Source organism: Borostomias antarcticus (genome assembly GCF_949987555.1).
Source record: "Borostomias antarcticus genome assembly, chromosome: 20".
Lineage (NCBI taxonomy): Eukaryota > Metazoa > Chordata > Actinopteri > Stomiiformes > Stomiidae > Borostomias > Borostomias antarcticus.
The window spans coordinates 8,972,171-9,042,283 of NC_140253.1; the positions used below are offsets into that span (position 1 = coordinate 8,972,171).

Sequence of the window (70,113 nt, forward strand, 5' to 3'; positions counted from 1 at the left end):
GGTAGGTTTTCTATAATTTGGTGTGTGTGTCAGAGGCAATACCCAATCAGCAGACTGAGATATAACCCCGCCCTAAAGGTGCAATTCTTTGCATAACACACAGGGTGTCCAACGCACTACCGTTTCCCTTTCATTAAACATTTTGCAATGTTTTGAAGGGGCTGAACTCGGCCCCAGGTTAGTATAGAGCTGGTGTAACAATAGAACCACCCTTTCAAAAAAAAAAAAAGTTTTTATTGATACCCACATAGCAGTCAGTACATGCTGAAACCCATGTCCTTTAACATTAGAGAGAGAGAGAAGGCAGAGACAGAAAGACAGAGGAGAAAGAGAAAGAGAGAGAGAGGGGGGGGGCAGAGAGGATAAGACAGAGTGAGAGAACTGAAGTGAGAGAGTCAGTGAGTGTGTGTGTGTGTTTGTGTGTGTGTGTGTGTGAGGGAGAGAGAGAGAGAGAGAGGAGGATAAGACAGAGTGAGAGTACTGAAGTGAGAGTCAGTGAGTGTGTTTGTGTGTGTGTGTGTGAGAGAGAGAAAGACAAACATACCAGACAGTTATATTATATATACAGTAATTTAATGATAGCTATATGTCACATACACACACGCACACACACACACACACACACACACACACACACACACACACACACACACACTTTAACTCAGGTAAAAGTGATTCAACTGACAAACACTGACATCAAGAGAGGGATGGGATCGTTGATGCTAATCTCTTCCCTGTTTATGTTGTCTCCTCAGGTCTCCAGGCTCAAGTCACTTATCCGTCTCCAGGTGGTTAAAACGTCTATCTGCTTCCATAGAAACTAACAGAACACTACTGCTGACTTGATTGTAAAAGCATAGGAACAAGGTTTCTGGCGTGAAGACAGCGCCGTTGTTTAGCGGTGAAAGGTGATGATGATTATAAGGGCCCACAAGCAAGCAGGGCCCACACAAAACAAGAGGTCCCTCTTTCTATGACGAAATTATTCTGCATGTAGATCAGTCACACTAATGTTGCATCAGAATTCAAATTAAGCCACAAATAATGCAATACAGATGAAAAAAGTTTTAGATTTAAGTGACATGGATAAATTTGGAATTTGCCGTACATATTTTTTGCCTTTACTGCTGATTGTTCTTTTAATACAAATGTTAAGATTTCACAGGAGACATTATGGACAAATGCTTATTTTTAAGAAATCTGTTGTGAATGATGAATTAATATTTTGAAATCGAAATCAATTTGATTACGCATTACGATCACTCTTGTCTTATAGTGCCATAGTGTAATCTTTTCTAGAAATAAAGTATAATTATCTCACCAAGCGTTGTTCCTTTTACATCTTGCACATTTTCACTTTCACAGCCAAGCCAAGCACACCTACTAATTATATAACTTATACTTGTACTTACTCGGCCAACATCCTGGTTAGCAGATCATCAGTGGAAGCAGCTCTGCTTCTGTAAACCTTTCAGTGATGTTTGCACTACTAGATGGTGCTATTGTTTCACATTTTATTGGGTTTGGCACTGCCTGCCAAACTAGTAGGACTGCACCATCAGGGAGCATTCGATGCTGATCTGGGGTCAGTTTTAACTATTCCCATCGCTGGTCCAGACGGGTTGTATGGAAGGCAAACTGACCTAGATGTCCTGAAACAGAGTGCTTCTGTATGTATATAGAGGAGCTATACTTGCGATACCATCCTGATCTCATGAAGTCGCATGTGAAACAAACCATCTGCTGGGTCAGGTTAATATGAGCCACTGTAACAATAGAATCACACTCTGACTTCTTGTAACACTTTGTATAGAACCCAACAGTTCCAGATAAAATGCTTTTAAACTCCACAGAGAGCTGTTTGGACTTGAAAAGGGTTCAAATGTATATAGAACCTTACAGTCCTTTCTTTACAGGCCTGAAAAGGGTTCTAAATTCATATGGAACCTTTTTTCAGAGAGTGGGTCAATTTTTTTTAGAGTGTGGTACTGTGCGGCTCGGTGGCACAGTACCGAGTACTGTTGCCTCACAGCAAGAAGTTCTTCGGGCCTTTTTGTGTGGAGTTTGCATGTTCTCCCCGTGTTCGCAAAGGTTTCCCCCATAACAAGCCCGATATGAAAAACATGCAGAAGAATAGATCGCTAATACTGTCCGTCCCTGGCGAAGATGGAGAGAAGCACTTGGCCCCCGGGCGCGTCCCATGCATGCTGCCTACTGTCTGTATAGTATATCAGCATGTTTGTTCTTGTGTAATCTCAAACACGCACGTTAAGTCATTGCTCACCTGCCAACAGCAGTCTCAACAGGAACAGGACATTAGGGCATCAGTGACGTTAAAGGGCATCACCCCCACCCCGTGAGGTTAAGACCTTTAATTGCTGATTATTAAATAAATGTTTAGATTGTCCGCTAATTACTTAATGGCCAGTGATACAGAGAGGCATTTGAAAGCGATAAGAACCTTGGCTGTCAGATTGTGTGTCGAGGTTTTGGGATCTCTGCCCTATATCAACTTTCATGTTGAAGTATTACAACAGTGTTACAACCTGTGGACTATCAACCTTGACACACCCAACCAAACTGAAGGTATCGGGGTGAAAAGCATAATATATAAATGAATTCTATTGATGAATATTCCAATATCAGCTCAAAGGCCATGGGGTTTTTTTAGTGTGTGTGTGTGTGTGTGTGTGTGTGTGTGTGTGTGTGTGTGTGTGTGTGTGTGTGTGTGTGTGTGTGTGAGAGAGAGAGAGAGAGAGAGAGAGAGAAATAGGGCCTGACTCCTCCAGACAAGGGAGAGAGAGGGGAGGGAAGAGAGGGAGGGAGGGAGAGAAAGGGAGGGAGAGAGGAGAAAGAGATAATGACCATAAAGATACAGACTCATTAATGACTAATGAATAATGCTGATGCTGGAGTCTCTACTCTGGATACTCTCTCTGGAATATAACCCCCCCCCCCCCCCCCCCCCCCCCCCACACACACACACACACACTCTCTCACTCTCTCTCTCTTTCTCTCTCTCTCTCTCTCTCTCTCTCTCTTTCTCTCTACCACTTTTTTTGTCTCCTTTCTGTTCTGCCTCTCCGTCATGTGCCTCTCTCACAGGTTGTCTGGTAGTTGAGGGAAGGTTTCCTGATGATGTGACATGGTTGAGGGAACATTGTCTGGCAGTTGAGGGAACATTGTCTGATGGTGTGACATGGTTGAGGGAAGGTTGTCCGGTAGTTGAGGGAAGGTTGTCTGGTAAGGTTTTGATGGTGTGAGATGCTTGAGGGAAGGTTCTCTGGTTGTTGAGGGAAGGTTGTTTGATGATGTGAGATGGTTGAGGGAAGGTTGTCTGGTAGTTGAAGGAAGGTTGTCTGGTTGTTGAGGGAAGGTTGTTTGATGGTGTGAGATGGTTGAGGGAAGGTTGTTTGATGGTGTGAGATGACTGAGGGAACGTTGTCTCTGGGATATTGGTGTATTGATCATCTGGCCCGTGCTCACATGGCCCCGCCACGTCATGTGACCAGAGCCGTCACAGAGAGGAGTGTATGTCGGTCAGCAGTGGAAGTTTACTGGACACACATGGGTGTGTGTGTGTGTGTGTCTGTGTCTGTGTGTGTGTGTGTGTGTGTGAGAGAGAGAGAGAAAGAGAGTGAGCGGGGAGAGAGAGAGAGGGAGAGAGGGGAGAGAGCATATGAGAGAGAGAGTGGGCTGTTTGTGTTTGTGTGTTGTTTCTGTTTAGTTATGGAGTCTTTCCTAGATAATGATAGTCCAACTGACAATGCTCTCTAAAATGAAGGAATATAAATAAAAACACTACAACCCCCCCCAACACTGTTTCCGTCTCTCTCTCTGTCTATCCCTTACTCTTTCTCTCTCTCTCTCTCTCTCTCTCTCTCCCTCACTCTCTCACTCTCTCACTCACTCACATTCTCTCTCTCCCCTCATTCTCTCTCTTCCTCTCTCTCCATCTATCTCTCTCTCTCTTTCTCTCTCTCTCTCTATCTCTCTCTCGCTATCTCTATCTCTCTCTCTCTCTCTCTCTCTCTCCCTCTCGGTGGGCAGGATCATAGATGACTGGGGTCCATGAGTGGGGTGCGTGCTGGGAAGAGGGGAGTGTGTGTTTGTGTGAAAGTCTCTCTTGCGGCAGTCATAAACCTTGAGGGTTTCTGATAGAAGGATGGAGAGCACAGATAACATGGTGGAAGAAGTGGGGCAAAAGAGAGAAAGAGACAGAGAGAATGATTAACTTGAGGGGGTGGGTTGTAACTAATGCTATCTAATACAAGTGAATGTGACTCTGAAATCAAGATCTTTTAAAATTAAAAACAAAAACCACCCCAGTTATATCTTGTATTCTGAAGAATTTTATTGCTTATTTTAGAAAATTCCTTCACACATTTGATTTTCACATATGAGTGCATTTCAGAAAATTAGAATATTGTGGAAAGTTCATTATTTTCCGTGATTTAATTAAAAAAGTGAAACTTTCATATATTATAGATTCATTACACATGTAGTGAAATATTTCAAGGCTGATTGCCTCCAGGCCATGCTCAAACGTTGATGCAGTAGGCTAATTTGTGCAAAAGGAGCCCCTACTAAGAATTGAGTGTATAAATGAACATACTGAAGATACTGTACAATCATTAAGATTAAAACAAAAAAGGCTTGAAATATTTCACTTTGTGTAATGGATCTAGAAAACATGAAAGTTTCACTGTTTGAATAAAATTACGGAAAATAATGGACTTTTTCACAATATTACATTTTTTTGGGATGCACCTCTACACAAACAGAAAATAGATAGCCTTAAAATATAATAAATTAACACAGATGCTAATTCATCCATAATTACATCGACATATTCCTTGAATACAAACATTAACTTCATTTACAAAATAACTTAGCCCAAAGTAACACATTTAAAAGGATGTGTTGCTAGTGTCACAGATGTCACTGCCTCGCTCGTCAGTATCGCTTCAACCCTCACTGACACATGCTGGGTCAGATCTGGGGTCCTCTGATTTGCTAACGCTCATGACCGCCTTACATAAACACCGCTTTAGCCAGCTGCCACCGAAAAGCTAGCGATTCAGTGGTGCATGTGGGCGGTACTTATAGGCTACTGAGGGGTGAGTTTAACCAATTCAACTTGGTTACACTGGTATCATAATAGTGAACATCATTAATACACAGTAAAAGTTTAAAGTTATAAAAGTTGCTACTATGATGAAAAAGTTCAGTGGAGGACATCCTAGTAGACATGTGTTTCGATACAGAGCCAGCTTTAAAAACTGGTAGGTAGTATTTGTTTGATATTATATAAAGGTGTTTAACGACTTAGAAGCATGTCACGGAGGCACCTTAGTGACTAACCTGGCGACTCAAGGGACCATAGCACCTTTAACGCGCGTCATAGAGGTGTCATAACGCATCCCATGTGCATACGGAGGGTCGTAAACTGGACCTCAAAGCTGCGTGGCTTGGAAAACGCCGGGCTCCGTCTTTTTCTCGGTTTCCTTCTCCTCCAAGTTCATGGCGGGGTTGTCGTACATCTCCAGCACGGGCGCCTTCTTCCTCTGCTCCCCGTCGCCGGTGGCCGCCTGGCAGCACTTGCAGCAGCAGCAGCACTTGGCGGCTATCGCCGTGACGACCCGGTCCCAGGGCTCCAGGGAGTGTGCCCAGCGGGGCAGGAAGTCCCAGGAGCGCAGCGCCGCTGGCAAGCAGCGGGGGCGCCGCTTCTGCAGCACGTTGATGACGATGATGGCGATCATTATCACAAGGACGGGCACGCCCACGCCCACTAGGACCTGCCAGCCGGCCAATGAGAGGCCGAAGACGAGGAGGGGCAGGAACAAGAAGCAGGAGAGGATGTAGACCAGGGCGAACCAGCGGTGCTGCGCCGTGATGTTGCCCAGCGCTTTGGCCAATCGGATGGGCAGGCGTGTGAAGGGGATTGGATACCACAACAGGATGCCCGTTACGTTAAACAGGAAGTGAACCAGCGCGATCTGGATAAAGGGGAGGGGCAAGTGTTGGTGGTGGCAGAGTATGTGCAAAGATGTGTGTGTGTGTGTGTGTGTGTGTGTGTGTGTGTGTGTGTGTGTGTGTGTGTGCGTGCGTGTGTGTGTGTGTACCAAGGTTATTATAGTTAACGAAAACTAACTAAAAAACGAAAACTAGGTGTGAAAAAACATTTTAGTTAACTGAAATAAAAATAAAAACTAGGCTTTACAAAAAAACGATAACTAACTAAAACTGTATTGTGTGTTTACAAAACTAACTCAAATAAACTAAAATTGTAGAGAAAATGTCCTTAGTTTTAGTCTTTTTCATTTCATACATAAGCCTAGTATTTTGGGTGGATATGAAATCTATCCTCCATTTTTTCTTAGCTGTGCCCCTGCGCAGAAGTAACCTGACGTGGTCCAGATGGTTTGTTTTGCACAGAGTGAATCAACATGAGCTCACGAGATCAGGATAGTCTCATGAGGCTAGCGCAGAAAAAAAAGACTAAAACTAATACTGAAACTAATAAAAACTAAACTAAAGCTAAGCATTATCAAAAAATAAAAAATAAACTAAACTAGCAAATCTGCTTTAAAAACTAATTGAAACTAAACTGAAATTGAACACAAAAAGTTAAAACGATATAAAAATAAAAACTAATGAAAAAAGCAAAACTATTATAACCCTGGTGTGTACTGACCTGTAAGGAATTGCCCAGTGTTTCTCCAGGACTGGCCATAGCTGCCAGTATAGCTGTGGTCGTTGTGCCGATATTGGACCCCAGAGACAGGGGATACGCCCTCTGGATGCTGATCACCCCAATACCTGAGCACAGACAAGAAATAAACAAATAAACAACAACAATATACTGTAATAATGTACACACACAAATGGTTAATGTAGTAATAATCATTCTAATACACAACCCAGTAACCCCATGCTATTTGAGTCCAAGCTGGAACCTAGCCCAACCCCGATATTAACCATTAATGATCCCTTAGTGCCAGCACTGTTCAATTGATATTAGCTTTTACACATCTATCATCCAGGATAAGAGCCAGGGTGTATGGACCAGCTATCTGCAGTAAACAGAAGTAGATAACTATACTTAACTACTGTATGGTACTCAAGGCCAACATTACAGTCAGTGTAATGTAGCCTATAATGTCAGTCCAACATTATACAGCGCGAGAGAGAGAGAAAGAGAGAGAGAGAGAGAGAGAGAGAGAGAGAGAGAGAGAGAGAGAGAGAGAGAGAGAAGGCGGAGTGGAGGAAAAAAGACAGGCTGATACCTGTTGGGTACACACTACATAGATGACATAATGCAAGATGGATGGATGGATAGAGGGATGGATGGATGGGTAGACGAGCGGACGAACATTACGAATGGACCTGCCAGACGGACGTGTGGAACGGACAACTTACCCACGAGCGGCGTGATGGCAGAGGTGAAGACGGAGCTGCTCTGGACGATGAAGGTCATCCCCGCCCCCACCAAGATGGCAATGTAGCCCGTCACCCAACCAAACGGGAAGGGGAAGTCTGGAAAGAGAGAGAGGGAGGGAAAGAGAGAGAGAGAGAGAGAGAGAGAGAGAGAGAGAGAGAGAGAGAGAGAGACAAAACTCAATGGGCTGAATTGAGCTGCCGGAACTCCTATGCTGTCATGAGACGCTTTGTGTTAGCGCGCTGCGTTGCGCGTGTGCCTGACCGGTGTTGAGGATCTTCTTAATGACCATGGCCACCTGTCCCTTCAGCATGGAGTTGAGCATCTTGACGATGAGGATGAGACAGGAGCAGAGCACCAGCAGAGAGCAGCTCAGCAGGATCAGACCCACGGCCAGGTCCGGCAGCTCCGTGTCCACGAAGAGGTGCTTGCCTGGGGGCAAAGACAAGTAGAGGGAAGAGGGACGGTTGCGGAAAGAGGTCGGGTTGGATCAACGTTCGTGGATGGACCGCGTTGAGAGGGTCCGCGGGGGACGTGGGGACGGTTTTACGCGCAGAGCAGGTTTCTGTGCGCGTGGACGTACATTTCGTGATGTTGAAGGTCTCCGAGATGTTCTTGAGCGTGGTGGTGACCCCGTCCCCGTCGGTCCAGCAGTCACTCGCCGACGTGCAGTTCTCAGGGCCCGGAACCGTCACGTTCATCAGGGTCTGGAACGCGCGCGCACGGACACACGCACAAACCCGCACGCACACACACACACACACACACACACACACACACACACACACACACACACACAGGGTCACAACATCAGTCCACTCTCATACATCAAGCTCTCTTTCAATCTACATGCGTTTTGCAGCAGTAGTAAATGTGAAGCTGGCATGTTCTTGTGAAGTTGGCGTGTTCTTACAGTCTTGTTGTTGTTTTGAACATGAAGTTGGTGTGTTCTTACAGTGTTGGTGGATGTTTTGAATGTGAAGTTGGCGTGTTCTTACAGTGTTGGTGGATGTTGTAAATGTGAAGTTGGCATGTTCTTACAGTGTTGGTGGATGTTTTGAACGTGAAGTTGGCGTGTTCTTACTGTGATGGTGGATATTTTGAACGTGAAGTTGGTGTGTTCTTACAGTGTTGGTGAATGTTTTGAATGTGAAGTTGGTGTGTTCTTACTGTGTTGGTGGATGTTTTGAACGTGGCGTTGGTGTGTTCTTACAGTGTTGGTGGATTTTTTGAACATGAAGTTGGTGTGTTCTTACTGTGTTGGTGGATGTTTTGAACGTGGCGTTGGTGTGTTCTTACAGTGTTGGTGGATTTTTTGAATGTGAAGTTGGTGTGTTCTTACAGTGTTGGTGGATTTTTTGAATGTGAAGTTGGTGTGTTCTTACAGTGTTGGTGGATGTTTTGAATGTGAAGTCGGCGTGTTCTTACAGAGTTGGTAGATGTTTTCAATGTGAAGTTGGCGTGTTCTTACAGTGTTGGTGGATGTTTTGAATGTGAAGTTGGCGTGTTCTTACTGTGTTGGTGGATGTTTTGAATGTGAAGTTGGCGTGTTCTTACTGTGTTGGTGGATGTTTTGAATGTGAAGTTGGCGTGTTCTTACAGTTTTGGTGGATGTTTTGAATGTGAAGTTGGCGTGTTCTTACAGTTTTAGTGGATGTTTTGAATGTGAAGTTGACGTGTTCTTACAGTTTTAGTGGATGTTTTGAATGTGAAGTTGGCATGTTCTTACAGTGTTGGTGGATGTTTTGAATATGAAGTCGGCGTGTTCTTACAGTGTTGGTGGATGTTTTGAATGTGAAGTTGGCGTGTTCTTACAGTTTTAGTGGATGTTTTGAATGTGAAGTTGACGTGTTCTTACAGTGTTGGTGGATGTTGTAAATGTGAAGTTGGTGTGTTCTTACAGTGTTGGTGAATGTTTTGAATGTGAAGTTGGCGTGTTCTTACTGTGTTGGTGGATGTTTTCAATGTGAAGTTGGCGTGTTCTTACAGTGTTGGTGGATGTTTTCAATGTGAAGTTGGCGTGTTCTTACAGTACAGTGTTGGTGGATGTTTTGAATATGAACTTGGCGTGTTCTTACAGTGTTGGTGGATGTTTTCAATGTGAAGCTGGCGTGTTCTTACAGTGTTGGTGGATGTTTTGAATGTGAAGTTGGCGTGTTCTTACAGTGTTGGTGGATGTTTTGAATGTGAAGTTGGCGTGTTCTTACAGTTTTAGTGGATGTTTTGAATGTGAAGTTGACGTGTTCTTACAGTGTTGGTGGATGTTTTGAATATGAAGTCAGCGTGTTCTTACAGTTTTAGTGGATGTTTTGAATGTGAAGTTGGCGTGTTCTTACAGTGTTGGTGGATGTTTTGAATGTGAAGTTGGCGTGTTCTTACAGTTTTAGTGGATGTTTTGAATGTGAAGTTGACGTGTTCTTACAGTTTTAGTGGATGTTTTTAATGTGAAGTTGACGTGTTCTTACAGTGTTGGTGAATGTTTTGAATGTGAAGTTGCCGTGTTCTTACAGTGTTGGTGGATGTTTTGAATATGAAGTCGGCGTGTTCTTACAGTGTTGGTGGATGTTTGGAACGTGAAGTTGGCATGTTCTTACAGTTTTAGTGGATGTTTTGAATATGAACTTGGCGTGTTCTTACAGTGTTGGTGGATGTTTTGAATATGAAGTTGGCGTGTTCTTACAGTGTTGCTGGATATTTTGAATGTGAAGTTGGTGTGTTCTTACAGTGTTGGTGGATGTTTTGAATGTGAAGTTGGCGTGTTCTTACAGTGTTGCTGGATATTTTGAACGTGAAGTTGGTGTGTTCTTACAGTGTTGGTGGATGTTTTGAATGTGAAGTTGGCATGTTCTTACAGTGTTGGTGAATGTTTTGCACCAGGTCTTGATGAGACTCTTGTTTCTGGCTGCAGGGTCGCCCGTGGCGATGCCACTAATGACAGACTTATCCAACTGACGGAGAGAGAAACAGAGGTAGAGAGAGAGAAACTACAATATAATCCCAGTAAGTAGCGGGGGGAGGGGTAGTAATAACAATAATAATAATAATAATAATAATAATAATAATAATAATAACACTTTTTTGTATAGCACCTTTCATACAAATAAATACAGCTCAATGTGCTTTACAACTGAGAAAAATAGACATACAATGAACAAAAAGCAGGAAAAATAAGATGGAAAATAAAACAATAAAAAAAATATAAAGATAAGAAATCAAGTCATAGTAACACACACACACACACCTCTATAATGGCATTGGTAAGCGGGTCGGTGATGACGTTGAGCAGATCGGGCGCGTCCTCGCCACTCTGGATGTTGAAGGAGTCGATGATGAGCTTGGTGACACGGTAGAGATAGCCAGACGCCACCTCCAGTGGCAGCAGCACCAGCACCGACAGCCAGTTGAAGAAGTCGTGAACTGTGGCGCCGGCGAACGCCCTGGAGACCGTGACGGAGGAGGAGGAGTTAAAGGGCTGGTCCGAGCACTATGACTGAAGCATTAGTGAATCGTGGGCAGAGTAGGGCTGGTTAGGAACACAGTTAATTCAACTAAGATTGACAGTGACCACAGCAGGCGTTGTACTGCGCTGCGGTGGAACCTCAACTCGATTCTCATCTGCGCTCTCTTCACCTGCGGAACTTCCTGCGGTCTCCGGCCTGCGTCATGGCGACTAGTGTGTTGGTGACGGAGGTTCCGATGTTGGTGCCCATGATCACGGGAACAGCCGACTCGACCTGCAGCACTTTAACAGAACACATGCACATTCATCCTTCATCATTATCATCATCATCATCATCAATAGATATGCATGTGTGTGTGTGTGGGTGTGTGTGGGTGTGTATGTGTGTGCGCGTGCGGCCGAGGTCCACTCACGTCCAGAGGAGACCATGCTGACCACGATGGAGGAGGACGTGGAGGAGCTCTGGACCAGGAGAGTGACCAGCACCCCGATCACCAGCCCCGCCAGGGGGTTGGACAGCACCGCGTTATCCTGGAAGATGTCCCCAGCAGCCTTCCCTGGAGCACGGACACACACACACACACACACACACACACACACACAGGGAAGAGACATCTGTGGTTATCTGAGGTCAACATACAACAGAGAACATGCAAGGTGGATATAGCGCACATGCAGCTGCAGTGTATTTCAAAAGCATCATCTTTGTGTGGAACAGAACTTCAAGGAGGCCAAAAACATCTAATCATCACTTTATTGAGCATGCCTAACACAGGGCCGAATCTCTAGGCAAATACTACTTTCTCATCCGAGGTGCCGCAGCTTTTAAACTGGCTTTAGGCCAGGAATCACATGACAAACAAATTTGCATACCAGGAATACAAACATGGTCCCAAACAGTCACTGAGTTCTGACCCCCTTGGACATGGGGCTATTTGGGTCCTTCCTGGGTCCTCCTAGGATCATGCTACAACTGTAGGCTAACTGACTTCAAAGGTGCTATCTTATTGACTCAAGACAGGAATGCTGACTCAGGACAAAAGACATCTGTTGTAACCCACCTGTTAAACTACTTAAGTTAACACAGTTCCTACTAAAGTGAAGTTTATTCATTATTCTTAATAAAATGATTACTACATGAGAGTAATACAGTATGATACAGTATAAAAATATACTACACAGCACACTCAGAATTGATGCAATAGTCAAACCTATGGTTTGGCAGGTGTGTGTGTGCGTTTGTGTGTGTGTGTGAGCGTGTGTGTGCATGCGCGCTCCTACCTCCGACCAGCTGGAAGGCTGAGCTGAGGACGTCGAGGGAGCAGATGAACATGTAGAGGAAGCCCACCAGCAGGACCAGCTTCCCGACAGACACCACCACCCTCAGCGCCTTCCCCTTGGTGTCCAGCTCTGAGAGACACAGAGAGAGAGAGAGAGAGAGAGAGAGAGAGAGAGAGAGAGAGGGGAGGGGGGGGGGGTTACTGGAGGCAGGGAGGGAGGATATCAAGATTCCACCAAACCTTAGCATCAACAAAATCAAAATCTTTATCACAGCGGAGAGCAGGGGGGTGGAAAGACAGCGAGGCCTCATCGGCCCGCGTATCGCTGCCGTTTTGTCACGGTTAAAACAAACGGTCGGATCTAGAAACAACCACGCCGGCGAACGAATCGGCGCCTTCCGAGCGCAGCACATTTCTAGTTTTAGTCTCAGTTTAGACGTTCGTCTCAAGCCCTGTACAGCAAACCAACCTGTGAGTTATTAAGGACTGTGCTCTGATTGGTCTCGCTGAAGTCTACTCTTTCACCATCTGCCAAACAGTTGATGTATTTTGATTTCAAAGAAAATCTATAGAAATATCTGGCCTCTCCAATGTGAAAAGAAAGTTAATTTGTTGCTATTGTTTGGCAAATGTGCCACAACGGAATTTGGTGCCACCAAATGATGTGCTGGTGCCACTAACTGGAAGGTTAGTGGAAAAGTCTAGTATGGAACCCTGCACACCTATTAAGCTGGCCGAGCTAAAGGCCATAGGTTTGAGTCCTGGAATCTGATCCCAAGTATGCACATCAGAGTGGCCATGAGGTTTTCCACCTGACTAGACTAGGAGAACTCGGTACCAGGAAAGTCACCCGAGGCTAGTTTGGTTCCATCTTGACTGAGTGGGTCTCCCAGCTGGGTCTTACCTGACCAAGGCACGCCTGTGTCCTGGAGTTCTGGTAGATCCCACGGGTCCTCCTCCTCCTCCTCCTCCCACCCTCCCTCGAACAGGGCCACAGTGGAATGTGCCAGCGCCATGGAGGCAGACTTTTCTTTCATCTCTGAGAGAGATAGAGAGAGAGAGAGAGAAAGAGAGAGAGGGAGAGAGAGAGAGATAGAGAGAGAGGGAGAGAGAGAGAGATAGAGAGAGAGGGAGGCAAATAACAAATCTGTATGTGATAATATGCATTCATACATCTACATGCACTCTCTCACACACACGCAAACACACACACACACTTGTACACACGTGTGCTGTCAAAGCATGTCAAAGTACCAGTGAAAGAGTCCATGTGTGTCCCCTGAGCGCCATCCTCGCAATCTGGCGGAGGAGCCATGGTCTGCGGAGAGACAGAGAGGCACGACGTCAAACACCGCCGCCAAGAAGCAGGAAACAGAACCGCGGGTCACATGAAACAGGCCCAATACCCTGTCACTTACGAGTGAGTGAGTTTCAAATCGCCACTGGAACTTCCCATTCACGTGCCTCAAAAATCTGATCTTTTTGTGCGTGGCTGTAAGCCAGCGCACCAAAGATAGCAAATGTCTGGTTGTTGTGTTCTGTCCTGTCCTGTCTTATGAGTGTCTACCATTGTCTGGATTTTAATTCCCTTTGATCATAGAAAACTCAGAACTATGGAATTGTTTAAAGACATGGATCTGTGCCGATTCGGCCGGAGGTCTGCCAGCGGATTTGGCCGGAGGTCCGCCATCCATCGGGGACCTGCTGTAGGTCCGCTAGCCTTGTGTTATATTTCGCCGGAGGTCCGCCAACTCGTCCATCGAGGACCCACTGTAGGTCCTCTAGCCTTGTGTTATCTGGGTTTATCCCTTACCTTTGTCCAGAAACAGACGTTGAACCAATTGCAGCAAAATAGCTAACGTTACCGGAATCATCAGTGTAACTGCTTTAGTCACTGACCGCTACCATTAATGTTATGGAAGCTGCTACTAGTTGTTGTGAGCTCATGAGCTAACTGGCTATCTCGCTCTTATTGTGCTGGATTAGCATTGGAAGCATTAGAACTGATGTGACAAGACCTATCTTAATTTGTTGTTGTATTTGCACTATTCTTATGCTTTTGTATTTATATCCTTTGCTTGTATCTGTACAGCACTTGTACAGCTATATAAATAAAATTGACTTGACTAATTTATCAGACATTATTTCATGTCATTTCAATTCGCAGCTATTTCAGTGGCATGACTAGCTTCCGTCCTACCAGTCCTGAACAGAAACAAGCCAGCCACGCACATCAGCCAGGCTGGACCTGGCCTGGTTGAGAACTACCAACTACAGAAAACCTCCCAGGGAGTCCAAAGGCGAACAAGAAAACAGTGGTCATGTCACTGTTTTATTGTTCATTGCATATTGTTCATTTTTATTTTTGGACCAATCGAGAGTTCTGCCCTAGGCACAGGACATGTACTGATAGAACGTTGTTATCTGTTATAGGCTTAAGAGTTGAAGCAGGCGCCAGAGATAGAGACTGAGCCTAGACGTGAGCGTGGGTGATTAACTTGGCTCATTAATAAGATCAAAGGTTTGCTACTGAAGGTTTGCTAATAGCACACCGTTGTCATTAGAGGAATGGGTCTTATCACTGGAGTTCCCTATTCCTGTTATGAAATCTGATGTTTTATGGTCTGGGTGTTCAGCAGTATACAGTACATTATTATTAGGGTATTGCAACATGAGGGGCCTCAGGGACATACGCGGAGACACACACAGAGCACACACATACATGTACAGTACATACAGTACACACTAGCAGACACACACACACACATCAGAGTATTGATTTATCTCTGGCGCATGGCACATGACACTTTTCCATCTATGCAGCAGCACTGTACAGTAATGGAACCCACTGTTCAACACTTAAATTCACAATAAAACTTTATAAAGGGTTTATTAAACATTTATAAAGAATGGAATGTTCATTGTTTGAATAGTCAATATCAGTAATAAATAGTTATAACTGTAAATACTGGGTTTTAATTAAATGATGAAAGTGTACTTTAATATAAGTATGACAGCATGGTACTGTACAATACACACAATAAATAAATATGTTTTCAAACACGCTTATTACTCTGCAAAATAGTAGGCTATGAAAGCCTAAAGATGGAAGCAGCACTCACGTCTCTTTTAAAGTAAAAAAGCCTTTATTTGGGCATGGTTGCTTTGCTCATCCCTGCGCGGTCGGCTTTTGGCCTTCTCAGGGATACCCCTGAGAAGGCCAAAAGCCGACCGCGCAGGGCTGAGCAAAGCCACCATGCCCAAATAAAGGCTTTTTTACTTTAAAAGAGACGTGAGTGCTGCTTCCATCTTTAGGCTTTCATAGCCTACTATTTTGCATGAATATGGACCCCTGGGACTGAGCACCTCTCTTTTTTACTTTTTAAACCACAGCCTAAGAAGCGTTCTTTTTCCTCTCTCAAAAACGCTTATTACTCTATTTGTTATTCTTGTTTTCTTTATAAAGCATTTTTCTATGTGAATCTTTAAGGCAAATCATTAGTGGGAGTTTATTTTCAGAATGTCCTTTATCCTATCGTAATAAGCTTGTGTACAATATCGACACAACAGTTTGCAAGTGAATATCCTTAAGCCATTGCCTATTGGAAGACAAATTAATTTCAAAGAGACTCCATGCAAATTCCAAGAGATTAGAAGTATGGTAAGTGATTTTTCATCCAATCATTTCACCGCACCATCTTTAAATGATTGGATGGCCTACCTGCCTGTCAACCTTCAATTACCTATTTTTTTAGATTAGTCAGATTTTCAAAATCATCTTGGTAGTTGAATAGAGCGAGGCCAGTTTGTTTTCTGTCAAAACGTAGTGGGACAAAGTGCTTTAATTGTGACTTGGGTGATCGATTCATTTATTATAATATTACTGAGAAGCGCATTTCACGCTGACACCTCCATAGAGTGTCCAAGCGCTGCTGCTTACATAGATTTAAATCCAGTTTACCCTTCCTGGTTTCTCCAAAATTGCCTATCCTACCTTTAATTAGAGTTATGCCTATTTTTCCATTCAATAACAAAAACAGTTATTTCACACTATTTGAGTGTATGCTGATAAAAGAGACCATATTGGGTATTACCTGTGGCAGGTGGAGCGTGTCCGTGGCGTCTCCTCGATACCTTCAGCCGCGGCGTGGCGAGTGTTGAAATATCCGCCTCCGCAACAAGTCGCTAGGAAGATCCTCGGCTGTGATATGAGGTGGAGAAGAAGGTCTGAACACCTGGGCTGAGGCTGTCCGGGGCTATGGTGGCTTTGAGAGCTGAGTTGGGAGTCTCACCTGGGCTGAGGCTGTCCGGGGCTATGGTGGCTTTGAGAGCTGAGTCGGGAGTCTCACCTGGGCCCTACCTGTGCAGGCTTACCTGTGATGTCAGCTGCGCAGAGCCACCCGTGCGGAGTTAGCTGTGCTGGCCTAGCTGCCTCATCGGCGGTGCGCTCTTGATAGTGCTATCACCATGGTGGAGGCTCTCGGCTTTATAGCAGCTAGGAGAGGAGTGGCAGGAGAGATCCCCCCCTCCCATCCCCACAACTCGCCCTGGGGGCGAAGGTTTACCCTCACAGACAGAGTGACAGAGAGCAGGGCAGGGAGGTGTGCGTGTGTGTGTGTGTGAGACAGGATGTACAGTCGATTATGCACCAGTGAGTTGGCTTGCGACATGTGTCTGTGTGTGTGTGTGTGTGTGTGTGTGTGTGTGTGTGTGTGTGTGTGTGTGTGTGTGTGTGCGTGTGTGTGTGTGTGTGTGTGTGTGTGTGTGTGTGAGAGAGACTTGACATACAGTAGGTTGTTTGTCACTCTGCTCTTCGGCTGGCAAGTGATTTGTCCTTAGAAGAGCCCACTTTCCCACTGCCCCAACTGAGCTTTTGGGTGTAGGTGTGTGTCTCTGTGTGTGTGTGTGTGTGTGTGTGTGTGTGTGTGTGTGTGTGTGTGTGTGTGTGTGTGTGTGTGTGTGTGTGTGTGTGTGAGAGAGACTTGACATACAGTAGGTTGTTTGTCCTCCGGGACACACTGGCATTCGGAGTCCTTGGATGCCGCTGGGCATGTCACGTTCAGGACACTGGAAGTTGTAACCTGTATTCTGACTGTGTACTTGTACTTGTTGTGAGTAGTAATTTATTTTGCGTAATAATTTTAATGTACGTTTCACAGATGTATGAAAATGGAAAAAGAGAAGAATATTCAGGTGTAAATTGCGGTCCCTAGAATCCACAAAAAGGGCTTTTTCCTACCATGCTCCCTACCTTTAGAACCAGCTGCCCCGTAGAGATGCTATGTCTGTTGACATGTTTAAAACCCGGTTGTAAATATATTTATTTTTCAATTATTATGCCCTACCCTAGCCTGCCTGGAATTCTGATTTTATTATCTTGATTTTTAATATTGTTTTTAATGTACATTGATGTATACATGCCTGTTATTTTGTTTATTGTTGTATAATTTTATTGTTAAGTGTATTGGGACACTTCGGTGTGATTTTGCACTCAAATATGAAATAAACTTGAAACTTGAACCTTGGATACCCTGCATAAGTAAAGGCTAAAAATAAACAAACAGCAAGCACAGACACACAACATCTGGTGCCTAATGACCCGCTTCGCCCGCCTGTCCTCAAGTCATGTGCCTCACGAGTGTGAATTGATCGCCAATGGAGGGAAAGGAAGTGATACACACAGGGCTATTTCGAGCCCGTCGATAAAAGTATTGATCTTAAGCACACAAGCACACACTAAGCTCCCGCCCCCCACGTTGCTGCCACGTTCACTGCCACTCCTCACTCCCGCTAGAATCCTTCGTGGCACGGGGAGGGAAGGCGCACTCGCTGTCCTTGGCGTCCCGCCGTCTGGCCACGACAAAACAGCAACGTGTCCAGCCGGGGGGTGGCTAGGGTGAGGGGAAGAGGAGGGCCTCAACCAGACAGACATGGCCGCACTCCTGGAGTTCTGCCCGTCGTTGATTAGTTATCATCTTACACGAATTGATGAGTAAGAAATTGTTTGTTTACTCAACTGCTAGATGAGAGCTATCATGATGATCGATATTACTGAACAGCAAGCGAAGGGTGTTCATAATGTTTCACCGGTCTGGCCTGTCGCTGATCACTCAGGAGGGTTAGGGGTAGTGGGCGTGACTCTCAGTGGGCGTGGCCATAATGAACTCACAGACGATCAGATCAAACTCTAATCAGTCAGAACAACAAATCGAAGCAGAGGACAGAGGAGGACGGGGAAGCTGAGGACGGAGGAGGACGGAGGAGGACGGGGAAGCAGAGGACGGAGGAGGCCGGGTGAGCAGAGGACGGATGAGGCCGGGGGAGGCTGGGGAAGCAGAGGACGGAGGAGGCCGGGGGAGGCTGGGGAAGCAGAGGACGGAGGAGGCCGGGGGAGCAGAGGATGGAGGAGGCCGGGGGAGCAGAGGACGGAGGAGGCCGGGGAAGCAGAGGACGGAGGAGGCCGGGCGGCCGGGTTCCGGCTCCGTCACCAGGGGGCTGTTGGGTTGGACTAGGTTGGATTGCAGCTCCGTAAACGCCGAAGCCCCCTGGTAAGCTGTTGATAGCGAAGGTTTATCATTTGGAATACAAATGGCTATGTGTCCACATGCGTGTGTGTGTTCTTCCACGTGTGTGTGTGTGTGTGTGTGTGTGTGTGTGTGTGTGTGTGTGTGCAGAGACTGATTACGGACCGGGCCAATGGGGCCGGCGCCCAGGGGCCCTTGACTACCAGGGGCCCCAGGGAGGCCCTAGGTGTTCGCGAAGCCCATCAACAATCTTTTTTTTTGTTACCTTCTTGTGTTGTGTAGCGATAGTGTCACTTAAAAAAAAGAAGTGCAATGATTTTGATGCTGTAGCATAAATCCTGGTGGGAAATAATAATAATAATAATAATAAACCTTTCCTCACCAGTGAAGACTGTGTGTGGCGAGACTCAACCCCAGATTGTTTAAAATACTGAGGTGTGTGTGCGTGTGTGCATGTGTGTGTGTCCGCGCATGCGGGGTGGCTGGTTTCTTCCTAAAGTCTACAATCATCTCCACTGTCTTGAGAGCCTTGAACTCCAGATTGTTTAGAGTTACATCTAATCTGTATCATTCATCTGAAGGTAGGAATATAATGCTACAGTAGTCATAGAAGGGTATCTGTACAGTACCTTTAAGAGAGGCTGCGCATGCACCCAAGTTCAAATCATAACTGACACTCTGAACATTCCATCAATTGTTTGTATGGAAAAGCATGACCAGATTCAGACAGCTCCAGCTCAAAAAGTGTAAATGTCACAGCTTAGATGTTTACATCATAAGAATCCTGTGAACCAGCTGAACATTTTGAGATATAATATATCCATTTAACTTGAAAACTGTAGGAGTGGTGACAGGTTATAAAACAGGTATAAATTCAGAATTAGCAGCTGAAAAGCTAGAGTGGAGCACCATTAGTTTGAATGGTGAGCATGGTCGTCAAACAAATGGTCATAAAGCAAAAACTATAAATTGCACAGCTTAGATAATTACATTGTATGAATCTGCACAATTGTGTGAACATTTTGATGTATAATATCTGTATGAGCTGTTAAAACTGTAGGAGTGCCAGCAAGTACAAAAATTACTATTAAAAGTTAAATTACAAAAAAAAACTGAAGAAAATATCAAAAATCTTAATACATCCAGGAAACAGCTAAACATCATGAACATTTTAAAGTTTGAATGAAGTTTCTAGCACAAAGTATGAAGAAGTAGTTAAGGGCCTCTTAAAGCTCTCTCCTGTGAACTGTCACCATAGCAACCACAGCGCAGCAGCACAGCTCTACAGCACCAAAGCACAGAACACACATAATTCCCTGACTCACTCGCCATACGTTTCAATGGGGAGCGCAGTTGCCGAACAAATCGTCACACAGCGGAAACTATAAGTCACACAGCTTAGATACTTACATTGTATGAATCAGCACAGTTGTGTGAACATTTTGATATATACTATGTGTATGAGCTGTTAAAACTGTAGGAGTGCCAGCAGTTTACAAAATGTGTGAATATTTTCAAAGCAACCGCTGCCACCACTCTAAAAACAAAGTTTCTGAACATTCCAAAAGCCGTTCCAAGCAGTTTCAATGGGACAAAAAATACTATTAAAAGTTAAATTACTAAAAAACTATAAAAAAATAAAAAAATAAATCAGAATACATCCAATTAATAGCTAAATGTCATGAACATTTTAAAGTTTGAATTAAGTTTCTAACACAAAGTATGAAGACGTAGTTGAGCGGCAAAAAACTGGGGAGAACTATAATAACTAGAAAATACATTTCCTGGAGAAAATGTGAGGTGGGCTAGCTGCTGAAGCTGGTTGTAAAAACTACTGCCAAAAATATTATAACTTTATATTATCAGTATTGTGGTATTGTTAATATGTGCTGAAAATTTTCAAAAACTATTGATAGACACACTGAAATCATTTCACCAAGTTTTATATTGAAAACCACTAATAAAATTAGCAGCACTACACACTTTTTGTTTGCATGAACATTCAAATAATGTATCTTGAAGACTGTTGTTAACTTTGGTTGATGCTGTATTTACAGTATTTCCTAGTGAGTTTTTCAAAGCATGGTAATCAAAAATTGTTTTAATGATAATTTTATCAAGATAAATGTAATCAAATTTGATTGTGGTTTATCATTATACCGGTTATTGTTACATCCCTATAGCTGAGATGCTGCTGCTGTTATTGTTTACTGCTGTACGACTGAAGTTGATGCCTAATATGGTTACAAAAAGATAACCCAGGGAAGAGTCATATGCCTTGGTCTCCATGGAGATTACCTCCAGTGAACCTTGCGGCATTGTTGTTGTGGTCCGTATTATCCCTGATATGAGCCTATTACCTGAATTCCTTGGCTTGCTGTGTGTGTGTGTGTGTTTTTTTTTTTAGCGTATGCGTTGTGTGTGTCTATCTAACTTTGTTGGTTCAGAATCAGAACACAACTGATGTCTAATCTCAATAGCTACACAATATGATGAACTAGTTGACAGTCACACTCACGCACACATGCACGTACACACACACACACACACACACACAAAAAGTTTTTCACTGTTGTATAAGCATACTGGGTGTGTCCTAGAGGCCAATAACAATCTACCTGGTCAAGTTGTGTTTCTCAATTGTTTTATAGAAGGGAATGTTTTGAATGCTGCCCTTGCCCTCCTTACCAATAAGATAAGATGAAGACAAAGATTAGTGTTGTCTTCACTAACCTTCTGAACACGACAGATATTGGATGTCTACTTTCACTTGATGGGTAACCTCGCTCAAGACTTGGGCTAGATTCCTGAAGAAATGCTTAAAGCTTTAGTTCTGCGGCTAAACGCGGTTTTGTAGCAAGCAGGATGTTCTCCAAGATCATTCTGGTTGGTCACAACAGCCATCCCACTAGCTGGAAGTTGAGCACTAACACGGCTCTGTTCAAAGCACTCTGTGTTACCAACAGTTGTGCTGTGAAAATAGAATACGTAGCAAACCAATTGACAATAAAACATCAATAAATCTGGAGGCAGAAATATCTGGAAGCCATATTGTAATCCAAATGTAGCTGTTTAATGAATAATAGTGAGAACTTCAGACCTCTCGAAGTGTGAGGTCTACCTGTCCAGTGAAGGAGTAGGAGGGAGGAGGAGGAGTGAGTATCACTCTTGTGATCCTAAGAAAAAGTCTGAAGACTCTAGAACACACCTTTAAACCCCCAATAGGTTAATACTCCTGCCCTACACATGTAACTGGAAAGTCAGGTGGCAAACAATATTCATATTTAAATGTAGTCTAGGCTACTTGTAGGCCCAGTGTTAATGCAAACATACAGGTATTAAATTCCTATGCAAATTGAGTTTGCTCGACAATATGTTAACTAAAAAAACCTGGGGAAATTGTTGATGATGACATGGCACACTATATACACTTTATGGATTGAGTAGCAGGGTGTTCTACAATATGGGCTTGACATTTAATAATGACATTTTGACTAATACTACACATATGGGGTAATGATGATGATCAACCACAGCCATTCTAAAATTGGTTGTACCTCATATAACCTGTTCATCCAACTCACAGCAACACAACGCGTTTAACTATAACTTCCTGGTCAGAAAGCCAAATATCAAAATAAAAGCCCGTGGCTTAACTTGGTCACGTCCCCCATAATACTTCTATGATCTTCTCTCAGTTGTCGCGTTTTCATTTTAGTTCCTTTTAGTTAACTAGCGTTGACTTATTATAATAAGTTACACGTTGACCCTAAATACTATAATAAAATGGCATTGAACTTACTCCTCAAGTACAAAAATGAAAGCTAAAAGTCCCTGTATTTTTCACGCTTCCCCTCCTCATTCTATTTCCGGTGTTATGTCAGACCAGCGGTGCAATGACCATGGATGTATTAATTAAACGGCAATGACGTACCGAGTAACGTTATTCAAAATCAGACCGGAGAGTAGTTGTGTTTACTCTGTTAATTCACATGCTCTGAAAGGTGAATATCTATACTGACATTGTTTTGAACATGTCAGCAATATCCACCGCATTCACGGAAGAACGGCGAGGCGACTCGCAGGTAACTTTGTCTGCAAGCTAACGTTAGCTAGCACTAGCTTTCTAACTGCTCGTGTTAGCTAACGTTAGGTTAGCGAACTAACTTGGGCATCGTTAATCCCCAGGCTAATAATAATAATAATAATGTGTGCGCGTCTTTATTTGCTCTTTTGTGTGTAAATTAGATGTCTGTAGGGGTGGACTACATACCCACGGATGATGAGAGAAGGGTCTTCAAGGAGTGCAACCAGGAGAGCTTCTGGTATAGGTGTAAGTTACTTATCACCGCCATAGTTAAGGCGACCAGTGCTCCCTGTTTACATCGTGTTCTGCACACACCCGCTCTCTCTCTCTCTCTCTCTCTCACACACACACACACACACACTTGTCGAATAGATTCTAAACTGGTGTGTGTCCTCCTTCCCTACAGCTGTGCCCTTCTCAGTGGTCAGTATGGCCGTCACTCAAGCCCTGATAGTCAGAGGTACAGTAGCTACCATCCACTTATCTCCTCTCTCTGTTTGGATCTCAAGGCTAGGGAAGTGCCCCATCCCATCAGCATCCTGTCTATGTAACCTTAAACTGCTCTGTGTGTCTCACAGGGACGCTGACAGTGTCACCCAGGTTCGGCTCACTCCCAAGAGTGGCAAGTGAGTTTCACTTGAATACGTGTGTTTGTCCCCGTAGTCTACAGGGTCATCATGGGCTGTGTGTGTGTGTGTATGCATGTATTTTTATTAATCTGTTTGTGTCCAGTCGTGGGCCTGTGTGGCTACCTGGCAGGGAAGATGTCTTACATGAAGACCTGTCAGGAGAAGTTCATGAGGCTGGAGAACTCACCTCTGGGAGAGGCTATGAGACAGAGGGCACGGCTTCCTTCACAGTCAGTACCGCACGCACGCCTGCCTCCACTTGGAGGTTCATATCCCACTCGATTTGTTCACAAATTTTACAGCACTTGTGTGTTGTTGCCTTATGCCCCTCCCCCCCACACACACACATTTCTGTCTCCTTCTCAATGCTCTCTCTTCTCACCCAGCTCGCCGCAGGGACCCCAGTCAGAGTTGAGCGACCCGGACGTACAGTCCTTTGATTCCATGTTCCAGGCTGTGGATCCTCAGAGCCAGGCGCCCCCCCAAGCCAGCGACTACGGCTACGGCACCGAGCCCCCAGCGCAGACGGACCGCACAGAGGACCCCAACGCCCCAGGTAACCTACCTCTAGCCCTTCAACGATGCAGACACCCACCACACAGGAGACACACACACACTCTCTACCTCCTGCCCATTCACACCTCTCGTGTACTCTAACCACCCCCATCCTCCTCCTCCATTTCCTCCCCTGCAGCCCCGCCCTACCTGGAGGAGGGGGAGGAGCCCAGGAGAAGGCGGATCCTCTACGAGGATCTGAGGAACAGGAACAGGGAGAACTATGAGGTCACGCTCACCCAGAAGGCCGAGACCCTGCCGAAGCCCGCCCAGGAGAGGCCGGCTACCCCCGAGAGGGAAGGTGAGACTGACCGCGGTGGCAACAGATAATAGAAGGAGAACAGTTAGAGAAATTAGAGGAACAGGGAAGGGGGGGAGGATACTCCAGCAGGCGTAGCATACAAAGAAGGCAGTCAAGGCTTATGGCACTTTCTCAGGGATCCTAAGATGATTGCCTGGCAGGCAGCACTTAGATAAGGTAGCCCAGTGCCGTGTGTGTGTGTGTGTGTGTGTGTGTGTGTGTAACTGTAACTGACAGTGACCTGCTCTTTCATGTTCCTCATCGTGTTTCTCCCTCTCTCTGTTTCTCAGCAGTGAAAAAGAATGCCTATGGGGACGCCTGGGATGAATGAGTCTTTTTTGCAAATCATTTCCTGTTGTCACCACTTAGGGCAGTACAGTTACACTGCTAGATAGGTGTGTGCGCTTGATGTGTGTAGATGTGTGTGCCAGAAGAGGCTCGTGGACAGAGGACAGAAAGGATGGTCCTCCCCAATAATTTGAAGAAAGAAAAGATTCAATAAAGATTGTTTTTATTTTATTTTATCTCCTTTAACTGAATTTTAAGCATCTAGGATACATATAACTCTATTGCCAGTGTTAAAGTCTCAACAGTTCCATGTAAAAATGAATGTAAATGAAAATGCATGCCTCGCATCTGTCCCTGCTGTCCTCCCCAATACCTTGAGTCACCAGCCTCCACTGGTGTGTGTGTGAGTGTCTGATGGTAATGTATCTGACCAAAGGGTGATTAAACCAAATCTCTCTGACACACTTGGATTGGGCTCTTTCTGTTTCTAAATCTGCTTGTGAAGATAAAATAAGAAATAATAAAAAATTAGACAAACGGCATAAGCCTAGACAACCTGACTGACCTCTACATCAGGCAGGGTTGTCATTAAAGGGCAAAGCATGTGTTCCTCATATTGTCTTTATCGCTCCATTATCTATATATAAAAACTGAGTACAAAGTCAAAAATTGTCGGACACAATAAAAAGCTGGCCCAAGGCACCAATGTGATACAGTATGAATATGAATACTGGCAATGTTTCTCTCTTGAAAACAAGCAGCTCAGGAGGCACCGTAGGAAATAGCATGCTCTTCCGGGCTCGACTGGGTACTGCGGCGGATGTTGATGTTTTGTTTCGGAGCCTGACCGATGTGAACTGTCGTCCCGGACGGGGGGAGATTTCGTGATTGTTGTACCTTCCCGTTCTTGTTTTGTAATCGTTTAACCGGGAAGAGGGCTTTGCTTTACTGCGGCCACCGTGTCTCTCCCGGCGGCGCCTCTCCCGGGAAGCGCGCCGCGGCCGAGTCGTGCGATGATGGAGGACTTTGACGAGATCTACGAAGAGGAGGAGGAGGAAGAGGAGGACGAGGACAGGGCCGCGGAGGAGCAGCTGCTCAAGTATGCCCCGGACCCGGTGGTGGTGCGGGGATCTGGCCACGTCACTGTGTAAGCAACCGGCCACGGCTCACGGGGATTGTGAAAGACCCAAAGTATAGTTTTAAGTGAGCGTTAAATAACGTTGGCTAGCTGGCACTACCTACAGTGCAGTTGCTGTTAGCGTTAGGCTAACCGAGTTAACGCACCAACACGACCCCCCTCTGGCTGATTTCGCTGGCTAGCTATCAGAAGCTGCACGTTAGCCAGCCACAGTATCTTGAGTATACTATACTACCATCATGTCATAACGGATTGACAGTAGGACATTTCGCTCAGCTGGTCTAATCCATGGCAAATGTGTATGTTAGCTAGCTAACGTCTTAAGATAGAAACAGTCATGTCAAAGAATGCTGATAACAGCCAGGATTGGCCTTGTAGCTATGCTGGTTAACGTTAAACAACCTTAACGTTAGTCTAGTTAGCACTAGCTAAGTAGCTAGCTACCAATCTGGCTCACTAAATGTATTGCGCAATCAAATACACTTATTTGATTGGGTTCGTTTCATATAACTAACGTTATATATGGTTATAACTTTACATACCGTCCACACACAGGTTTGGACTCAGCAACAAATTTGAGTCCGAGTTTCCTTCGGCCCTTACAGGGAAGGTGAGTTGAGTATTCGCACGTCATTTTCTACACGCTTTAATTGTAATAAATGCAGTTTCATAAGCTCATACGACCTCTGACTTAGCTCTCCAAATAGCTAGTACTGTTACAGTCCATTAAAACACACATGATTCAATTCATCTTCATGATTTCAGATGTGTCATTAGTCGAGTCAGTAGTGAATTTGTCGAGAGTGAGGAACATAAGTTACCATGGGTATTTCTTGATTGTGTGTGTGCGTGTGTGTGCGCTCCCTCCTCTGTGCTCTGTGTCTGTAGGTGGCTCCAGAAGAGTTCAAGGCCAGCATAAACCGTGTGAACGGCTGCCTGAAGAAGACTCTGCCGGTGAACGTTCGCTGGCTGCTGTGTGGCTGCCTCTGCTGCTGTTGCACGCTGGGCTTCAGTCTGTGGCCCGTCATTTGTCTCAGCAAGAGGGTGAGACAGCCCACCCTCCACACACACACACACACACACACACACACACACACACACACACACACACACACACACACACACTCACTCTGTCTTTCTGTTCCTCAACAGACAAGGAGATCCTTAGAGAAGCTGCTGGAATGGGAGAACAGCAGACTCTACCACAAGGTGAGCAGGTGTGTGTGTGTGTATGCGTGTGTGTATGCGTGTGTGTATGCGTGTGTGTATGCGTGTGTGTATGCGTGTGTGTATGCGTGTGTGTGTGTGTGTGTGTATGCATGCATGCACCAGCATGTGTTTTCTGGGCTTTGTCAACTGCTCTCTCTGTCTTTCTCTATCTTTCTCTATCTTTCTCTCAGTTGTGTTTGCATTGGAAGCTGAGCAAGAGGAAGTGTGAAACCAACAACATGATGGAATACGTAAGTACCTTTACACCAAATCACCATCAGTCGCACGCACACACACAGATGTTATCCATAAGAAAGAGCTGCAGCGTTTCTTTTTCATGCGTAAACCGAGACAGTTCAGAGTGGACAGAGACATGCTGGTCCTCTTCTGTCTGTCGTTTATGGGGAGCATTTTGATGTTTTGCTCTGTTGATGTATAAGATCTCTATCTTCAATTCAAGTCAATATGTCCAGGAAGACTGCTGGACAGCAGCAAAACTGCATAATGTTAACCTGTGAGTCCCTGAGTGCTGAGGAAAGGGCAGGCTATTATTAGAGATGCTTCACACCCCTTATTTAGCATATATGAGCTGTTACCATCAGGGGGCAGACGGTATAGTGTGCCGTCCCTCCGAACCGGCTCGTCGGATTTGCAGATCATTCCTACCTACCAGTATTGTACTGCTGAAATTTTTTTATCAAAGTCTGGTCCTCTGTGGGGGAGGATGCTTCACCTTATAATATATAGAATACTGTGGTAATATGTTGTGCACAGGTGTGTGGTTATGTGGTGATGTTCTGTTGTCTGTTGTTAGTACTGTCGTAGTGTTTGTTGGTATTGTAGTTGTTGTCTGTCTGTCTCAAGATGACTATGGCAAAATGATGAATTTCCAAAAGGACCAATAAAGTATCAATCCACACGCACACACACACACACACACACACACACACACACACACACACACACACACACACACACATACACTGAATAGTAACCATCTGCCTCTCTGTCCCCCCAGGTGATCCTAATAGAGTTCCTACCCAAAATTCCCATCTTCAGACCAGATTAACCTCTGCTGTCCGCCTCCTCCCTCCCATGGTGCCTCTCTATGGCTCTGACACGGTTCCAACATGGCCGACTGGCTTCCTCAACCCCCAAAACACACCACCTTTTTATGTTTACTGGGTGTTATCTACCCTTCCCTGCTCTTTCAACCTTTTTCCCTCGCTTTTTACCCAGACTACACTTGTTTACAAAGTCAATACCACCCAATTTGACCTTTGACCTTTTGGAGGAGCCATGGCCTTTGACCCCCCCCCCCCAGGGTCAACATTGACTGGCAGCAGCTTGTGGGATGTCATGGGACACCCCAGCCTTGAGAGACGGAACAGAACAGAACCGTGGAACCGGAGAACCTGGACTCCTGAACGGGTTCCACCTCTTAACTGGAATTCTGAACCTCCACCCCCATCTTAAACCCTCACCTATATACGAGGCACAATCTTAACCTAGTCTAACTCGCCCGCCTTATATCTCTCACCCCTATACCACACATTAACTCAAGTACTGTCGGAACTTTCAAAACTGTTCTTTCCGGAACCTCTGCCGGGCATCTGAATAACCTCAGAACCTCCCTGGAACTTGAGAGGGGGCACAGGCTGCAAAACTTAGTTTGAACCTCTATGAAACCGCTGTGGTAGCAGTCTGCCTTGAACCAGGCTAAAGAACAGCTTAGACGAAAACAGCCAAAACAACTAACCTACCCGCTTGTCATCTCCCAGACCTCTTACCCCTCACCCGCCTAACTCCATCTCTGCACGTTAGACTGTGCGACCCCCTGATTCGAGACAATCAGTCACTGTCTGGTCTGTACTATAATCTACCATGTATGTATATGGACAGCCCCGATATACCTGGAGGTGGAAACAACCTGTAACCAAGCGACAGGCGGGCTGTAGCGTCTGCCTAGCAACATCTGCCTAACGACCACTGCTTAGCGACGGCGGAACGTTGGGAAAAGCAGGACTGATTGTATTTTTCTTTTTTTTTTAGTCTGGTTTACCTGTTCGATGAGAAGGGGCAGCAGGTGTTTTTTTTTGTTTGTTTGTTTGTTTATGTGTGTGTGTGTGTAAGAAAGTTTTGTGTGGTTGTGAATTTATGAGTTCAGCCCAGAAAGACAAATCAAACAGACATTATGTGGGAGATGCTTGCTAGAGTTCTAACACACTCATAACCTCCTGTTGCTGAAGCCAGTATGACCGAGTAAAGTATTTTTCTTAAATCACTACCATTACTACTGCTGTTTTTGGTTATTTTTATTTGAACGCCTGTATTGTGCGCTGTTGTGTGAATGGACACACAACAAAAGGAAGAACACTAGCAATCGTATCTGCATCATGTTTTGTGTGTGATTTATTCAACGTAGGACCCCAGGGGTCTATTGTTGATACTGAAGCACAGGGTGGGGTTTTTGTCCCAATTTTCTCAGATAGACTTTTCCTCGTCTCTCAACGACGATACACAAATATATATATGTAGCATTTCACTCAGTGGTGGCCAATGCCACAGGACGTTCAGATAGAGAGGTATAATATAGATCAGATGTGTTCTGTTATTGAAAAACAATGACTTTAGCTGAGCTATGGATGCTGTATTGCCACCTGATGTCATTAAGATTGCACACCACAGAAAAGGCCCAGGGTTTGGAAAACTGAGAGGCTCAAATGACATATAGTACATTACGCCTGCCTTGTCCTAGACACACATGTCCCTATGTTGCCAACTCTGCGAAGCTCACAGTGGGGGGGTTGTGTGTAGCGTGTTCTGATTTCACACATGTCCACGGAGATTGGGACCTGAGTCCTCTGGGCCTGCGACACGGACCATGAGTTTTTCCATCTCGGGTTAGTCGTCAGCAAAAATCTGCGGCCCTATATAAGCAATGTCTAGCTGTCTTTAAACCTGATTGGTTTGCGTATAACCCCTCTAGGATTCCTATTGGTTATTCCATCTCTTTCCAATCAAGCGGAAAGCCATATATGCAGAGTGTGTGCGTGCGTGTGCGCGCATAGATGCTTATGTTTCCAGTAGAACTCCATGATTGCACCACCCCCCACCCCCCCCGAATGAGAGGAGGTAGCCTTTTATAACTGTAGAGTATTTCTGAATTTGTGTGTATGATGTAACAGGTGTGTGTAATGTATGATCTATGAGATGTATGGTGTATGTGCAGTAATAAACTACCCAGAAACAGTAAAGTGTCTTTGTCTCTCTCTCATACACACATTTTAGCAATTTAATTATGTCCACAGAGAAAATTACTAGCCCCTGCCCCTACTAGCTCCAGCCCCTGAATCTGAATTTTCGAATGAGAATTTTCCATCCCGGCAGGGGAAGGACCGGCGGCTGGGATACAATCATGGAGTCTGGAGGTCTTTGCCTCCCACTCCCACAGCTAAAGAGAAGCAGAAGTGCAGAATTGCGTTCAAAGTTTGCTTGTTCAGCTCTGATTGGTTGGGTCTTAAAAATCAAATAATGTAGATATTGCGAGGTAGCCCAGATCAGCCATTTTATCTGTACACACAATATGGATACATATAAGATTGAAAAAAAGTTTTTATAAAACTTCCAATATAAGGCATGACAATTATTGTGTTTGTTGTACTGAATATGTGGTCTTTTAGATTTTCCACCAGCATCTTAATGTATTCACCAATTTGTTGTACTACAATTGGTTGTACTGCAATACAGTAAATGGGGCACGACTAATTTACAGCTGTAGTCCCCGGTTGTTAAAAAGCACCCTAAAATACAAATTACATTGGTTAAAAAGAAAGAAGTTACAATTACAAAAGCATAGGCCTAAGCAAATAGAAGACATACAAACATATAACACTCAACTAACTCAAACACTAACAAGCAAACAGAGATGACAGCACAAACTCAAGCACTAAGGACAATACAAAGGGAACAAAGCACATACAAGAAATACCACATTGAAGCACATACAAGACATATAGTACATACAGACGGACAGAAAAGATGGAAGAGCAGCATTGATGATTATGTCACATATAACATACACACAACTTCAAAGAGAAATGAATGTGTGCGATTATAGTGATCTGACAGCCACGTTTTAAGGTGTGTTGTGAAGGTGGAGTATGTATGTATGTCTTTGATATGAGTGGGTAGTGAGTTCTAGCTTTGTATTGTTGCTGTAACACCGAATGATAGTTGACCAATGTACTTTTCCTGAAAGGGACTAGAAAGTGTCCTCGGGTGCTTCTGGTGATCTGGTTGTTATTGTCACGTTGAGTAATTAATGCGTTAAGATGAGGAGGAGCGGTGTTATGAAGGATTGCAGATGTTTTTGTATTTGATTACATCTTCCCAGCTCAGAAGTTTACAGTTATTTAAAATGATGCAATGATGTGTATACAGTAGTAGGCCTATTTATATCAGTATTTGTACTGTATATATCTGTGCTTGTTTGGGTAAGTGTGTATTTGTACTGTATTTGTACTGTATGTATATGTTCCTGTTTGGGTGTGTATGTGTGTGTGCACATATGTTATTCATGTTGTCTTTGGAGGAGCGTAGAGCTGTACCTGTTCTTCTGTTCTCTTCTGTTGCTTACTTTGGTTGTTATATGTCTTTTGAATAGTGTCTTGTAAGCCCATATGGGCTGGGCTTTTTGAAGCATGACACTTTAATAAAATATATAAATCAATCAATCATATATCGGACACAGAACTAGTGAAGAACCATATTTCTAGTGAGGAACACTCTGAAATAAAGAATAGTATCACCTCTATAGTATTGTCTGGTAAGAATTGTTTACACTTAGTGCTGAATATTACAGTAGCTATTGGTAAATATTGCTTACTCATATGTCATGTAAGTATTGATAACTACTGCGGACACAGTGGACCACCAGATTATCCTCTCCACCCTTGAGGAGACAGGCATCTCAGGCTCTGCACTCTCTCTGTTTGCACTCTACCTGATTGGTCGTTCCTACCAGGTGACATGCAGTGGGTCTGTGTCGGAACCATTCAGGCTGACTGAGCTTCCACAAGGTTCAGTTCTGGGATCTTCTTTTGTTCCCTCTACTCATTCACTTGCGTATTGCTGCATCACAGAGTGGATTGTGACACATCACCTCAAAGTCAACAGCACTGAGCTGCTGTTCCTCCTGGGGAAGGAGCTGTACCGTGACCTGTCCATCACCATTGATTGCCAACACGGACTGCAAGGAATCTGGATGTGACCTTGGACAACCCACTGTCGTTCTCTGCAAACATTGCATTGGTAACACGCTCCTGCAGATGCCTACTCTACAACATTGGGAGAATTTGCCCCTTCTCACTGGCGAGACGGCACAGATGCTCATCCCAGCCCTTGTCAATTCCCACCTGGATTTCTGCAACTCCCTCCTTGCTGGGGCCCCGGCTACAGCCATTAAACCCCTGGAGCTTGTCCAGAAAGCTGGCCTTGTGTTCAACCACCCCAAGTTCCCTCCAGGTGTCCGATGTTGTACCGGAGCCAGCTGTCAATCATTAATGACCAGAAGCAGACCAGCCACTCAGGAGCCTTCTCCATTGGACAATACGGCTAAAAGGCAGCACCTCCCAGCCAATGAGTTGGAGCGATTTAGAGTGAGGGCAGGACATAGTGATTGAGGATGTCAGAGCTAGTCCATCTAGACAAATACTGAATATTCATCAAATTGCACATTTCTCCTGACATATTTAGTGAATGAAAGGAAATATTGTTGGATGTTGAACTCTTTGTTTCTGCATGTGACCCTAGCAGTGTGTTTTATCTGTAGATTATACAGTACAATATGTCAAAATGTTCAAATGTAAAACTGTCCTCCAACCAAGGCTTATAATTAGCCTACCTTGAGTAATAAAGCATGAATGATCTGGTTTGAATATGCCCTCACAATGTGCAACATGATTAACAAATACAATAAAATACCACATATTTACTTGCAAATCACTCTTTTATTATTTTTTTAATAATTTTATTCATGCATTGTGTGTGTGTGTGTGTGTGTGTGTGTGTGTGTGTGTGTGTGTGTGTGTGTGTGTGTGTGTGTGTGTGGTCTGGACCCTCTGACTTCCTATTAGAAGGCACACACAAAGCTCTTCCTCACGGAGCAGCCGTGGTCGTTCCACTTGCCTATAGCTGGGACAGAGAAGGGTGGAGAGAGAGAGAAAGGGGAGGGTGAGAGGGAAAGAGTGAGAGAGGGAGGGAGGGAAAGATGGAGAGAAAGATTAGAATTTGGTTGAAAAAAAGACATTCAGAACTGTCTTGCCATCATCGCTCCCCCCCTCCTTACTGTGCCAGTTCATCTCCACACAGTTCTCCCTGTTTCCCCAGCGCTGTGTGGGCTCTCCAGGGACCCAGGCCTCGTAGTTCCATTTGGAACCGTCCGTCCACACAAAGTGACCAGACTACGGGAGGAGGGGGAGGGGAGGAGAGAGAGGAGGGAGGGGGGGGGGGGTCAAATAAGGAAATTAAATAAAGAGACACCATCTCCCAGTCTGACCGAATTACTGCTCATCACTTACCCCCTCCTCCCTCTCTCCCTCTCTCTCCTCCTCCCTGTCTCATTCTTTCTTCAACCCTCTCTCCCTCTCCCCTCCCTCCCTCTCTCTTCTCTCTCTCCTTCTCCCTACCCTCCCCTACCTGGAACAGTTCGAAGCCTCCCATCCAGATCCTTGGGCGACAAGAGTTGTGCCTCAACACCAAACACCTCAGTTTGTTGTTGTTACGGCTGTTATGCACCGACACCAAATGGCCACCAGGGGCAACACGTCGGCACGTCATCTACAGGGAGGTGGGGGAGGATGGGGAGTTTGAGAGAAAGAAAGAAGTGGAGTGAGGTTTTCACAAATCTGGAAGTCACAAAGGTATAAGCACGCACACACACATACACAGACACATACACACACACACACACACACACACACACACACACACACACACCTCAGCGTCTGTGAAGTTCAGCCGTTGGCGGAAGTACTTGACGCAGTGGGAGCCCAGTCTATACCATTCCTTGTACTCCTTCAAGTTGCAGGCCGGGGGCATGTTACAGCCCACAGCCTCTTCCCCAACCCCCTCCTCCTCCGGCACCAGTGGAACACCGGGTGTATCTAAAAATATTTTAAAACTTGAATAACTTTTGTGCCGACTTTTGCATTTCATCAATGTCATTCAGTATATTAAAAGAGAAAAGCTAAAGCATATCGACAGTGTTTGGTATCTCAAAGAAGAACCCTTGAAGACCCTCTATCAATGTCATGAGGTGAGAAAATGTGTCAGAAATATTTGATGATTTCACTTTTTTGTTACCATGACAATTCGATTTTGTAAACAACAGTAGATATTCTGTACCTCTTTGTTGAAACGTCACCGCCATGATGGACCCCAGCAGTGACATCATCAAAAGCAAACCGGACAACTTCATATTTACTTCCTCCTGTTCTACCTTCCCTGTCAATATTAATCAATCAATCAATCAATTCCTCAAACAATCTGTCAATCAATCAATCAACCAATCAATCAATCAATCAATCAATACATTAGTCATCTTACTCATTCAAAAGTTACTGTTATATTAGTGTATATACTTAATATTAAATACAGGCAGGATTTCTCAAACACAGATTAAACCTAATCCTGGAGCATGAGCGTCTCTTTAATCTAGAGGTTTTATAATCTAGAGTATGTAGAGGTCATTTTAATCTACAGCTTGAAAGCCTCCCCTGGTATGGATGTGATAACAGGGTTCATATCTTACCAGAGAATGGGTCACCAAGTCTGTCTGTCTGTCTGTCTGTCTGTCCTCTCTTTCTCTCCTCTCTTCTTTGTCCATCCATACTTTTATATCAGTCTGAATCTCAACCCCACCCTCTTCTCTCACACCCCACCCACTTCAACCCTGATAGATACTGGTGTGATCTTCAGCATTCACACCTCTTCATCATCATCATCATCATCATTGTCATCATAAACATCATCATCATTAGAACTCCCGAAGCTCAGCCATTCGATAGATAGATAGATAGATAGATAGATAGATAGATAGATAGATAGATAGATAGATAGATAGATAGATAGATTGATTGATTGATTGATTACTCATTGGCATGTTCTACACTTTTTGCGTCGACTCCATGGTGTTCACCAAAAATTGATGTTAGTGTTTTATCAGGAAGTTGTAGAGAGCCTTATCAGATATGGCATCACATATCTGTGATGCCATATCTTGGTTTGGTAATCTTTCAGTTCAAATGAAGTCCAGGCTAGTCCGACCGAAGCAAACTGCATGGAAGATTATAGAGGTAATGGCGTCCATCCCTGCAGTCTACTCCCACGCTCTGCACTCTGAGTACAAGCTACTGCCCTCTGGGAGGAGGTTCAGCGCTCCTTGCTGCAGAATAAATAGTTATAACAATTAATTTATCCCTGTGTCCGTAAAACTTTTAAATAGCAAATGAAGTAGGCCTAGTGATAAGAGCAGGGGAGACAAGGATATTTATTGTTCTTACAGGTGTATCTTCACATTGTAGGCCTATTTTTGTACTGAGCATTGTATTGAATTGTCTTATGTTTATATGGATGCGCTAGGGCTCTTTTATGTACTAACACATTTGTATTTCTATATGTGAATGCTTGCTTTTTATGGCTGCAGCATGGGTGAGAACCCAGTCCAAATTTTCCATTCGTGGAACATTAAAGTTGATCTTGAATCTTGAATCTACAGATCGTCTCATTTCAGCACCACATACAGTCTGAATCTGTCCAACATTCATTCAGCCAGTGAACCTCTTTGAGTTGACTAAATAGAGGCACTCTTCAAGAGAGGACAGACCTCCGCACATGAATGCATTTAGTCGCTCTGTGCACACCCACATGGAATGGATTCCAAATTGGTCCATGTTACACCCCTCCACGAGTTTCATGAAAAGCAGTCCAGTAGTTTTTGCATAAAAAATGAATGGATGTGAATGGCCAGCCAGGCCATGTTTGGGCAGCTCGTAGACCCGCCCCATTATTCGGATCCACTCCAGAATTGAAGAGGTTGTTTATTGACCTATGCTACACTCCTCCACGAGTTTTCGTGAAAATCAGTCTCGTAGTTTTAGCGTAAACCTGGTCTAAATGAATGCGAGTGAATGGCCGGCCATGTTTGGGGAGCCCGTGGACCCGTCCTGTGATTCGTATCCGCTACAGAATGTATTGTCTTCTAAGTTGGGCCTATTGTACACCCTTCACCGAGTTTGATGAAAATCGGTCCAGTAGTTTTTGCATCATCCTGCTAACAGACAAATGAACAAACGAACAAACAAATGACCACCGAAACACAACCAAAAACATGACATCTCGCCCAGCACTGTCGCTAGGGCATAGCTACAGTAATAACACAACATGAAATAAATACAGTCAATTAACATGAAAACCATCCAAATTTACAGTGCATCCGTAAGTAAGTATTTATACTGTATCCCTTCACTTTTTCCACATTTTGTTATGTTACAGCCTTATTCCAAAATGGATTAGAAGTGTTCGTGAAAAGTTCTACACACAATACCCCATAATGACAAAATGAAAAACTAAAATGTACATATGTATTCAGTCCCTTTGCTATGACACTCAAAATTGAGCTGAGGTACATTCTGTTTCCACTGAGCATCTTTGAGATGTTTCTACAACTTGATTGGAGTCCACCTGTGCTAAATTCAATTTATTGGACATGATTTGAAAAGGCACACGTGTCTATATAACGTCCCACAGTTGACAATGCATGTCAGAGCACAAACCAAGCCATGAAGTCAAAGGAATTGTCTAGACCTCTGACACAGGATGTTATCAAGGCACAGATCTGGGGAAGGATACAAAAATGTCTGCAGCATTGAAGGTCCCGAAAAGCACAGTGGTCTCCATCAGTCCTAAATGGAAGAAGTTTGGAACCACCAGGACTCTTACTAGAGCTGACCACCTGGCCAAACTGAGTAATCAGGGGAGAAGGGCCTTGGTCAGGGAGGTGACCAAGAACCCGATGGTCACTCTGACAGAGCTCCAGCTTTCCTTTGTGGAGATGGGAGAACCTTCCAGAAGAACAACCATCTCTGCAGCACTCCACCAATCAGGCCTTTATGTTGGAGTGGCCAATCGGAAGCCACTCCTCAGTAAAAGGCACATGACAGCCCGCTTGGAGTTTGCCTAAAACCTAAAACACCCTCAGACTATGAAAAACAACATTCTCTGGTCTGATGAAACCAAGACTGAACTCTTTGGCCTGAATGCCAAGCATCACATCTGGAGGAAACCAGGCACCGCTCATCACCTGGCCAATACCATCCCTACAGTGAAGCATGGTGGTGGCAGCATCACGCTGTGGGGATGTTTTTCAGCAGCAGGAACTGAAGTCTATTCAGGATGGAGGGAAAGATGAATGCCGCAATATACACAGAGATCCTTGATGAAAACCTGCTCCAGATCCGGCTTAAAAAGTGGCCTTACCGGGGCTACATTTCCCAGACTGAATTATTTCCCCAGTCCGGCCCTGCTCATAAGCACCTGTTGTATTTTTAGTTTGCTATTCTTCACTTTGCCTTCAGCACTAGATTATGCTCTTTAGTCACTTAGAAAGGAGATGCACTTGTGAGTTCTGGCGAGTAATAGGCTAGTACACTGACTTTTCCTATGTTAAATACAATTACTGGATAAAAGCCTCAGCTAAATGACTACAATGTGATTCAGACAACATAAAACAATACATGTTATCATAATGTAATTTTCACTTTATTTTTTCTAATCTTTCTTTGTATTTGGTCTTGGTTGTCTCTGTGTGTCTGTTTCCTGGATTGAAGTGATGGATTTTGCTGGACCAGTCTCTATATAAGAAAATAATTACCAGGAAGTGAAAGTGTCAGTCTGAAATTCTTATTTTCAAATACATTCTAGATGTGGACAACACCCACTCGCATAAACATTGTTCACGATACAAAATATCACTAAAGAGCAGAAGTGGTATTATTAAATAATAATGAGTGGTACAAGTAGACTGATTAACACTAAGATGGACATCTTGAAGTATCTTGTCAGTGTACTCTGGCCAACCTCTCATTTCAACAGCGAACCACAAGTACTTGTTTTAGAGGAAACAGGTCACTTGCAACAGACACTCAGGAACACAAAGGCCTCTGGATGAGGAACTCAAAGGCTTCTTGTGAATGTGTGGCAAGAGAGATATTTTCACACCCGACGTTGACCTTTAAGACACCAAAAAACTATCAGTCACTAATTTGAGTGGGCTTTGTGCATAAGTGTTAAATAATACCAAAGTGGCTGCAGTAGTATTCTCCCCCTTAGTTATGACAACCACATGAGAGTTGCTCTGTACCAAGTTCTATCAAGGGTGCAGTAGACCTCTGTACCATCCATGACCTCTGACCTCTGTTAACCCTAACCATAACGTGCATACCTTACATACATTTACATGCAACCCTTGATTGCTTAAGTCACAGTGTGAAACCATCTATGGCTTCTCACTTATCAGGTTGCTCAAGAAAGATCATGACCCTAGTGCAACATACTTCCTCGTCTTTTCTCTGCTTACTATGCATCTCTTAATCAGTCCCACCTGTGTTCAATCCAATCAAATCAGTCAATAAATCAGTGAACGCTTATAAGTCCAGAGTCCCACAACGCATTCCCATCACAGCATGTAGGCCTACTAAAATGCTTTTTTTTAGCAAGACGAGCCAAAAAACCTTTCTAACCCCAGCCAGTTTGTCACACATTGGACCAGATAGGAGATGATGGATAGATACAACATACATACTGTACATAAATAGTGACAGTTGGGATTAGAATTTGTCACTGTGCATTTTTGACACTAGCTTGAAATCTGCCACATGCCTTGTGTGATTTAGTTTGAGAACCTTTTATTGTAGAACCTAAGAAGTTTTACAGTATTAGAAGACCAAGCAAAGGCCGAACTGCCAGCTTCTCATTTGGCTCAACAAGAACATTACCTTCCCTTGGAGTTTTTGGTTGTGAGTTCAAGCCCTGAGTGATGCAGAATAAACATGCTAATGCTCAGGCATTGTACTGTTTGGATTTCAGACACATGATTTTAAAGATATTTTTTAATTTAATTAGTTTTAAATAATTCCAGTAGGGTCCAGGCAGAGACCCTCATGTATTTGTCTCCTCCTTCTTCCTCAAAACGCCCGGCCCCAGTGCTGCGCAGAAGCAGTAATTCTATTTGTATTTAGCTGTTCTTGCACTTCTACTTCAGCACTAGGTTAGGCTCACAGATGCTTGTTTAGAAAGAGATGCATTTATGAGTTTTGGTGATGGTGAGTAGTAGTACACTTGACTACAGTACATTACAGTAAATGCGCTTATTGTAAGTCGCTTTGGATGAAATCATCTGCTAAATGACTGTAATGTAATGGATTTTAAATCAGTCATATCAGCAAGGTTGCTGAACAATGAGGTTATTTCTGCTTTCATAAACATTCATTTATACATGGAAATGGGGCGTGGACCTAAACTCGTTTTGGTCATACAATGGATGTTATGGTCATACAATGGATGTGGATGGGCATCTTGAAAAATCATTCAAAAACATGTTAAACTCTCAATTTCAAAGACAATTAACTACCGGTGGAATCGTGGTGGAGCATCCATCGGGGACCCCCTGTAGGTTCGCTAGCCTTGTGTTATATTCCGCCGGAGGTCCGCCAACTCGTCCATCGAGGAACCACTGTAGGTCCACTAGCCTTGTGTTATCTGGGTTTATCCCTTACCTTTGTCCAGAAACAGAAGTTGAACCAATTTCAGCAAAATAGCTAACGTTACTGGAATCATCAGTGTAACTGCTTTAGCCACTGACCGCTACCATTAATGTTATGGAAGCTGCTGCCAGTTGTTGTGAGCTCATGAGCCAACTGGCTATCCCGCTCTTATTGTGCAGGATTAGCATTGGAGCTGATGTGTCCAGGTGACAAGACCCATCTTAATTTATCACATTATTTAATGTCATTTCAATTCACAGCCATTTCAGAGGCATGACTAGCTTCCGTCCTACCAGTCCTGAACAGAAACAAGCCAGCCACGCACATAAGCCAGGCTGGCCTGGCCTGGTTAGCCTATCAGCTTCAATGTTTGGTCTCTGGTCCGAGAGTCATAAAATGGTGTCCGAAAAATGGTGTGTTAAGGATATCCACGCTGTGCTTTGATAGAAAGGGAGTCTCTCGAAAGACCCGTTTTGCAACTAGTACTGGAATAAAGAAACCAGCTTTTGTACTTTTGAGCGAACTTTGGCACATCCTTTTGCTCATTATTTCCTACTTAGAATTTCAGATAAAAAATAGTGTGTGTGCAGTGTATGAGCAGAAACATGAGGGTTGCGTAGGCTTACAATTCCCCTTGTATCCAGATCCCTGCTATAATAATAATTGATTCATCTTAGGCATGTCTCTGAATTTGATGAAAATCACAACATACCCTTGAAACAAGTCTTTCACTTTTTAGGCAAGAACCAAACATGTGTTGTACACACAATTAAAATGACCTAAAGAGCTTGTTCCTTATGTCACAGGGAATTTGAAGCACAAACTATCAGTCTCTCAAGTGTGAGGGGTCAGTCCTCTGTTGCAGTCAGTCAGGTCCGCCTCCATGGTCATGGTGTCACTGAGGCAGGAGGCACAGAGGCACTTGACCAGAAGGTGTGGTCATATTTCTCTGATCAATGTTCAGTTTTTGATTCAGAAAACTTTATCTTGACAGAAAGAAGACGTGGTTCAACAATCAACATATTGTACAACACCTAGCTCTGATTAATCATTTATCCTAATCATGTAGCTAACATACTCTGATTCTGTTAATGTGGTATGTGAAACCCACTTTTAAATTCTGGAGTAAAATTTTGAAGACTTATTGTTTAGAATTTACCACTACTCCCTTTTGGAATGTTTGCAGACAGGAGAAGAGCAGGTTAGACCACAATCATCACTCAATTGCTCGATCCTCGGTCTGCAGTTGGACTCACTGGTGGAGGTGGCTGAGAGGAGGACCCTGAAGAAGGTTCTATCAATCATGGACCACCCACAGCACCCACTACACCAGTCACTGATGGCACACAGGAGCACTCTCACTTTCAGTAACAGACTCACCACCATGCACTGCAGAACAGAACGCTTGAGGAAGTCCTTCCTCCCAACAGCCATTAGACTATTCAACTCCACAATCTGGGCGTGGCCACAGGGATTGCACTTATTAATAACGCACCATTATGACACTATGGCTTTTAACTGGAGATCACTTGGTGTACAACACATCCATTGTTTTTAACAACGTACATGTCCGATGTTTTTGGTCTGTCCTTATCTTGTATGTTTCTATATGTGTATTGTTGTCTTGTGTTGTTTTTATGGCTGTTTTATGAGCTACGTGGCATTTTAATTTCCTTCGGGATAAATAAAGTGAATCAAATCAAATCAAATCACTACTCTGTTTTGGATTTGAGGGTGATCTCCATAATCCTTTCTTCCTTCGTTCTCAGGGTCAGAGGAGTTTGATTTGATTACCTGACGAATGTCCTTTGTTCAAACTGAGTGGTCTCAGTAATGTGTCATTCTATGATCTGGCTAGCCAACCGAATTGCACCAGCGAAATGAATATGCAGTGAGTATGCAGAGGGATTTTTACGACCAATGTATACACACTCTCTCGCGCGCACGCACACACACGTCTGTGCGTTGTGTGTGTGTACACTGTAGAGCTTACACTCAGGCTATGGAGAGACATGTTTTTTCTGAGTGGAGCTGGAGGTGAATTCTACTCTTATACTCTGTAACAAATACTTCAAAAACAGTCCCCCTGGCACCTGGGGCTCTCCTACTGATGGGCTACAGCTTACTGCTTAAGAGTTTGGACAGCGATACATTTCTGGCCATTTTGTCTCCCTCTAATGGGGACTAGGGCTGTAGTTATTAAAAGGTTCACAGAATATGGATAAAAGACACCCTCAAATGAAAGCAGATAGGCTGATGCTCTTTAACACCACTATAACTACTGTATCATTTCAAATCCAAAATGACACCAACCAGTTCTGTGGTATGAAAGTATTGGTTGGTATGGGTAGGAACTATAAACACACAGTGCAGATCTATTCTAGAAAGATCTAGTCCAGTCCACTCACTACATCCAGTTTGATGTTTGATGAGGTCCTCTGTTGCCGAACTTCTGACAGTCCCAGCAGCCAGGACGAAGAGGCATGGAGAGGCAGCCTTCTGCCACTATGCCCCCAGACTGTGGAACACTCTGCCAGAGAGCCTCAGATTGACTGAGACCCTGGAGACGTTCAAGCGAGACCTCGAGCAGCCCCCCCCCCCCCCCCCACACACACACGTCTGCATTGTACCATGTGTGACGTACAATGAGGTAATCACTGGGCAATGGGAATCAAATCAAGTCTTGAAGGCAGCGTGTTGTTTTCTGTTTGCTCAGGTGGATCAATCAGAACAGATGTCAAACTAATTAGCACTTCAGCCCTTTTTGTACCACATAATTGAACAATATCAGTCACGGTACTGATACCGCCCATCAGGGAGAGAGTCAATGACGAGAGAATAGAGATGGGATAGGTGAGATGGTGTGTGTTCAAGACAGAGTACAGCTTCTTATAAGTTTCGACCGTCAAAGAGCGTAACATTTAAAAAAAAAAAATAGACTAACAAAAAATACTATTACAGTAAATTGAACCTTACCTAAGCAATCATTTTACAAATGCTCTTCATACATACATGGAATGTCATTTGATATTGAACAGATGTTATTTGTTAGGGTTTAAACATGATATGATAACACCCGGAATGGCACGCTAACACCAATGTCCACACCCACGCTGAACACTCAGAATCCCACCGGTAGCGCGAAGGAACCTCAACGCCGCAGAAAAAAAACACACGCGACACACAGAGTTCTCAAAAGAAAAAGCGCGTAACACACAGAGCTTATCAAAAGCTTCTTCTTCTTTTTTTATTCAATTTAACAAACTGACATCTTTCAATGGGTGACATCACAAAGGACGAGGGATAGGGACAGAAAACGGACCGCGATGGGGGTGGGGGGGAAAAAAAAAGACAACGTTTTTATGACCGCCGCCACTACGAACTGAACGGGCACGACGCCGGTAATCTCTCAGCATGATCTCACGTTACGACAATGCTCCGAGGAGAGGAGAAAGGACTGGGGGAGGAGAGAGAGAGAGAGAGGGAGGGAGAGAGAGAGAGAGAGGGAGAGGGAGAGAGAAAGAGAGAGGGAGGGAGAGAGAGAGAGAGAGAGAGGAGGGGAGGGGTGGAGGATCAGTGAAAGGACAGAGGGGTGGAGGGAGAGACGAAACACCACGCCCCCTCTCTTCCCCGATCAGGTCAAAGATGGAGGGAGGAGATGAAACAGAAATGGAGGGATGGAGGAGAACTGCGGGAGTATGAAGGAAGGGTGAAGATATAGAGGGATGGGGAGAAGGAGTGAGGTCACTCCATGGCCTCCTGGTTCTCCTGGTCGGCAGACAGCTGCTCATCGCCCGGCTCCTTGCCCTCCTTGCTCCTCTTGCTCTTCTTGTGTTTGTGTCTCCGGTGGCCGTCGGCCTCCTCGCTGTCGTGCCGCCTCCTGCTGCTGCTGCTCCCCGAGAGAGGGAGGGAGGGAGAGAGAGAGGGAGGGGGGAGAGAGAGAGGGAGGGAGAGAGAGAGGGAGGGAGGGAGGGAGGGAGAGAGAGAGGGGGGAGAGAGAGAGGGAGGGAGAGAGAGAGAGGGAGGGAGGGAGAGAGAGAGAGGGAGGGAGGGAGGGAGAGAGAGAGAGGGAGGGGAGAGGGAAGCAGGGGAGACGGGGGAAGAAGAAGTGAGAACTTAAGCATTTCGCTCGAGAGATCGTGTGTGTGTGTGTGTGTGTGTGTGTGTTTGTGTGTTGCCGTACCTGCGTGAGGACTTGTGCCGCCCCTCCTCCTTCTCTCTGTGGCGTCTCTCTCTGTGTCGGTCCTCCTTCTCCCGGCTCGCCCGCTCACGGTGCCGCTCGCCGTAGCCGCCGCCGCCGCCGCCGCCACCGCCACCGCCGCCACCGCCGCCGCCACCGCCGCGCTCCGCGTAGTCACGGTAACGGTACCGCTCCTCGTCGCTGGGGACGTCAAGGCGTCTCATTGGACCGGGGCATTCAACTGGGGGCTTCTCTGATTGGACTCTCTAGTCGAGGTGGTCACCTCCGGTCATAGCATAATAACTAGAAGACACTGTGTTTGTGTGTGTGTGTGTGTGTGTGTGTCACCTGTTGTAGCCCATGGCCGAGGGGCTGTGCTCCCTCTCTCTCTCCCTCTCGTGCGGTCTCTCCCTGGGCCTCTCTCTCTCCCTCTCCTTCTCCCTCTTCTCCTCACGGCGGGGGTAGTAGTCCCACTGCTTGGACTGGTCCATCATGGGGGGCCAGGGGGCCACGACGCCCGGCATGGGGGGGGGGTACGGGCCTGAGGACACACACACACACATGAGATGAGGGACTACGGCAAAACCGTGCAGGCCGGTGAAGCCACCGGGGACTAGCGCTGAAAAACTCTATGGACTATGGTTGAACTCTCTCTCGGCGCCCCCTACCTGTCGGGAAGGGGTATGGCGGGACAGGGCGTCCGTCATAGCCTCCATGTCCACTGCTCAGGGAGGGAGAGAGACAGAGAGAGAGAGAGAGAGAGAGAGAGGGGACCATAATTAAATAAAAGACAATCAGCAACTACAGGGTCAACTTGTCCATAGCACCTTTATTAGCGTGTGTGTGTGTGTCTTACCTGTCCAAGGTGGGGATGAGAGAGGGAGGGGGGCCGCCAGGGGGAGGAGGGAAACCTGGAACACACACACACATCAGCACCATAAACACACACACACACACACACACTCAGACATGGACTAAGCCCATGCACGGCAGTATAAAGTGAAGCGGTTAGTTCACTGCGTGCGCCTGTGTGAGTGTATTTTCGTGGAGGGACAGACGACGTACCCGGGGGAGGGACCGTGATCGGCAATCCTACGGAAGAAGAACACGAAAATCACTGACGGATAGAAAAACACACACAAAGGAGCAGAAGGAAAATAAAAATGGAGACGCGCACAGAACGACAGGGAGAGAGAGAGAGAGAGAGAGAGACTCACTGGGCGGGGGGATGAGGGGCGGCGCGTTGCTGACGTTGGGCGGCGGCGGGAGGAACGGGGGAGGGGGGATGTTGGGGGGGAGGGGCCCCGGCGGGAAGAAGGGGCCCGGGGGCATCTTGGCGGGGGGGGCGGGCTCCGCGTCCGCCGTCTGGTGTTCCGATATCACCTGCCGACCAATCAAGAGCGACGGACAAGGTTCTGTCACCGCCGACGGGGGTGCGGTTCCGGAGGCTTTTCTGGTTCTGGTCAGGTGCGTGCGTGTGTGTGTGTGTGCGTGTACCTGGATGTTGTTGCCCTCGAGGTTGTGTCGGCGCCGTCCCTCCACTCTGCTGATGGTGGCCGTCTGTCCTCCAATTACGTCGATGGTGCCGCTCGTCTTTCTGTAGAGAACACACACACACACACACACACAAAAAACAGTAAACCACCACAGCACATTGCTTGATCCACAACACCCCAGGACCTGAATGTAGGATGTTATTGCGTGCTTTTACACAACACACAAAAGAAGTGTACATCCATGAATCCTTCTCAGGACGTCAGAACTCGGACCAGGATATGTTCTGGTCAGGGAAAATGCTCAGGATATATTCTGGTCCCGGCCCTACGCGACGACCGGGCCCCTTCCACACACACACGCCATTCGCGCTCGTCAGACCCTTGCGAGGACGAGGCCACGCCCACTTACGTGTAGTAGGACATGTCCGGGGCAGGCGGGCCGATCCACTGAGGGGAGATCCTACCAATATCACAGACAAGGAGGGGGGGGGGGGGGGGAGAGGGAGAGGGTTACATCACCCCGCCACACACACACACACACCCCCACCCACACCCACAGGCACACAAAGGACGAAGATCCTATAAGGGTGAATTAACCAGGTCGTACTCCAGGCTGTGGGCTCTCACCTGGAGGTGTTCATGTTCTTGTACAGGTTGGCTGCTGACGGATAGTCAGCCTTGGTGGTGTGGATGGGCAAACTCACTTCCTTGTCATTGCCTGTCCTGCCCTGCTGCACCTGAGGACAGACGGACATCTCTTCAGTCTAACATCTCTGATGGACTAGTCGGGGCAGTGGCACATCTCTTCAGTCTAACATCTCTGATGGACTAGTCGGGGCAGTGGCACATCTCTTCAGTCTAACATCTCTGATGGACTAGTCGGGGCAGTGGCACATCTCTTCAGTCTAACATCTCTGATGGACTACTCGGGGCAGTGGGACATCTCTTCAGTCTAACATCTTTGGTAGGACCAGTCTGACAGGTGAAGGACATCACAGATAAGTATATTGGATTCAATCAAATGACAAGGCAACTGTGATAAGGAATAAAGAAATAATGAAAAATGAGAGAAACGTTTTTGAATTGGCTACAAAATCAGACAGGAGAGAGAGGGTGAGAGACAGAGAGAGAGAGAGAGAGAGAGACAGAGAGAGAGAGAGAGAGAGAGAGACAGAGAGAGAGAGAGAGAGAGAGAGACAGAGAGAGAGAGACAGAGAGACAGAGAGACAGAGAGACAGAGAGAGACAGAGAGAGAGAGAGAGACGGGGAGAGAGAGAGAGAGAGAGAGAGAGAGAGAGAGAGAGAGAGACAGAGAGACAGAGAGAGACACAGAGAGAGACGGGGAGAGAGAGAGAGAGAGAGAGGAATTGAGTGCAAAGCGGAGGGAGGAGAGACATGAGGAGAGGCCGGCGGTGTGAGGGAGGATGTGGAGAGGTGTGTGCTCGTCGCCGGTCTCTCACGGTGATCTTGCTGGTCACTGAGCCGACAGCGAGGACCTCCAGGCCCATGCGAAGCCTCTTCTGCTTCTCGCAGTAGGCCTTCCACGTGTCCTCGTTGAAGCCGTAGTTGAAGTAGTCCGACAGGTCCGCTCCTGAGCACGCACACACACACACACATTAGTATGTGGCCAACAGCGGAGCGTTCTTACCATCACACTTGCAGCACGCGCACACACACCCGCACGCACGCACACACACACACACACACACACACACACCTGGCTTCCTCCAGGGCTTCTCCTCGAAGGACTCCATCTCCACCTCCAGCACCGGGACTCCGTTGATGCTACCCGGGGCCTCCAGGTCCACCCCCTTCAGCTTGGTGCCAACTACGGGGGCACGGGAGGGACAAACACAACGGCGTTAACACACATCAACGTTCGCCCGCGCGGCACCGTCTTCAGGACATCTCAGCGGACGAGCAGCGCGGACCCCCAACAGCCACGGAGAGTCCCTCCGTCCGTTACGTAGCACGTTACACAATTACGACGGCGCGACGAGTTCGTCCGGCCGATTGACGACGACCGATCCGAATACGACGCAGATAATCGACCGGTGGACCAGACACAGCGAGGGGCGGCCACGTCTGTCCGTACCTTGTCCGTAGGGTCGGCTCCCGGCCGTCTTGATGTTGAGGTTGACAGGCGCAGCTCCGTAGGTCCTGCACACCAACACAGACACAGACGTGAGGCGTGCAGCTGATACTTTACCAACACGCTGAAGAAGGCTAGCCGATTTGACCCATCAGCGCCGATATTTGGTTGCAAGAAATGCCCCCCACCCGCCTTCCGTACACACCCAATGAAAAATCTACCCGCATTTGGTGCTTGGCGCGTGTTAATTTCGGACCCCGCCCACAACTAACTGACCCTGACTAACAGCCATACATACCGTTACGTTGGTATTTTGTATGTGTGTGTGTGTGTGTGTCTGTGTGTGTGTGCGTAGAACGTACGTGTACTGCGGCGCGCCGGTCTTGATGTCGCCGATGGTGACGCGGACGTCATCGTCGTCGTCGTCACTGTCGCTCTCGCTGTCCTCGTCGTCGCCGCCGCCCTCCCCGTCCCCCGCCTTCGTCTTCTCCGCCTGTCCAGAGAGAGAGAGAGAGAGAGAGAGAGAGATAGAGAGAGAGAGAGAGGAGGGGACGGAGAAGAGGAGGGTAGGAGGAGGGAACAGTGACAAAAACAGTGAGACAGAAAGTGAGGAGAGCGATAGAGAAATAGTGAGGGATGCAGAGAGAAAGAGAGAGAGAGAGAGAGAGAGAGAGGGAGAGAGAGAGAGAGAGAGAGAGAGAGAGATAGAGAGAGACTGAACGTAGAGCCTAGCAGGTGCTCAGAGAGATGTTAGCTAGCTACCTGTGGGGCCACTCCGTTCCCAGTGGCGGGCGACTCCTCGGACGAAGGAGGCGGGGCATCTGCAGGTGCACTGGGGGTTCAAACGTGACATAAACAACACGCAGAAGCAAAACGCAACCTTGGCTATAAGCCGCTTTGCAAATTGAGACGGCAGCACAGCAGCTGCACAAGGAACCGTGCGATTGATCAGACTTTGAGCCTGATAGAATGGATAGGCATTGATAGCGCAAGTTGCTGAGATGTTGGCTATGGGTACTCACCTAATCGCAGCATTTAGCTTGGCCTCCTCGTCCTCTTCCTTGCCCTCACTCTCATCTATAAAATGGAACAACAGATAATAAAAATGTAGCGGGCGAGAAACGTATTAGCTAGTCAGGCCAGGTCCTGTATGATCGGCTTGGGCTCCGTCTGTCACCTGGAACAGAACGTTCAGAACGTTTGATGTTTACAGCGTCGACGAGTTCCACAACTTTAGATTCCTGCTTACTGCGCTCAGTGGTATGGATTCACATAAGAGCTGCATGCTAAATAAGAAAAGTCGCCTTAATTGACGTTAGTCATTTGCATGTGCACGAACACGGCATGTGCAGCTAATGTTCGATTCCAGCAAATAGACCGGGCCCTTTGAGCCGCTGATGGGTTTTGTTATTGAAGCTACCCGCTGACTCGAGCATTAGCGAGCAAGTTCACAGCAAGGCATGTTCACTCAACGCCCCCTCACCTCCGTAAAGCCATTCCTCCTCCTCGTCTCCAGCACTGGCGTCTGTGGTGGCTGTTTTGTCCGCGTCTTGTTCCTCCGCAGACATCTTTAGTTAGCTTGCGATGGCCTGATTCAGTAACGTTAGACCACAACTTTACTGTTTTGCGCCAACAACAACCCTACAGGCTGTCAACGTAAATGCACAACAGGCGCGATAAGGTTTATAGACAACATATACATACATCGACATACATTAAATTGTTAAACTGTGAAGAAACGTAGCCACGAAATCTCAAGCACTTCTTGCTTGCTGCGAGGGGCTGAATAGTGTGCCTGCCGCCCGGAAGCAATCCGTCAAAGGGGAAGAATGGCGTCTTCTCATTGGTCTCTGTTCGCGGGCGTCAGTCAGTGTTGACGCTCGCCGCTTACATGTTTTGGCCACAAGGTGGAGACAAAGAGTAGTTGATTGTTTTGTTTTTTTTTTTGTGCGTGGCTGGAAGCCAGCGCACCTAGTATAGACTATGTCAGTGACCCGTTTGTTTGCGGGGGAGTTCCACCACATTAGCATCGCATTGTTAATTCCCATAGACTTTTTAAAAAATCCTTATACTTCAAGAATTGAGTCTTGAACCCAGCTAATTATTCATCAGACGAATCGTGACCTTTAATCATGTATATTGGAGCAAATTTTGTTTTGGGGGGAAACGGAAAAAAAGGTTATGGTACAGGACTGTGTCCATAATTAGCCTATTGTAAGAGTGAATAAAATGACGCATCCCAAAAACTATTGTGAATAATAGACCTACTCGTTTCTCGCTCAAACAGTTTCAAACTTGCTTCAGAATTCCAACTTGCTTCTTCATAAATGTATTCTTTGTCATTGTTAAGTGTTAATATTCGGGTTTTAGTTTGTGTATATTGTGTTTATATTACGTGTAACGTTTGCTAGCTAATGCGTTTGCCGTCACAAACATAGTGGTGCCATGCTTTGTTCCTGACTGCGTTCACTGCTCGGATGACCGTCATTGCCACCGGTTCTACCCATTCCCTGAGAAGGTGTCGGCGAGGAAGCGGTGGATCACATTGATAAGGCATTACACATTTTAATAATATGAATTTGTGATGCAGGTACATTCACATACCTAATGTTGAGCTATTTAGTGAGTTGCCAGGGCTGCATAGGATAAGCAGCTAACATTAGCTAGAACCCTTGATAACGTTCTTAGATCAAGAATGAATGAAAAATGTCAGTCATTCAGTAGCCTGCGCCCAACCGTCGACAGTGTACACATTTCCATGGTAACAACACTGCTTGAGGATTGTGGGTAGTGTAGTATTTCTCAATGCTACCGCAAAGAAAACATGTTTTTCTCAAAACTTCTGGTAATGATTCGTCTAATGAGTTATTAGCTGGGTTCATTACTGAATTCTCGAAATATAAGGATTTTTTTTAAAAGCCTATGTGAAAATTAACATGCGATGCTATGTGGTGGAACCTCACTGACACGCTCAATAGTGTTTGTCAGGTTATCACTCCCTCCCTCCTTTACTCCCTCCCTTACTCCCGACAATGTTGGCCTGCATCGCTCTGTTGGCACCACAAGAGGCAGTAGTCCCAGCACACCAAAATCATGAAGGACACCAAAACCAATATGCTGATCTCCACTGCACAAGTAGAGTAGTGGTCAGAGCATTGGACTCCCACCCGGGACACCAGGGTTCAAGACCCGGTGGGGATGACTTTATTGGGACTATACCCCAAACCTCCATCCTTTCACTCCAACCTTTTTATCCCTTACCTAAATTCCACAAGTAGAGTAATGGTCAGAGCATTGGACTCCCACGCGGGACCTTCTCACTTACTTCACCACCTAAAGGGAAGTGCATACAGCAGGTAATGACTTTGTCCAGAAACAGAAGTTGAACCAATTGCAGCAAAATAGCTAACATTACAGAATCATCAGTTTAACTGCTTTAGCCACTGACCGCTACCATTAATGTTATGGAAGCTGCTGCTAGTTGTTGTGAGCTCATGAGCTAACTGGCTATCCTGCTCTTATTGTGCTGGATTAACATTGGAAGCATTGGAACTGATGTGTCCAGGTGACAAGACCTATTTTAATTTATCCGACATTATTTCATGTTATTTCAATTCACAGCTATTTCAGTTGCATGACTAGCTTCGGTTCTACCAGTCCTGAACAGAAACAAGCCAGCCACGCACATAAACCAGGCTTGACCTGGCCTGGTTCTTGGAAGTGTAAATGTTGTGGATCACCCAGTCTATTGTAAACACGTACAGTACTACACACACACACACACACACACACACACAGATTACGTTCAGATTGTACTACAAAAATATATAATTCCTAGCCTGCTGCAATTGCATATATAATTCCTAGCCTACTGCAAAATATAGCATTCTTATCTTACTGCAATTGCATATAATTGATATAATTAATTGGGCACTCTTGCAGGGGTATGTGCTGGCTGGTACTGTAGGATAAAAGAGAACATTAATTACAAATCCATCATAGGCAGCTGCCCATCTGACAGATAGTGATTAGCGTTGTAGTTTTGTATGCAGCATAAGGTACTCCTTAATAATACATTGTCTATTGTTCATGCATTTATGGCCATTGAGCGTGTGTTTTATTGGACTATTGGGGGGACATATTGTTTAATAGCTAAACACACACACAGACGTGCAACTCCCTCTGCCCCCCTCCCCTCCTCTCTCTCTCCCTCTTTTTTCCTCTATCCCTCTTTTGTCTTTCTCTCAACCTCTCCTTTCCCATCTGCCGACCCCCTAACTGCCGCTCCTCTCTCCATCTCCTCTCTTTCTCCACTTCCCTCTACTGCTCTCTCTCCATCTCTCCCTCCCTCCATCTCTGTCCCACACTCCATCCCTCTCTGTTAGCAGTGGATTAGACTAGATTACGGACTAGTCAATGGTAATCGGGTTTAGAAAGAGGGGCGCAATTGGCCAATCGGTAATTACACACACACACACACACACACACACACACACACACACACACACACACACACACACACACACACACACACACACACACACACACACACACTAGCTCACTCAGATCTGCTAACATGGCGCAATCGCTGTTTGTTTCTCCGTCATATGTTACTGTCCAAGCACATGTGTTTCAACCCACCCCTCCTCTTCAGAAAAACACATTCCCTCCTTTGTTTAGCCATACAGAAAAGCATTAAAATGATTTGCACCATCAATTCAGACACCAGGTAGGCTACTGATATGCAAACAACCACACCGCGTGTCTACTGTGGATGATGTATCATGTCCGTAGAATATTCTCTCTCCTATGATGCTTTTAGCCTCTCTCCCTCTGAAATGTAATTTAATGCAATGTAGGCTATTGCTTCATAAATGTTCTTAGCCGGTAGACAAACATACTCCTGGAGCTTGCTCGATCGCCTTGTTGAGAGGGGTCAGGGAAGAATTTTTACAGCTCACTTATCTGGCCCCCGGGTGATTACTGTTTTTTTGCTTCCCTCTGGAATATGTAGAGAGTGGGTCGTATGCCCTCCTCCCTTGTTCTCTGTAAAGCGCATTGTGTTGCCTCTGGGTATGAAATGCGCTATACAAATAAAGTTTTGATTGATTGATTGATTGATCAAAGCCATTATGCAGGCTGGTGTACTACCAGTAGTGTACTACCAGTAGTGTATGTACTGTTATTTCCATAGTTGTGCGCGGTCGGAAGTGACTCGATTCTGGATCGACCCCCGCGGGTCAGATGAGTTCAATAGACTGGAAAATGACCACAGACTGACCATGGGCCGAGGAACACTTAGCAACCACAGGGATAGGGCCGGAGGGCGTGAGTTGTCCGCCGCAGCACACTTGACCGTGTTATTATGGGATGGCAAGATAAATGGATATCGGCCTGTTGTATATTGTGCAGTCAGCAGAGAGAGAGAGAGAGAGAGAGAGAGAGAGAGGGGGGAGTTGGGTTACATTGGAGCAAAGTTAGACTCTGAACGCGTGCGTGCGTGTGAGAGAGAATATCTGAAGGCCTACATGTCAGGAAGAGTGTGTGTGTGTGTATGAAAGATGGAGAGAGCGAGAGAGAGAGAGATGGAGAGAGAGAGATGGAGAGAGAGAAAGTGCTCACCCAAGAGAGTTCACCTTTCATTGCGTAATTTGATCCGGATGTCTATATTTCTTGTCTAAAACCGCCGTTACCCTCTGCAGGACAGCTATCCCCATCAGGAGAGTGAGTCACGCTGCAGAGTCACTGTGAGTCAGCCCTGATCAAACACTCGGTAGCTAGCAACACACTTCTCTGGGTCTAGTCTCTCTCTCTCTCTCACACACACACACACACACACACACACAGACCCCATCATCAATAATGCAGCAGGGACTCATAGAAATGACTTAAATTACATTGAGACAGAGCAGAGAAGACATATGGATGGTTCTGATGGGAGCAAACAGGGAGGCACACACACACACACACACCTACACACGCACACACACACACGCACACACACACACACACACATATCATGGCTTCATACACAGATAGTAGAGCATATGTGTGTGCCAGGTGTGAAGCAGGAGTATAACTCATTAACACTCAAAGGCGCCTTTTGAAGAGTTCTCCATATCACACACACACACAGAGACACACAGACACACACACACACACACACACACACACACACACACACACATCGTGTCACAAGATATTTTCTTTGATATGACTCCTCTCTCGCCTCTAGCTATTGGCACACATTCAGCTCATCCTTCCTTAGGTAGGGCTAGACTACATAATATGTAATATGAAGCATTATGTTTGTATGTATGTATGTATGTATTTATTTATGTATGTAATAAAAACAAGGGAGAAAATGCACGTGTCCCCCTTAGTGCCATAGGGGTGGGACATGTGCTCATCATGAGACATACACACAAAGAAACCCTTAGTGTCAACTCTAATTTTCACCCTTTAGCGCTAAACACACACAGACACACACACACACATGCACACACACACGCACACACACACAAAAACAACAACAACACAATGTTCGCTTGCGTATGTACCCGCAGAATCATGAGTAACCAAGCGTCACTCTAAAAACAATATTGATTAGAAGGGGAGAGTGAAACAAAGTGCGTATAGAAAACGGTGCGTCAGAACCAGGGGGGGGGGGGGGCACACCCGCCGGGATCCAACTCATTCAGAGTGCGAACGGCCCCTATAGAAATAGTCTGGATCCAATCTATCACGGCATTAAATGATAACACTCTCCGACCAGTTTAAAATAAACTGTTAACGCCTTGGGCAGTTTTTTTTTCTCCCTGTAATAACGCCTCATCACTTTGGCAGTGCTCCAATCCGCGCTGCGGAACGGGACGGTGCGCATGATGCGATGAGACGGACAGAGGGAGACAGGAGGGGCGCTCTGTTCCTTTAAGGACCAGACAAATCCACCGGGACGCATCCCAGTAGCGCTCAGTGGCGTTTAGGGACCCGTAACGGCTGCAGCACACAAGCCGAGGCGGATGGCTTAATAACGGGGTTCAACCATGAAATACAACTGGATTCTATTCACCGTCCCGTTTCTCCTAGAATCGCTCAGAGGTAATTATATTGTATTTATTATAGGCCTAGCCTACCGTGCCAAGTGGACATGGCAATAACGTATTGGGTGGCAAGTCTGTCAAGGAGAGGGGGGTATACATGTAAATACTGTTAGACAGACTTCATCGGTGATGTCATTTTTGTCGTGACAAAAGGCGTAGTTGTTGTTCATTTTATGGAACTTGGTTCCATGCCAGCTTTTGGCTTAGTAGTAGGAAGTAGCCTATATCCTATGCGTAAAATATTTATGGCACCCATGGTGTCAGGTCTGACTGCAAAATCCACTAGGCTATTGTTTATCTCTGAAATGACATTAATAGCATTGTCTCCAATTTTATTATCCATTCAAAGCTGTGGCATGGAGACGTGTCTACGCAAGAATTTAACAGTTACCCATCTTGCGGTCCAACCTGTTGATTCAGGCTCGGATAAACAGACGGGGTCATTTGCATAGCGTAACCTGCGGCTCTCCAGGGCACAGGTGCGTGTGTTGGGGGCGACCGGGTGCAATTGTACATTTTTTTGGTTTCGATGTCATTACCACAAAACCTCTTGATCTATTTGAATACAATTTGTATGTAGGTAGCTTTTTTGTGTTCTACTTGTCCACAATTTTTTTTTTACAACAAATGTTTTTACAAGCAATGTTAGAGTCACAATACTGATTGAAACACAAAGTCATATGTTACATCTGCCCCCAGGTGCAGGGGCGACTGTAACAGCATACGGGGGCAATTGTAACAACACAACGTAATAGCCTACCTTCATATAGGCTAAGAACCGCAATAAACTCCCAATAATATAGATGACAGTTAAAACAATAGGCCTACATAAAAAGTAGGCTAAAAGACAGATTGTCAATGCAATTTGAGATGTTACAATTGCTCCTTATTTAAAATGTAGACTATAAGTTAGGACAACCTTCTAATTCATATAGACAATTAACATTTTGAAAGCATGATAACATGGCTGTTGGTGGGAATTGAACCTAGACAGAATAATAATCAAATAATAATCAAAACCAGTATAAGAATAATAATCAAAACCAGTCATATTTAAATTCATAGACATTAAAGGTTTAAAGGAGTGGAAAAGGGAAAATGCATGTTTAGCCCTGTTTTAAGGTTACTTATGATCATATACAATGGTTCAGATCAAAAGGTTGACAAAACTAGCACTTTTGAGGAAGTCTGATAATTGCTCTACCACCGTTTTGGTCATACAATGGATGTGGGTGGGCACCTTGAAAAATCATTAAAAAAACATGTAAAACTCAATTTCAAAGACAAGAAACTCACCGAGGTGTTAGTTGGCGTTCTGACATATAATTCGCCATAAAGTAAGATTCTAGTTCATCTGGAAAGGCTTTTTTAAATATTGAGCATAGAACTATTTAGTTGCAGCACATACTGTGTAAACTTCCACAAACTAGGTAGCCTAGCAACATAAACAATAACAATAGCTACCTTAAGTAGTTCCGCTTCCTGAATCCCCTCTGCGGATTGATCTACACATCTACAACGGTCGCTTCAATACAAGTCAATGGATTTCATAAAATGGTCAATAAAACCCGACAGGATTCATACTTTGCGGCGAATTTGATGTCAGAACACCAACGGACACCAATTACCCCCTCGGTGAGCTTCTTGTCTTTGAAATCGAGAGTTTAACATGTTTTTGAATTATTTTTCAAGGTGCCCACCCACATCCATTGTATGACCTAAACAGTGGTAGAGCAATTATCAGACTTTCTCAAAAGTGCTAGTTTTGCTACATTTTGATCTGAACCATTGTATATGATCATACGTAACCTTAAAACAGGGATAAACATGCATTTTCCCTTTACTACTCCTTTAAGACACTATGAGGAAAATACTGCAGTTGAAAATATTTATCCTACTTTAGGCTACCTCAAAAATGAATGTCTTTTGGCGGGCAGGGAGGCATCGCGCGCGCGTTTTGGCGTGTGTGTGCGTGTGTGAATTGTGGCGCACCTCGCCGCGAATCTCCCCACCGTTACAGGATTTGAGTTGACATCAAAATCCCATAATAAACTGACTTTCCATTGGAGTTATCAATCATTAGTGTTGCCAAACATAGCCTATAGGCTATTTTCAACCCTGCCTACATTTGTTCTGGAAGACATCCGCGTGAATGCGGACCAAAGCCCGCGGCCACAACAGTCACATGAAAATTCCTGTTAAACCAGAAAGGCTATAGCCTACATCTTCACGTGCAAAAATAAATCAACCGATGAAAAAGCAAGTCTCAACGCAAATGACTTTACCCTCGGGCCGATCGTTATAGGCTAACTGTAGCCTAATGCAACCGTGGTTAACCCACACTGCGGTCCACAATGATTTGTTAATTGCCTCGTTTTGGGTTGATAGGCTACAGTGGGCGCCTTTGCATTCTCCAGTAGCTATTCTTAGGTGATGCGGGTCTTTTACGAGATAAGAAATGAAAGGAGTAAAGACAAGTTTTCATCATGTGGATTTAACCCTCACAAGGCCTGGGGTCCTCGCAGAGCCCAGAGGTATACTTGTCATATCTCACAGCTGCTTTGTTCTATCACTCCAATTTTTTCATGACTTTGTCATCAATTTGTGTCCTCCAACAGACTGAAAGACAGTTTCTTCCCCAGAGCCGTGATCACCCTGAATGCCAACTTGCACTAATCCCCCCCCAACACACACTGTGCAATATTTCATCCAGCGCAACATTTTATATATATTTTTATTTATTTTTTATTTATATTCTTATTGTGTGACGTTATATTCCTATTGTGTGATGTTGTCTGTGTATTGTGATGTTGTCAGCACACTGTGATTTTATATGTTGACCAGCGCACTCAAGTTGAGGCTAATTTAATTTCGTTGTACCTTGGCACAATGACAAAAAATAAATTCCATTCCATTCCTAATGATTTCATTCTGTTCCTGTTTCAATAGAGCATTTTAAAATGTATAGATAACCAGGCCAGGTCAAGCCTGGTTTATGTGTGTGGCTGGCTTGTTTCTGTTCAGGACTGGTAGAACTGAAGCTAGTCATGCCACTGAAATAGTTGTGAATTTAAATGACATGAAATAATGTCTGATAAATCAAGATAGGTCTTGTCGTCTGGACAGATCAGCTCCAATGCTTCCAATGCTAATCCAGCACAATAAGAGCAGGATAGCCAGTTAGCCCATGAGCTCACAACAACTAGCAGCAGCTTTCATAACATTAATGGTAGCAGTCAGTGGCTAAAGCAGTTACACTGATGATTCCTGTAACGTTAGCTATTTTTCTGCAATTGGTTCAACTTCTGTTTCTGGACAAAAGTCATTACCTGCTGTATGCACTTCCCTTTAGGTCAGGGGTCTCAAACTCAAATTGGCTTGGGGCCACTGCTGGTATCAGCCACTTCAATGTCAACTTCAAGAACTACTAACTATAAGAAAGTGCAATATTTCTAGAAATGTAATTTTTCACTTCTATAACTAGACTCACAAGTCAGTCTTTAAATTATTCAGTCTCTATTCCATAACTAACATTTTCATCATACAAATTCAATCTGGTTTCTATATATTTACCCGCAGGGCAGAAGGTAATGTTTTCGCCCCTGTCTGTCTGTCTGTCTCTCTGTGTGTGTGTGTGTGTGTGTGTGTGTGTGTGTGTGTGTGTGTGTGTGTGTGTGTGTGTGTGTGGGTGTCTGTCTGTCTGTCTGACCATGATTCATTCATAGTTGGCTCTACAGTACCCATATTACTGTAACTTCAGTGTAGTAGGGGATTTAGGTTTCAGTTTCCTCATAGGTTTCAGGTTCTTTGGCGCCACTTGCAATACTGAGCTTGGCCACTACGCCAAAAACTGTCTGTTCCTGGCCATGGAGGCTTGCTTCATGCGCCACTGAGCAACTTTCATTGGATTGAATGGGCCGCCGTCTTTGCATGCCTTATCCACTTCTTATAATACATCCATGATCCAGCCATGATCAGTTATGCTCGCGTCAACAGGCTGGTGTAAATTTATTTTTGCAGCTTGATTCGGAAGGTAGATCACTAGAGCCTGCCTACCACAATTTAGATGGAAGGATGGAAGATGATGCTGCAGCAGTGTTATTATTTAAATCAGCAATATTAAAATGTCGCCTTGCACCTGACGAGACTACTGGCTGCAGTGTAGAGAGCGACAAACAAGCTGCTAAAGCTATTGCTGATTATGGTGTTTTGTGCGCTCAATACCACTTAGTGCGTTGTTATCAACTTGTTTGCTAACAAAGGCTAGAGCTACTAGTTAGCTGTTGATAACGAGATCAGCTGTTGCAACTGGAACGCTCACCTCGGGAGTGACCATTGCCAGTTCCCACTCGCACCTCCCGAGACAAATGGAATGCACCATAACATTATATTTCTCATTCGTGTATAGTTGAAGCGATGCATTCTGTAGGCGACCTCAATAGAGTCCGCTAAATTACCATGTTTAATGCTTTATGTACACTATCTGTTATTGTGAAGTGTGATGATTTCTGTACAGCCAAGATCGAACCCAGCATGGGCAAGTGAGCGTAAAGGCAATACTGCCAAGCAACACAGTAACACCTGTTATATAGACTAGTGTCTCAACTTGCATTTAAACGATAATGTAAACTGCAGAAACAAGCATTCAAAGTAAACTGCAGAAACTTTCAGGTGGATGAAAATAAAGTTTTGACTTTATAGAAAACTATATTTAGCCTATAGACTAGATTTAACATGTCATTGGCTGTATAACTCCCATCTCAAATGTACATCTTGTAAACTACTGTCTGCAGACTCTGAACCAGCCCACTCCTCCCTCCACTACTGCTCTGCTTGGCTGTTAATGAATGTGAATGGGAAGTCTTCACAAAACTAGCAACGTTTTGGAAATTGGAGAGGAAAGATGTCAAGCAGAAAGAGGAAACTACAGTACAGGCGGTGCTACAGTAACCAATTCAAAAAGCCAGTAGGAGAGCACAGCACATGAGAGGTGGTGGTGGGAGGATGCATCACTACTGTTAGCCTACCCTGGACCTGTACTTGCATTTATTAAAGTTAAAGTTTGTTTCCATTTCTTGCCAGACACTTGAATACATTTGTAGGCTACTTCTCTATTTCTTGCTAGACACTTATCTTGAAAGACTGAGACGTCAGCCCTCTCAGCTGTGTGGCTCGTTTTTTCCTCTTGTCTTCCTATGATACTGTTCTCCATGTTTAGTAATGAATAGCTCTTGACATTATATTCCTTTAGAACGGTGACTATGTTCTTGCATATCAGGCAGTTAGCATTTCCATTGAACTCCACAAAAAATACTGCAATGTCCATCTTTCTTGAAACGGTCTGTTTTCCTAACATTAGTTAACCATGGAAACAGCCGGTGGCTAGCTGCATTCCGTTCATAGTTCATAGTTCATAGTTGCGTGCTGATTAATTGCACCTGTGACTGTATGCTGCATTCACCTCGCGTGCGCTGCGTACATTTACAGCATTTTGCCCCACGTTTGACTGACATCGCATTGTAGACCTGCCTGCCGGCGCCATGTACAAGAAATTATTTTGCGGGCCGGATTACATTATATTTCGGACATGTCCCAGGCCGGATGGAGGGGTGGGGCGGACCGCAAATGGCCCACGGGCCACAAGTTTGAGACCCTTGCTGAAGTAAGTAGACGGTAATCTCTGAGAATGTCCCGCATGGGAGTCCAATGCTCTGAGCACTACTCTACTTGTGGAATTTAGGTAAGGGATAAAAAGGTGGAGTGAAAGGATGAACGTGTGGAGGTTTGGGGTATAGTCCCATAAAGTCATCCCCACCGGGTCTTGAACCCCAGTGTCCCGGGTGGGAGTCCAACGCTCTGACCACTACTCTACTTGTGCAGTGGAGATCGGCGGGTTGATTTTGTTGTACTTCATGATTTTGGTGTGCTGGGACTATTGCCTCTTGTGGTGCCAATAGAGAGATGCAGGCCAACATTGTCGGGAGGGAGGGATCTTTTTTTTTTCTCAAATTACATTAAATAACTAATAACGTTTTTAGGAGAAAAAGTTCAAATGTAGCTAATAGATGCTTGCTTCTTCCAGGAGTTTATTCTTGGGGTACCCAGAGACCCCAGTTGGTAGGCCATCTAATTCATGTTAAATATGCTGGTAGAATGAGGGTTAAACACTTCGATACAGACTTGGGTGACAGGGAGCTCTTCTATTCTAGGCCTATGGTTGTTCTTGGTGATCAGGATCATCCAGTACCCTGTCCATACCACTAGTTCTGATACCCGTTGGAGCACACAACCAGTAATTGACCATTTAAACCATTATATAGGCCTAGGCTACCTGTCCATAGTTAAAAGCAAGTATAATACGGACCGAATGCTGGTCAATGGGCGGTTATCTCTGTGCTTATAATGACACACTTCTAACTGACAGCCCTGCTATGCAGCCAAAGTAAGTACGAAGAGAGTAGCTGTTACTCTGGATACGTGTTAATAGGCTCTGTGCACCAGCTTCACTACTTCCTGAAAGTCACTTGACTTCTTTATTTCCTGTCCAATATGATTGGATTAAGTGATTAATCAGGTGTGCGCTGGGTCTGCCGCACACCTGATTAATCACTTAATCCAATCATATAGGACAGGAAATAAAGAAGCTAAGTGACTTTCAGGAAGTAGTGGAGCTGGTGCACAAAGCCTATAACAACAGACAGTGCAGTGAGCCTGAAAGAATTCACTCTGGTGCGGACAGACAGGTGCGTGCAGACAGGGGACAAGACAGCGAGAGGAAAACCGTAGGTGGGCCAGCCGTCTTTGTCAATGAGAAATTATGTAAGCCTGAGCACATTACGTTCAAGGATAGCATCTGTACTCCAGACATTGAACTGCTGGCGATTAGCGCAAGGCCATACTACCTCCCTTGTGAATTCTCGCACGCCATTGTTATTGAACAGCTGTTGTTCTGGTGCGACCGGAGCAACCTGGAGTGTAACACTCTAAAGACAATGGAAATGGTGGTCGACTTCAGGAAGAACTCAAGCCAGTCAAACCTGCCACGGACCATGATGGTACAATTCTACACCTCCATCATCGAGTTCATCCTCACCATCTCCATCACCACCTGGTTCCCCGCCGCTGCAGTCAAGGCCAAGACTAATTTGCGGCGGGTGATACGCTCGGCGGAGAGGGCGATCGGCTGCGCCCCGCCCTCCCTCCCTCCAGGCCCTGCACGACTCCAGGCCCCGCCCTCCCTCCAGGCCCTGCACGACTCCAGGCCCCGCCCTCCTTCCAGGCCCTGCATGACTCCAGGGCGGTGAAGCGGGCCAAGAAGATAACGGCCGACCCCTCCCACCGGGCTATGGCCTCTTCACGCCGCTCCCCTCTGGCAGGAGGCTGCGGTCGTCAAAGACTAAAACTGTTCGACGCAGGAACAGTTTTTTCCCCACGGCCATCAGCCTCATCAACATGGCTGTCCTCTGACTCTGTCCCCTGCCCCTTGCAATCTCTGCACTAAACTGACTGACTACTACACTGACTCTTGTGTAGTCCAAATTGCACTGCTATTTTTTGCACGATGTTTGTATCACTGCACTTTACGAGTCCGGTGATGCATCTGCCCTCTCCTGTCCTTGCACTTGTCCATTGTTGTATTGCTGTAAGCACCATGGGTCGGAAAAAAATCCTATGTATGTAAGTACAATGGCAATAAGCGAATTCTGATTCTGATTCTGATTATCCTCGTCTACGTCCCCCCCTCGGCTAATGCTGTGTGCACCTTTGATGTCATCCACTCCAAAGTAGCGGGCAAACATTGCATCCCAACGTGCTAATGATTATCAATGGAGACTTTGACATGCAGCACCAGAGAGAATAACACCCTGGACCTACATGCAAACATGAGGGAGGCATACAGCTCTACCACCCCTCCCTCAGCAGGTCTGACCACAACTTGATTCACCTAGTCCCCAGGTAGGCTACACGCCTGTTGCTAGGTGGCAACCGGCTACCACCAGGACTGTGGAGGTGTGGATGAGAGAGACTGTGGAGGATCTACAGGGCTGTCTCCAGTCCACGGACTGGGGCCTGTTCACAGAGGACTACAAGGAGGACGTGGACGATCTCTGCTACTGCACTACAACAGGCTCTGCAAGGAATGCATCATACCAACCAGAAAGGTACGCTGCTTCATCAACAACAAACCATGGATTAATAAGGACATTAAAGCCCTATTTGACAGGAAAAAGAATGCCTTTATGGCTAAGGACAGAGAGGAGGCCAGGTCAGCCCATAAGGAACTGAAGAGGGAGCTACAGAGAGAGGGTGGGGGGTAAACTTGAGCTAAAGAGCGCCAAGGAAGTGTGGGAGGGGATGAAGAGAATTACTGGGCTGGTATGTAAAAACAAGGTCTTTAACAGGCTCAACGCGGGTCATTCTCATTTTCCTGGATTCCGCCCTTGTGTAAACAGTCGAAGGCAACGATGAAGTGTGTTTGGCTATTGTACAGTCAAACTATAACACATCATTTTAAAGCCCATAATGTAATTGTAAGATTCAATGTCCTTCTCTTGTCCGACCAAGATTCTGTTAGCCGAGCAATAAAGCTTGTTAGAAAAAAAAAAAGCCTATAGGCTATAGTAAAACAGACTACAAGTTTCCTAGTGTTATATGATTTATACTATGTTAAGACTGATGTCTGATTTGCTTCCATATATAGCCGCGGCCGGGAGCGTATTTTGCGCAGCATGCTGACAAGAGTCTCAAGTCCAGCCCAATCTCTAAAATGCATGGTTGCGCAACATTGTAAAATGTAGGCCTATCTTTATTTCATTTGTTATTGTTTCATTATGTTAGGCTATTCTATTCGATTATAGTTCTGCTACAGTATTCTAATCTGTTCTATCTATGTTATTCGTTTATGCATTATAATATTCAAAACGCAATCTCCAGACACAGCAGCAGCATTGTATATTTAGACAAAGTGCAATCTCCAAACATACAGAAGATCAAAAAGATAAAGCTCTGGCACCCTCTCATATCTAGAGTTTCCACAGACTGTACGATTTTGCAAAGACTGGGATCATGCAGATCATTCAGGAACAGTCCTGTCACCTTTCCTGTTCACCCTCTACTCCCCTGACTTCAGCCAACTGCAACTCTGGAGTGTTCCACCTACAGACATTCACGGACAACTCCTCTATTGTGAGCTGCATCAGGGCAGACGATGAGGCGTACAGGGACGTGGTCAGGAGGTTTGTTGAATGGTCTGGGGAGAACCAGCTCCAACTCAACATCAGCAAGACCAAGGAGCTGGTAGTGGACTTCAGAAGGAACAAGAGGCCTCCAACCCCCATCACCATCCAGGGGGAGGACGTTGGGACGGTGGACTGTTCCTGGGAGTGCACCTGAACAACAAACTGGACTGGACTGACAACACCGAGGCCCTCTACAAGAAAGGACAGAGCAGACTGTTCTTCCTCAGGAGGCTCAGGCCTTTCGATGTGTGTAGTAGGCTGCTGTGGATGTCGTAGCCAGCACACTGTTCTTTGCCGTCGCCTGCTGGGGAGGCAGCATCAGGTCTGGGGAGACAAACAAGCTGGTGAGGAGGGCCGGCTCTGTTGTGGGGCAACAACTGGACAGCCTGGAGTCTGTGATGGAGAGGAGGATGAGGGACAAACTGAAGTCTACTCTAGACAACCCCTCCCATCCCCTCTATGGTGAGCTGTGGCAGATGGGGACTAGGCTACTTTCAGACACAGGCTCATCCCACCCAGGTGTAATACGGCGAGGTTCAGACGTTCCTTTGTGCCAGCAGCCATCAGACTGTATACAGTAACAGTGCCTGAGCGTTCCGAGTGTTGTGGAGGTGTGCATGTATGTACACATACAGATATGTATAGACATATCTATTTATACAGACTGTATGTATGTATGTATGTATGTGTGCACATTTTATTATATTTTATACTATACTGTACACATGCTGTACATATGGATATATATATTCACGGTTCTTCCTCTTTTTTTATGCCTATTGCTACTAGGCATACTCTGCATCCAGGCTACATTTCCAACCTTGCTGTAATTTTTTCCACTGCTCAATGCTTAATTTCTGCTGCCTTTCTCTACACTGAGCTGAAATTATATAAGTGCACATGACTCAGGTAAATAAATACTAACAATATTTACGACACCTAAAAATGACGGTAGGCTACTAGAAAAAAATAAATTTCCTGCCGAAAATGTGTGTGAATGCTGAACAGCTGAAACGAAATCGCAAAAGCATTGCTGAAAATGCATAAATGGGAAAAATGTGATCTTGAATGCAACACCATTTAGTCCACAACATAGCTTTGCTAATGTTAGCCTAGAAAGTTACTAACATCAGAAGACATAGACTAAACTGTGGTTACATTGCTTAAATAGCTAGCTACAGCAACCAAACATATTTTCATTTCATCATCTCTCACTCCCAGTTAGCCAGAAAATGTCCGCTAACCGCAATGCAAATTTTCGCTAAGTTAAACTCCATTGACTTATGCTAGAAATGTTAGCGATTTAAAAGTCCGCAATTTCGGGCATTCTTTTTTGGGGGTCTTTCAGGTCCCGTTGGGGTAGGGGAAACACTGCTACAAGGTTATTATAGTTAACGAAAACTAACTAAAAAACGAAAACTAGGTGTGGAAAAAATGGTTTAGCTAACTGAAATAAAACTAAAAACTAACTAGGCTTTGCAAAAAAAAACGATAACTAACTAAAACTATTGTGTGTTTACAAAAGTAACAAATAAACTATAATTCTCGAGAAAATGTCTTTAGTTTTAGTCTTTTTCATTTCATACATAAGCCTAGTATTTTGGGTGGATATGAAATCTATCTTCCTGCGCAGAAGTAACCTGACGTGCACCAGATGGTTTGTTTCACAAGTTGAGTATCTGTCTGATATCAGGCTATATCTACAGTATATATCTAATTGACTCCAAGCTGCTCAAAAGCACCTTCGTAAACAAGTGAAACTGAGTTCTCATGAGTCCAGAGAGAGTAATGAGTTGTTTGAGTAAATTCACTCCCCCAGTATAAATACTGTCCACCCATAGCTGATTAAAACGATGGTCCCGTGGGAGACCCAGATTTGAGTCCCACCCAGGGCATGATGCTGAAATGTATGGGTTACCGTTAGATAGATAGATTCTGTAGGCCGTGAGGAATCCAGTGATGTCCGCCTCTTGGCATTTGGTTGATTTTCCTGACTGCGAAGACGATCCATTTCATGCAACAACTAGGCTACTACTGTTCTGACCGCTTATGTTTTTAGCATAAGTGAATGTGACATAGCGAAAATTAGTATCATGGCCAGCTGCCGTTTAATTACCTACATTAAAAATCCAGCACTGTCACCGTTTGCCCGGGACCCCTGCTGGTACCTGTGCCAAATATGAATGCTGTCAGGCCGACTGCGTCCGAGGAGAACGGACATAGACAGACAGAGATACAGAGAGTTGCTCATTTATGTGTTAGATACACATGGGCTTGTCAGTAACTAGACCTTTATCCTTCCCAGGCTGGTCCAAACTCGTCATCTCTCCCAGCGGACCTCACGCCGTGGTCCCGAGAGGAGGGGCTCTGGAACTCCGTTGCTATGACGACGAGGCCCCCGGCGCCGGCGCCTCCTCGGGCGTGAGGTGGCAGCGGGAGAGGTGGCGGAGGGTGGAAGGAGAGGGAGAGCACGGCGGAGTGGCCTTCATCTCTGTGCCGGCTGCTCAGCCCTTTCACATGGGCCGCTATGTGTGCGTCAACAACAACAATAGCAACGGCAATAACGACAGCACACCGGAGCAGAGTTCCATCTATGTCTATGTGAAAGGTGGGTTGGAGGTGTGTGCACCCTGCTTCTCTCTCTCCCTCCCTGTCTCTCTCTTTCTCTTTCTTTCTCTTTCTCTCTCTCTCTCTCTTTCACTTTCTCTCTCTGTCTCTCTCCCTCCCTGTCTCTCTCTCTTTCTCTTCTCTCTCTGTCTCTCTCTCCCTCCCTGTCTCTCTTTCACTTTCTCTGTCTCTCTCCCTCCCTGTCTCTCTCTCTCTTTCTCTTCTCTCTTTGTCTTTCTCCCTCTCCCTCCCTGTCTCTCTCTTTCTCTTCTCTCTCTGTCTTTTCCCTCTCCCTCCCTGTCTCTCTATGCGAATGTAACCTCTTTCTCCTCCTCCTCCTCCTCTCTCCTCCTCTCCTACCAGACCCCAGGGCTGCGTTCCAGCGCTCCATGGTGAGAGCCATCCTGGTGCGGGAGGGGGCGGACTGCACCGTCCCCTGTCTGGCCACCGACCCCGAGGTCACCCGGCTGGCCCTGCTGACCTGCGACGGGCGACCGCTGCCCCCCAGCCTGCGCTACCGCGCCGACCCGCAGCAAGGCATCATCATCGCTGACAGCACGAAGAAGTACGAGGGCTGCTACGTCTGCGTAGGCGAGCTGCGCGGAGTCACGGTCAAGTCCAGCCAGTACACGGTGGACGTACGGCTAGGTGAGGGGTAGGGGAGGGATGAGAGAGAGAGAGAGAGAGAGAGAGAGAGAGGAAGAAGGTTCTGTAGTAATGGCGGTGAGGTCGGAAGGAGAGATGGAAGGAAACAGAGAGAAGGAGAGAAGGAGAGAGAGGAGAGATAGAGAGAGAGAGTGTTTCAGTGTGTGTGTGTGGGGGGGGGGGGTACAGATGCAGGGTGTAGAAGAGGGATTGTGTGGGTGGGATTTGAAATCAAGCAAAAGGAAAATGTGTGTTTACAGTAATCCAGCCTATTTCAAACTGTTAGCCGTAGACCAGCCTGCTGCCTAACTCTCATTTTTACCTGGATTGTTCTGTCATAGTATGTGTGACCGGAGGGGAATAATAGTGTCAGTTGTCATTTTATGCCCATTATATTCATGTAAATAAAGTGCAACTTTTGGCAGCTTTCGTCCTCTTCTTGTCTTCCTCATCTCTTCTTCTCTTCCTCCCGACCCAGTTCCGGAGAGTTCTCCCACGATCAGCCTATCGCAGAGTGAGAATGTGATCCTGAGAAAGGGGGAGGGGTTTGAGGTGACCTGTAGCTCATCCAACGCCAATGCTGACTTCAGCCTCAAATGGGAGTTCCCTGCAGGAGTGGTGAGACAGACTCGCTCAGACCTACCATGATGCTTTGTCTGTCTGTCTGTCTGTCTGTCTGTCTGTCTGTCTGTCTGTCTGTCTGTCTGTCTGTCTGTCTGTCTGTCTGTCTGTCTGCCTGCCTGCCTGTCTGTCTGCCACCCTTGTCTGTCTGTCTGTCTGTCTGTCTGTCTGTCTGTCTGTCTGTCTGTCTGATGAGTCCCCTCCCACCAATACCACTCACCTCTGAGTTCTCCTGACCTTTGACCCCTGTAGCAAGCATACGAGTCTCACACCTCCCACATCCTGCCTGGTTCCCGCCGTTACCAACGTTCCACCTCTCTCTGGATCACCTCCGTCAACCAATCAGACAGCGGCGCCTACCGCTGCCACGCCCACAACGAGCGGGGCGCCAGCGTGGCGATGCTGCAGCTCGACGTCCGTGGTGAATATTTGTGTGTGTTGTGTGCGTTTGCGGTTTGTGTGTGTGGGCGGTGTGTGTGTGTCTACTTTTCAGAGTTCCGTTTGCTAGAATAGTTATCACCTTATACAAAGTGTACTTTGTTCGTTTTGTGCGAGTGTGTGCTTATGTCCAGTCATGTGTCGCAGTAGCCGTCATTCAGTTGAACAAGTCATAGCAACATTGCACAAATTATGATTACTTTCTATTGTATTATCTTTTGGTTTCAGGGCTAACTTTTATTTTTATTATGTTTCTAATCATGTTCGTCTACTGTCTTCGGTGTTGTATGAATGACTCTACTGCAAATCAAATCTATCTACGGGTTGGGAACTAATAAAATAAACTGAACTGAACTGACCGTGTGTGTGTGTGTGTGTCTGTGTGTGTGTGTGTGTGTGTGTGTGCGCTTGTGTTTTATCCTCCAGAACGGGGCTTCATCACTCCGTTGGGAGACCCCGGGCCTACCCGGACTGACGTGAGAGAGGGGGAGAGCCTGTGCCTCAGGGTGGAGTTTGAGTCCTACCCCCGACCCAGCTCCCTCTCCTGGGTTTACAACCACCAGGAGCTCTGCAACACCACCGAGCGCGTCATCACTGTCCAACGCAACAGATACAGGTGCTGTAGACCACAAACCCACACACATATGCACACACACACACACACACACACACACACACATACACACTGTTTCTGTCTTCCGCAGGTACGTCAGCGAGCTGCGCCTGGTGAGAGTCCACGATTCGGAGGGCGGGGTCTACACCTTCTCGGCCAATCACGACGACAGCTCCGTCAACCAGACATTTCCCGTCCACGTAAACAGTATGTTGTCCTCCGCTTCTTCTTCTTCGTCGTGCGGGTTAGGTGTTGTGTCCTCTCCTCCCCAGGCTCGGGGCCGAGGGGCTATCCTTTTACTACCCCGAGCCTGGGTGAGGGGGTCACCCGGGCTATATATCCGGGCACACCTCCAGGAGCCGTGTCACCGTTTCGTCATCCAAAACCGTCAGGCCATGCATTCCGTTGGGTGTCCGGTATATCGGACAGTGCTGGATGACATGGTCTGCAGTTTGTTCCTCGGCGCCACACTCGCACGCCACGCAGGATACCATGCCCCATCTGTGCATTGATGAGCGGAAGCGTCCGCGCCGGTCCGGAGGCGATTAAGCCTCACCCACGCCGGTCTGGGTAAGTCCATCCCGGTAGGGGAAGGACCAGCGGCCGGGATGAAATCACGGAGTCTGGAGGTGTTCGCCTCCCACTCCGCACGCCAGATGTGGTCCGCCCATCCTGCCCCGCTGATGTTAAGATCTCTGTCGTGGAGCAGGTGGTTAGGCTCCACGGCCCGGCAGGCGAGACGTGCTGTGGTTCCCGTGCGGCGGAGGCCAGCGGGCTGGATGCCTGCGAGGATGGGAAGGTTGTCCACAGGAGTGGGAGGCAGGCATCCTGTCACGATGCGCAAGGCTTCGTTGACAGGCGGATCAATGAGGCGAGTGTGAGCGCTGTGACACAACACCGGTGCGCAATATTCCCTGGTGGAGTAGACCAGGGCTAGGGCTGCCGTACGCAGTGTTTTTGTGCCGGCGCCCCGGCCGTCGCCTCATCAACGCCACCGCTATAGTGAACTGTGCTGAGTACTGAGTACTATAATAATGATAAATGATAAGCACACTCTTATTTCCTCTCTCTCTCTCTCTCTCTCTCTCTCTCTCTCTCTCTCTGTCTCTCTCTCTCTCTCTCCCTCTCTCTCTCTGTCTCTCTCTCTCTCTCTCTCTCTCTCTCTCTCTGTCTCTCTCTGTCTCTGTCTCTGTCTCTGTCTCTGTCTCTGTCTCTCTCTCTCTCTCTCTCTCTCTCTCTCTCTGTCTCTCTCTCTCTCTCTCTCTCTCTCTCTCCCTCCCTCCCTCCCTGTCAGGTAAACCAGTCATCATCTCCCAGGAGGGGCCTGTTGACGGACAGGTGCG

The 70,113-nt window shown here is 45.8% G+C and overlaps 6 protein-coding genes across 8 annotated transcripts in view; 3 read left to right on the plus strand and 3 right to left on the minus strand.

Annotated features, from left to right (window-relative positions):
- Positions 1 to 5,456: 5,456 nt before the first annotated feature.
- LOC311322549 (sodium-dependent phosphate transport protein 2B-like) lies at positions 5,457 to 13,197 on the minus strand (the record flags this gene model as incomplete). The annotated part of the gene is made up of 11 exons (XM_084454638.1): positions 5,457 to 5,999; positions 6,698 to 6,822; positions 7,423 to 7,539; positions 7,706 to 7,873; positions 8,025 to 8,148; positions 10,294 to 10,389; positions 10,683 to 10,878; positions 11,072 to 11,183; positions 11,315 to 11,458; positions 12,183 to 12,311; positions 13,086 to 13,197. The coding sequence occupies 11 exons, from the start codon at positions 13,195 to 13,197 to the stop codon at positions 5,457 to 5,459; spliced, it is 1,866 nt and encodes a 621-aa protein (XP_084310764.1).
- Positions 13,198 to 22,624: 9,427 nt separating this feature from the next.
- Positions 22,625 to 24,962, plus strand: LOC311322250 (OCIA domain-containing protein 1-like). Its single transcript, XM_084454311.1, has 8 exons — positions 22,625 to 22,790; positions 22,954 to 23,038; positions 23,199 to 23,252; positions 23,371 to 23,418; positions 23,525 to 23,651; positions 23,808 to 23,977; positions 24,116 to 24,277; positions 24,568 to 24,962. The coding sequence occupies exons 1-8, from the start codon at positions 22,740 to 22,742 to the stop codon at positions 24,606 to 24,608; spliced, it is 738 nt and encodes a 245-aa protein (XP_084310437.1). The 5' UTR covers positions 22,625 to 22,739; the 3' UTR covers positions 24,609 to 24,962.
- Positions 24,963 to 25,412: 450 nt separating this feature from the next.
- On the plus strand, positions 25,413 to 30,118 carry chic2 (cysteine-rich hydrophobic domain 2). Its single transcript, XM_084454759.1, has 6 exons — positions 25,413 to 25,712; positions 26,259 to 26,313; positions 26,592 to 26,747; positions 26,856 to 26,912; positions 27,104 to 27,163; positions 27,931 to 30,118. The coding sequence occupies exons 1-6, from the start codon at positions 25,579 to 25,581 to the stop codon at positions 27,979 to 27,981; spliced, it is 513 nt and encodes a 170-aa protein (XP_084310885.1). The 5' UTR covers positions 25,413 to 25,578; the 3' UTR covers positions 27,982 to 30,118.
- Positions 30,119 to 33,045: 2,927 nt separating this feature from the next.
- LOC311322550 (lectin-like) lies at positions 33,046 to 34,013 on the minus strand (the record flags this gene model as incomplete). The annotated part of the gene is made up of 4 exons (XM_084454639.1): positions 33,046 to 33,107; positions 33,262 to 33,376; positions 33,612 to 33,752; positions 33,912 to 34,013. 4 exons carry the CDS (start codon positions 34,011 to 34,013, stop codon positions 33,046 to 33,048), a joined length of 420 nt encoding a protein of 139 aa, XP_084310765.1.
- Positions 34,014 to 43,336: 9,323 nt separating this feature from the next.
- On the minus strand, positions 43,337 to 49,320 carry fip1l1b (FIP1 like 1b). 3 transcript variants are annotated; one of them, XM_084454747.1, is made up of 18 exons: positions 49,219 to 49,320; positions 48,988 to 49,093; positions 48,527 to 48,581; positions 48,267 to 48,336; positions 47,867 to 47,997; positions 47,508 to 47,572; positions 47,130 to 47,240; positions 46,873 to 47,003; positions 46,040 to 46,149; positions 45,822 to 45,872; positions 45,414 to 45,513; positions 45,134 to 45,299; positions 44,982 to 45,008; positions 44,773 to 44,827; positions 44,585 to 44,637; positions 44,265 to 44,457; positions 43,920 to 44,117; positions 43,337 to 43,625 (listed from the first exon to the last, which is right to left on the minus strand). In XM_084454747.1, exons 2-18 carry the CDS (start codon positions 49,070 to 49,072, stop codon positions 43,481 to 43,483), a joined length of 1,746 nt encoding a protein of 581 aa, XP_084310873.1. In that variant the 5' UTR covers positions 49,073 to 49,093; positions 49,219 to 49,320; the 3' UTR covers positions 43,337 to 43,480. The 3 variants fall into 3 exon arrangements, with proteins under 3 accessions (XP_084310873.1, XP_084310874.1, XP_084310872.1); XM_084454748.1 differs by having other exon boundaries at positions 49,209 to 49,302; XM_084454746.1 differs by lacking the exon at positions 49,219 to 49,320 and having other exon boundaries at positions 48,988 to 49,201.
- Positions 49,321 to 61,599: 12,279 nt separating this feature from the next.
- The window catches only part of kitb (KIT proto-oncogene, receptor tyrosine kinase b), a gene marked incomplete at both ends in the record, with an annotated part of 14,203 nt that continues 5,689 nt past the window's right edge, over positions 61,600 to 70,113 (plus strand). Inside the window, 8 exons of the mRNA XM_084454641.1 lie at positions 61,600 to 61,816; positions 66,152 to 66,454; positions 66,817 to 67,101; positions 67,577 to 67,716; positions 67,972 to 68,140; positions 68,584 to 68,773; positions 68,862 to 68,977; positions 70,065 to 70,113. The exon at positions 70,065 to 70,113 is cut by the window's right edge and continues 66 nt beyond it. Of these exons, the coding sequence (XP_084310767.1) occupies positions 61,600 to 61,816; positions 66,152 to 66,454; positions 66,817 to 67,101; positions 67,577 to 67,716; positions 67,972 to 68,140; positions 68,584 to 68,773; positions 68,862 to 68,977; positions 70,065 to 70,113 (1,469 nt within the window). The remainder of the gene's footprint in view (positions 61,817 to 66,151; positions 66,455 to 66,816; positions 67,102 to 67,576; positions 67,717 to 67,971; positions 68,141 to 68,583; positions 68,774 to 68,861; positions 68,978 to 70,064) is intronic.

Coding starts and splice junctions, on each gene's coding strand:
- LOC311322250 (XM_084454311.1), top strand. CDS start 22,740: ATGTCAGCAATATCCACCGCATTCACGGAAGAACGGCGAGGCGACTCG. Junction 23,039..23,198: donor GGAGAGCTTCTGGTATAGGT/GTAAGTTACTTA, acceptor CCTTCCCTACAG/CTGTGCCCTTCTCAGTGGTC. Junction 24,278..24,567: donor GGCTACCCCCGAGAGGGAAG/GTGAGACTGACC, acceptor TCTGTTTCTCAG/CAGTGAAAAAGAATGCCTAT.
- chic2 (XM_084454759.1), top strand. CDS start 25,579: ATGATGGAGGACTTTGACGAGATCTACGAAGAGGAGGAGGAGGAAGAG. Junction 25,713..26,258: donor GGATCTGGCCACGTCACTGT/GTAAGCAACCGG, acceptor GTCCACACACAG/GTTTGGACTCAGCAACAAAT. Junction 27,164..27,930: donor CCAACAACATGATGGAATAC/GTAAGTACCTTT, acceptor CTGTCCCCCCAG/GTGATCCTAATAGAGTTCCT.
- fip1l1b (XM_084454747.1), bottom strand. CDS start 49,072: ATGTCTGCGGAGGAACAAGACGCGGACAAAACAGCCACCACAGACGCC. Junction 47,573..47,866: donor ACCGGCGCGCCGCAGTACAC/GTACGTTCTACG, acceptor GTTGGTGTGCAG/GACCTACGGAGCTGCGCCTG. Junction 45,009..45,133: donor GCCCCTCATCCCCCCGCCCA/GTGAGTCTCTCT, acceptor CTTCTTCCGTAG/GATTGCCGATCACGGTCCCT.